Here is a 72,089-nt window from a genome sequence, read left to right as displayed (position 1 = left end):
TTCTTTAAAAAGAACATTATTTTAAAATAAACTTAATTTGGCAAAGGTAAGTTTAATCAGCAAAAAACCCCCCCAAAAACCAACAAACAAACAAAAAAACAACCCCCTAAAAAAGAAGATTTCCTCTATTCTCTTCTTACACACCATTCAAATACTAAAGTTTCATCTATATGCAACCTACCATTTCAACAATATAGTCCATCAGTTTAATACATTAAAGAATGTACAAATACATATCCGTTATCATTGATCTGATACATACGGCTTTGAGTGAGACACCAGGAACTAAGATTAAGTGGTTTAAGTGACAACCAAATAAAAGATAAAAATGCCAAAAAAAAATAAAAAGAAAAAATGCAGCATCATAATTTAAATTACACTGATATGATTGTTCTGTACTTTCCAGATAAGAAAAGTGGTTTTGTTTTTGGTTTAATACAGTTTATATCTCTTGTATTCAAAATATGGAGATATTCTCTAGAAGTTATTCTAAAAGAATAGTACTAAAATTCATAGCATATGTTCTGCACAGCTTATTCCATCTTAATGCTAGAAAATAAATACATGTGTAGATGAGTTTTCATATGCCATAGCATAGCTCATTCTGACAGTGGCACAGTATGGTTCATTTTTAAGCTAATGAACAAAAATACAGTTATAGAAAAACCATTGGAGCTTTAAAATTCCACCTGCCTGAAAGCAAATGTTACTTTGTTTTGAGAAAACAGTGTTATTCAGTAGAATTCATTGCCTGCATCAGGAATTTTTAATACTTCATTATTACACTTAGTAAAATGAGTGGTGTACTTACATATTCATGTGTATGTACGCACAGAGAGCATGTGTTGGACACTTTGAGACTGTGTTCTAGCTTGATAAAACTTTCTTATAGAAAAATTTTTGCCTTGTAGTTCAGAATTATTCAAGGGAGCTTTAGGCATGGCAGAAGAAAGATCATATTAGGCAATGAACCACTTCTCAGAAAGAGGAATAATAGGAATAGGTGAGACTTTTGTACATAGTTGCCAAGGTAAACAGACTGTCCTGGTTTGGGCTGGAGCAGGGCCAACTTTCTGTTCAGTGAGAGAGGCTCTTGCTTATACTTGTTGCTGTGGCAACCAGCGTCAGCTGACCTGGGAGTTTACCCTGTGGAGGGGTGTTGTGTGAAAAGGGGTCAAGCGGTTTTGGCAGAAGATAAACCCCCTTGCATTCTAACACTCGCGATGGAATTCTTCACGATGGTGTCTTCCCTGGCATCCCCTCTCTTGCGGGCTATTTTTGTACTTTTTCTTCAAAGTGGAGTTTGAGTGACTTTAGTCATACGTACTTTTATTATGATTAATGTACTCAGGGAGGAGTGTTCACACCTCGGGGGCAGATAGCCTCTGGGATGGAGGTGTGTTTTGGTACATTGTAGTGAGCAAAGTTCGCGCAAAGGACAGCATTTCATCAACATTTGATGAAATATTGGCTCGGGTAGCGTGTAGGCCGCTTATCTGTTCTGTAGTACCATCTCGTCCCCATATCTGCTATTCGTCACAAGGGAAGGCCACGGAACAAGCGTGTTCCATTCCATCCCTCGTGTAGTTTCGCAAACAACCTTGTACAGGGAATCGCAGATGTTGCATTCTTCGCGTGCCAGCTGTGGCTGTATTCTACCTCAGAAGCCTCTTGATTTTATGACTTTCCTTAATGTGTGAACAATGCTGTACTTTTGTATTCTTGGCCAATTTAGTAATTATTCCACAAGGGGTTGCACCTGTGAGGAGGAGTGGACAGGACAGGTGACCCAAAACTGACCAGTAGGGTATTTCATCCCATCTGCCATGCTCAGTATAAAAGCTGAGAGATAAAAGGCTCTGGGGTGTCTTCTTAAATGGTCAATGTCTGAGCAGGATACGCTCTGTTCATCTACCATTGGGCCTGATCAATGGGTTCTTGAATCAAGATATGGAATCCAGTTCCCATCCATTGCTTAGTCCAGTCTGGAACTTCCCCAGTGACTGCCAGTGACATCTTCCTGGGAACTTGGTAGTATTTTATATATATATAGTATCTATTTAATTTTTTCCTTTTTATGTTATTATTAATATTTCATTAAAGTAGTTTAGCTTTTTCTGAACTCATAAATCTCTTTATTTCTCTTATTCCTCTCCTTTGAGCAAGAGGTGGGGGAGACCATATGTCATCTTGTCATTGGCCAACACAGCCCAAGCTGTGACACAGACCAAAAAAGTATTTTGGGCAACTAAACTTTAGACTCAAATATTCATCATTCAAAACACTAGTTTTCTTTGCATTTCACTCTTGTTTCTAAATCTCTAAGGTTTGGGGTGCCATTAAAATTAACAATGCTTTCTTTAAGGTTTGGTAAGAACATGGAAATAGCAAATTGAAAGAACGATAGGTTGAATCCCAAACCATGGAAGAAATGTTCTGAATTATTAGAATAGAACAAAAATTTTGGGAAGTAGCTTGTTTAGAGGAATATAAATAGAAAGCAAAGGGAATGTATTGTTTAAAATGTAGACCCAAAATGTGGTCTGTGGAATAAATATTAAATTGGCTAAAAATACAAAAGTACAGCGTTACACATTAGGGAAAAGTATAAAATCAAGAGGCTTCTGAGGTAGAAAATAGCCGCAGCTGGCATGAAGAATAAAACACCTGTGGTTCCCCGATAAGCTACCTGAGGTACGGAATGGGATGCAATTATTCTGTGGCTTTACCGTATGATGTATAGCGGATATGGGAATGGGATGATACCATGAAACAGATAAGCTGACAATTAGCTGCCCGCTTGATACTTGGAGCCAACATTTTGTCACATTTTGATGAAATGCTGTCCTTTGTGCAAACTTTGCACATTATAATGTCATTATAATACCAAAACACACCTTCATCCCGAAGGCTACCCGCCTCCAAGGTGCGACCACTCCTCCTTGAGTCTGTGCCCTGAATTTCTCGTAAACTATACCTTTAATTGTGAAGCGAGAAAAATTTACACCAATCATGATAAAAGTATGTGTGACTAAAGTCACTCAAACTCCACCTTGAAGATAACAAATAGTATAAAAATAGCCCGAGAGAGGGGGGATACCCAGGGAAGACACCATTGCGAAGAATTCCATCGCTGATTTCTGGGATCAGTCGATGGGATGAGCCTCTCCTCCCCCCCATAGGTATGCCTTTGGGTAAGACTTCGATTATACTGAGTGCTTTCTTGGGAAACTTAGAAATTTCTCTAGAGACTCTCTTTTCTACATTTATAGCCAGGCTGTATCGTTTATAACTTTGTTGTGCGTTTTGTATACTTAAAAATATCTATATTTGCACGTGGTTTGCAGACAGTGTATTTATCACCAGCAATCCTAAGAACCTATATATCTGTTGTTTAAATAAACTGCACTTTTTTAAGTAGATAGTCGTTTCGGTTTCTCACTGAACGCGACCAAAGACTCGACAGTGGCCGTGCTGGTTCAGGAGCACGACTAGGCTGAAGGTGCAGTCCACTATTAGTGTATCCAAATTGTAATAGTTTAATACATATTAAACGTGATTGGACTGATAGTGCTGAATGGGGCATCACTCAGAATTTAAACCTAGCTGCACCTAGCCTCCCACCTTGGTGAGGAGTGTTAGAACGCAAGGGGGTTTATTTTCTGCCAAAACTGCTTGGCCCCTTTTCACGCAACAGGACCTTAGCTGCAGTTTTGGAAACTACCGCTAGGAGAAAATTATAGGAAATAATTCAGTAGAGTTGTGAAGATTTTGTCATATGGCTTGGACACAGTAAAGTGTGTCCAAGTGTATTACTCATTGCTCTCAAACCTGACCTCGAAGTAAGAGGTGGAAAGCACCATAAAACCTTGAATCAGAGGGTTTGCTTGAGATACTGAGGACAGAAGTGCAAGGAGTATGCCAGAGTTATTGCTGAAGAACAGGGTGAAAAAGAATTGCTTTTTCATGAGCTACTTTTTTTTGTCTTAAAATAGATAATAAATTTTGTCAGTCACTGTAATCCCAGTAAATATGTATGGACGCTAATGGGAATTTCCTTTTATAAACCTACATTTGCAATTAACCAACTTATAAACCTACAGGTAACTAATAGAACTCCACAGATAAATAATTAATTTAGACAGTAGTTCATACTCATAATTGTTTTAATGTGTGTTCTAATTAATTCTCCTGCATGACCTCATAACATTCAGGTGCAAAAGTGTTGCATTGAGGACAGAACTTGGGGCCCCTGCACTTGAATATCACTCAAATGCCCAGGGAGCTGTGGAGTACCCATATGTGCGTTGCACTTAGTCATGCATGCCTGTTGTCTAGAGCAACCTATAATTACCGCACTAGAGTTAGAGAAAGTAAATACAAACTCTCACAAGTTTAAAAATAGAGGAGGATACCAGCAGCCATTATTCAGTGCATTGAGTGGATTTAAGAAATGCTAGTGATGGAAAGGAAAGCTGAAGTCCACACACTGTACATGTCAGGGAGCAACAAGGGCCAGCTGCTTCCTTAGGGATGGGGAGCCAGGAACCCAAGAGGGCTCCCTATGGAGGGTGGCAGAGTAGTGTCTGGCAGCCAGGGCCTGTCCACCATCCCAGCTAAGACCAGGGCAGCCAGGAGGCACCAGGGCAGCCTCAGCCCTGGGCATCAGGCACTTCCCCGGGGACAGGCTGAGGCTGGGCTGGGATGTGGGCCCGTGGGAGGCCCGGCTTAGCTAGGTTCATGGCCAGGCAGGTCTGTGGGGAGCTGGAGACTGGCCTTGCTGCAACATTGCTGGTTGCAGGGGCTGATGGCTCCAGGGGGATGACATGGGGTCCTGAGCCGTGAGCAGAGTGGAGGGAGTTCTGGGGGGTGAAAAGGAGGTTCTTGGCCATGGACAGGTGGGGAAATCCCAGGAGGATGGGCAGGGACAGTCAAGGCTAATGGTGTCCTCAAGGCCCTGACAATGAGCCTGCAAAAACTGATGCATTTGTTTTTTTCCAACCAAATCTCCCTTCAAAGATGATGGCACTATTTTTTGTAAATAAACTTAAACTTGTGCAATTGGGCACTTCGGGCTTAAGCTAAGATTTAAGTGCTGCTTTATTTTGAAATACAATGTTAGGTCTTGAGGGAGTTCTGTGTGTTTTTTTTTACCAAATCACTCATCAACAAGCAATCCGTAACTACTCAAGTCTCCCATTGGTGAATCCTAACACAAAGCAGCTGCAATGATGCATGCTAGATCCAAATAATTTTGTTACTTCTCTGAAGAGCTGTTTATACAGTAGTTTGCCTCTCCAGTATGTCTGCTTGTATATAGGATGCTTTTTATACATGCTGTTATTAATCACTTAATCAAGAACACTATTTGTACCTGCCAGAATTTCATATACTTATTTTGGTGGGGTGGAGAGGGAGGAATATGCATAACTTTTACTGGAAGTTCCTTCTTTTTACTGTACTCCAAGGAGAAAGAACACACCAGATAACACAAGCAAGCAAGTATTCTGGGCCAGGGCTTCAGCTGGAACAAACTGACAGAGATTAATTCTATGCCCAGCTGTCTCTAGTCTCTGTGGGCCACCTTGGCAGCTATGCACTGGTATAGCACAGGCATGCTCCTGTCACTCACTGCTAAACGCAGAAGATGAAGGAAGTAGAATTTGGATCATCGAAGCAACATATTTTGTTGCAAACATAGTGTCAGATTTTCATGATTTATTTGCTATGTGTGGTTTTTTTGGTTGGAGGTTTTTTGGTGTTTTTTGCTTGTTCAGGTTTTTTGTCTGGCAGAAGAGCCAACATATGTAGCCCCATATATATTCATGGCACATATCTCTAGCTTTTGCCACCTTGATTTCTAAATATGCACTCACTGATGTACACAAGAAAAAAATTGCTATGGTGTTGTGTTTTTTTTTTAGTGAAAACTTGTCTACACATTGCTTTGCATGTAACTGGTTAAGTCAGTAATAATCTCAGAAAAGGACAAGATCAGAGCAAAGGAAGTAAACTGAGAAACAGATGTTACTACTACAAATTTAATTTTAGAGCTGTGTGGACAACATCATTTGCAAAAATAAAGCTGATGCTGTAAGGAAGTGCAATTTAGAAGTAGGAAGAGAGCTAACAAAATAGGATTACACACTGCAACTACTGAAATCTCATTCACTATAAATGAACTGATTTGCTCTAACTGGGTCTATGTCGCCTTTCAGGGTGACTTTGGCTAGATAGTGAAAATGTGTTTTGGGACCAGTGAGCATTAATTTACTGCTTTGGGTTTTGTTATTGTACAAAATTAAATATGTGCTCTAACACAAATTGATTCTCTGACGACTCTGTTCCAAAATATTTTCATAATCATTGTTGTGGGATTTTTTTAGTCTTCACTATAGTCTATTCCCTATATAACACTTCTCAAGCAATGAGTCCTTCATTAGCCCTATTTAACAAATCCCAAAGTGTCAAACCATTTGTACCATATCGGCAACACTAATTCTTATAATAGGTGCAGCTCCTAGCATTCTAATAGAATGAAATCCGTTAGGTATTCTGTCATCCTAGAAGTTTTTTCAGTTCTTTACTGGAGCTGTTTGTTGGTCCTTGTGTTGCTGTCGGTAAAGTTTTAATGTCAATGAAGTTTTAGACAATCAGAGCAAAATACTATTTTAATTTATAATCAGTGAAAAAAGGTAAAAAATCTGTGATGACATTTTTAAAGGTTTCTGAATAGTTATTTTTCAAAAACTAGTTTATTTTAATTTATGTATTATCTCATTTTTGTGAGAAGAAAATGTTTGTGTTGACTTTTGGCTTTTTTAAATCTTATTTATCTTTTTTATCATATTCATTCCTTCTTTATTTTTTTTTTTACAATTTTGCATTTTATTTCCTTAAAAATTTTGAATAAATTAGTAGAACCAAATTTTGTTTTTTTTTTCCTTCATTCCAGATGTTTATGCCTATTCTGTCACATGCATTTCTTACAGAGGAAGCCCATCTTCATCCTTCCTCCATCATTACTGCCGCTTCACCTCTGCCCACTTTTGTTCAAGCATTTTTTAAACACAGTCATCCTTTAGTAGAAACAAAATGCAGAGAGCAGAACCAAATTTTGAAAATATCAAAGGGACTTTTTAATCAATCAGAAAAATGTATGTTGCTTCATCTATAACATATTTGCTATTTCTTAAATTTAAAAACATAATAATGATTGAGGAAAAGAGAGCTGTAATAAAGTCTGACAAAAAATGAAAGAATGACATAACCAAAGTGATGGCATAACCAAATTGCCCAGTACAGGCTAGGATCTGTGTGGGTAGGGAGACACACGGCTTTGCTGAAAGGGTCCTGAGGATCCTGGTAGACAACAGGCTGAACATGAGTCAGCAGTGCGTCGCTGCAGCAATAAAGGTAAATTGGATCCTGGGCTGCATCCACAAGGGTATTACTAGCAGAGGTAGACATGTGATCATCCCACTCCATTCAGCACTCATCAGGCCATATCTGGAGTACTACATCCTGTGCTGGTCCCCGTGACTAAAAAAGGACAGACTGGAGATGGTCCAAAGGAGGGTGAACCTGCCAAATGAAGGAAGACTGAAGGCATTAGATCTTTTCTCCCTGGAGAAGTCTCAGGGAGGACGTCATCACAGTATTGCAGTACTTCAAGAGTGGCTACAAAGAGGATGGAGGCTCTCTTTTCACAAAGAAACACCGGAGATTTTCAAGATGCAACTGGACAGGGTACTAGATAATCTCATCTAGGCTCTGTTTCCCATGAAAGGTTAGACCTTTTGATGTTTTTTTGATGTCTATTCCAACCGATCCAACTGCGAATACGGATCCAACCGCTAAGCTGACCCGTCCATTGTGTTAGAGGAATGTTGATTAGGTAAACATGCCGGTAATGCTCAACACAATGTAGGACAGTCTGAGGCAAACTACTCTCACACCTATGTAATATCTCCCATACTAAGAGGCGGTAGGATCATGACTTGAAGGACACACTCCCTGCTCAAATCACTTGCTTTTCATAATTTTATAGGTAGTGACATCAATAATTTTTAAGCTTCATGTCTTTTGCAAACTCATATTTTCAAATATGTGTTTTCAAAGAAAATAAAAACTTTTGAAACCCTTCATTACAAAAATCAGTTATCACCAAAAATGAAGCCTCCAGTCTAGTAACAAAATGAAATTTGGGGAACATCCTTAATTTTTACATTGGTAAGCTAAATGTGCGTAATTACCTATATGCTAACATAATTTCATGGAACTAAAACTTTTAAAAAGGCTGGAATAAAGAACTTTGAATTGAAGGAACAAAACCTTTATTATTGTCCATATAACCTGTATTTTCCTCTCCTTGTACACAGGCTACAAGATATTGACAGGGTTATTGGCCGTTCCTTGTAGAAGTCATGAGGAAACAAAATGAAAGAACTTTTTTATATATGCAAGTAGGGAGTTTTTAACCCCTGAATACTACCTCTTTTTCCCTATCAGTCAGGACATCTGTGGGATTTTCAGATATGTCTTAGCAACTAATTTATTAAAATCAACAATGATTCTGAGCTTTTGATAGAGAATGGTTATTGGTGGATCCTGGGTAAGCCTTACAATTTTCATTTAAGAAAATGCTGGGGCTGTCTTCTGCCAACGAATTGCATTTCTAACAGTAGCAGAAGATATGGAGGACAAGAAGAGGATGCTGTTTATTCAATTAGTCATCACTGGGACCATTCCTTCATCCAACATTAAAAAGTTCTTTTCCCTACTGTTAAAAATGTACTGAGAACAGGGCAGATCTCAAAAGAAGAAAAAAAAAAAAAAGTACTGTTCACAAAACAAGCAGGTTATATTACTTTTCTCCTGAGGTGTTAATAGCAGCAGACTACAGTCAGAATTTTTTAAAAACAGCAAGACTTTCATTAAACTTCATAGAGGTTGGAAAATGTAGTTTCTCAGTGGAAAAAAGATTGTGGAGGGCCTTGAACATGAGTCAAACTTTTGAAAGGTAGGTAATCAAAATGGTTACTCTTTAATGTCATTTTTGCTGTCAGAATGTCCAAATCTCAGAACAGCAGGAATTTTTTCTTTCTTTTCTTTGACTTCAAAATAGTGAACATTTCAAAAAGTTCTGAACCTGTCTTGTCAGACTTCTCTGACTCTGGGAAATGTAATACTTCGTTTCTCCACTGAAAATAAATAAAAATACAACTGGGCCGTCCAACAAAGACTGTCCTTCCTAATTAAGAAAGAATAATAATAGAATGCCATTAACATTGGCAGCGTTATCCAGATGTCAGTGTTCCACTGAGGTTTTAACACACTGCAATTATTTATAGTATTTCAAGATATTGGTCAGTTTGCAAAAGATCATCTTAAACCTTCAGAAGTTTTCATTTGAATTTAAAGATCGTTGTGGTTTAACCCCCACCTAGCAGCTGCTCACCCACTTCCCCTTGCTCCCACAAGGGAGAAGAGGGAGAAAAGGAGGGGAAAGGGAAAAAAAGCAAAACCATGGGTTGAGACAAAGACATTTTAAAAGTAACAATAACAGAAAAGGAAAAATAACAATAATAATAATAGCAATAATAATAATAATACCACCAGACATTCTCACCACCTGGTAAACTGGTACTATCCTGAGCAGTAATTGCGGATTGCCAGCCCCTGGCTAAACGCCATTAGTATACTGAACATGAGACCTACGGTATGGAATATTTCATTGGCCATTCCATTGTTCTCGCTATTCTTCTATGGGAAGCTGAAAAAAAGTCGTTGAATAATGTAAACATCACTTAGCAACAACTAAAACCAGTAGTTATTATTGACATTCCTTTCACAGCAATCGCTAGAAAGAGAAATTAACACTTTCCTGGCTGAAACTAGGACAAAAATATAATAGCTAGATAACATGTGTGTATTATATTAGATACAGTACACACATGAACAATTTGACAAGGAAATCTTGCTGGCTGATGATCTTATTCAGTCAGTATCAGCTGTGATTACTATGAAAAGATATGGATGACCACAGACCTGTATCTTGAGCCTTGTGACAGAAACCAAAATTAAAATTATTAAGCAGAGATCAGAAATACCAAGAAAGTTTGTTTAAATTATATTGGAAGATGATTCTAATGTGAGAAAAAGGCAAAATGTAGCATCTGCTAAGAAGCAAGAGGATTTTGCTATTTTTCAGATATGCTATAAGGATATATATGCAATACATCCTTCATGACCAATTGGTCAGAGATTGCACTTTGTAAAAGATGTTTTTCACTTTTGCAACTTCAGTGAGAACTTAGTGCAACTAAGGTGAGAACTATATATGTGATGCTAGTTATAAAAAATGAAAAATGGAGGAAGGATATTGGTATGTGGGGATTTTTGAGACAAGCAGACAGCACGTAGGAAGATTTTTAAAAGATGTGTTTAATCTTTATTGAAAACTGTTTATTGTAACTATGGCCCATAAATTTGAATAAATTTCTTTTAACACTTTGCAACATTCTGACCAGCAGTGACAGCCCTAGAAGAAATCTGAAAATTCTTCTGACAAGCATCTTATTTGTACCTTCTGACAGAGTTAAAAGCACTGGAAGCTATATTCTTGCGATCTCTCTATATATTATAAATGTCTCTTTTTGTCCTTTTTTTTTTTTTCAGTTTTGTGTGTGGTCTGTTTGATTGCTTAAGTCCAAATACAGAGATACTAAATTTGAAACTTACATTTAAAGTGAATGAAGTACCAAAAAGATTAGGACATATATGTTATCTCATATTAAATAACTCACAAATCTAAGGGCACTGGTTTCCATGTTTGCAACTTTATTTTGAAGGTAAAAGCAAACTTTTGTTTTTTCCCCCCAGTCAGAATAGTGATTAAAAAGAGACAAAAACCAGCAAAAACTGTGAGATCAATGAAAAGTACAGCTATAAAAATATCCAAACTTTCCTTATTGAACTTCTTTGTTTGATGTAGGAAACGTAGCTGAGCTTACATATTGCTTCATGGATATTTTTTTAATTAAAAAGTTCCATTTACCACAAAATACTTTGGTTTTAACCCTGGTTCATCTTTTTTTTCAAGTCTAGATTCTGTTTAGTTCAGATTGCTTTACTTATTTCTAATAAAATCTTAATTGGTGTCTTTCAGAATCCTAAGCATTCTTTAAATAGCAGTCTTACATAGTTACATGTGTATGTATGTTTTGTTGTAATTGAAATTACATTTTTTCAGATGTTGAAAATGTGCTCTGCACAGTAAATAAGTTTAAAAGATCTCATTTTTAATTCAGATGTTAGCTCTAAGGTTACTGGAGACAGCTGCATGGTGGGGTTTTTTTTTTGTGTTTTTGCTTTATTTGGAGGTTTTGTTTGTTTATGTGTTTGGAAAGGTTTTTTTTTTCTCTGTAATGACCTTTTTTGTGAGCAGTTACAGAGAGTCAGGAGAGGAATGGGGAAGTACCTGCTGTTACAAAAGCCTGCAGCCCCTCATCAGGAAATTCCTATGGGAGAATGTGGTTGCAGATCTCTTTACATAACTTTTTTCCTGGTATTCTTGAGATACTACAGAACTAAAGAACTGAGAGATCACCTCTCCTCCAGCTTCAAAAAAACACTGCTCATTCTCTCTTAAAAAAAGAAAAAAAAAGTGTGGCTGTGGATCTCTTCTGAAGGATATTTGCTCCATGCAGTGGTCAGTTACATGAAGAGCAAGCTTGATTTAGAAGTCCTGTTTCCAATTTTCCATTTCATAGTACTGGAACATGCCATCTGTAGTCGGTCACTGAACTGCCTGAGATCATTTTAAAGTGCCAGCCTCTTCTTATGCACTGCAGAAGGAAATCCAATGTCAAAAATGTTGTCCTGAATTCCTCTCGGTAAGCTAGGTCCACATCTGATACGTGTTTGCTTCTTTATTGGACTTTCAGGCATGCTTTTAAAGTGACATAAATTTTACTTTCCAATCCACCTGATATCAACAGGAGGGGTCAAAACAGTGGTTGTGAAAAACTAATACCCTTATTAAGTGACATTTTTCAGAATAAATGTGAATAAAGTACAAAGACTGTGTTGATCAGCGTACTCTAGTTATCTGGGCTGAGGTAATGAACTCAGACAAAGAACATTTATATCACTAATCCTACCTTTTCTCCTAAAAAAGGGGAATATGTTATTTTTAGATCAATCTTTTTTAGTATTTTTGGCAGATATTCCAATTAACAATCATTAACAAGTATTAAACACAATGTAATGAAGAAAAATCTCATTTTTCAGTGAAGAGTCACATATTTTCTCCCTGAAACTCACCAAAGTGCATATGCAAAAAAGATATGTGACAAAGAAGGGGAACTGGGGCTGGGACTGAAATATTTGATCCAAAGATAAAAACCTCTAACATTTATTAGGAAGCAAATTTAGGTTGCTTTCCAGTTCCAAAATTGGAATGAACAACAGCTGTTATAAAGGGAACACAGGAATGTTTCTTCAGGAATAAAGAGCTGCTCTGTTAATTCAGTTAATTAGTTTGCCTGGTTTTGACACGCATAACTGTGGAGCTAATACTTATGTTATGAGCAACAGTTAGTGTAGTAACCTATGACTGAACCAATGACATGGAAAGAGAAGTGTAGCTTTCACTGCGTTATTTAAGATTTCTTGAAAGAGATAGTTAAGGACGGGAAGAGGAAAAGCCCCTTTGGGGACTGTAATTCCCTGAAGTAAGCAGGGTCATTACAAGCCTTAAAGAGAGAACTGGAATAGAGAATCTGTAAAAACTAGAAAATAAAGATAGCTGACTCGAACTCTGCAACATAGGAACCACAGGCTCACAAATCTCTTGGATGTCTGATCATCAGATTTTGTGAGGTCTTGTTAAGCAGCACTGCATGCCTCTGCTCATTTATTTTTTTTAATGGCCAAATATATATCCAATCAAGCTTGTCTGTTAGAAGACAGACAGTTATCTTGGTTATTGCCTGCTCACCTGCTTACCATATAGGCTTACACTGTAGCAAAAATTGCAGGAATTGTAAAGCAATATGGACATATTCAGATGTCATGCTATTTGCATGCATAAGCACTCATCTGTCTATGAAACCACAACATTTTGATACCATGAGAATTGGGCACGAACGAACTGTGTTCAGTCTTGCCTTAACAATCAGGTTAAAAAAATCAAGCTATGAGTGTTCAAGAAATATAAGTACTTTGTACATAAATCATATTTCCTATGACATTTTTATAATGATAATGAATACGTTGAGATGTCAAATTACCTTATTAGTACATTTGTCAAATATGTTGTCCAAAGCTGTAAGTTATTTGGTTCTCTATTACCAACAATTGAGGAATACTCCAGACATTCTGGTGATAAGCAGTATATAAGAGCTGGAAACTCATGTGCTAATGAAATCTGTAATACCCGTTCATATTCCATCCATATGTGATCATTGATTTGTGTTTTTCTCATATTTGATAGTATAAACAGTGGTGAAATAAAATAGAAATGCTACTTCTGCTGACTTTGTGAAATCCATCTTTCATTTTAGGACTTTGTTCCTCATTAAGTTCCATCAACGCATAGAGTGTTCTTCAAGGCTAGGCTTTCCATTTGGAGCTCTGGTTTAGCAGAAAGATGTGCTGTTTCTTGTGTAGTTGGCAGGCTGTCTCTTGATAAAATGCCACAGACTTTTCAAAAGAGATAAATGACTTGTCCTGACTAAGTTTTGCATGTTTTGTTGGTTTCATTCTTTCCTTTTCCATCCAAACTCATTTCCCTTCTAAACCCTTGCCATATATATGCAAGATGCAGACCCTGAAGACTTTTCACTTTGGATGGCAGTGGAATGTTATTAGTTCTTTTAATTCTTTTAATTCCCCTCTCCAGCAGGAAGATATGCTGATTGGCTGACAGCTGGGACCTATCAGCCTATCTGTAGTACCACGCTAACACTTCCAGACACAAGCTAGTGCCAGCTGAGGGATGCTTCAAATGTACTTAATTTTGCCTAGAGAATGGAATTTAGTAGAAACATTTGAAAAGATGGATCTTGTTATCCTCAGTTGAAAATTATTTTAATCCTATTTATATGCGTTCTGCATACATAAAGCTTATATTGCTGAAATGTTCTAGTGCAAGAATGCACAATTTACAGAGTTAGAATAAAGAATAAAGAAGTTAGGATAAAGAAGAATTCATATTATGCTACCATAATATGAATGAACGGTCTACATGCTTCTCTACCAGTAAATATCAATCCTGTCCTGAATCAAACTATTAAAATAAAAAATCAGTTAAGATAGGGTTTCTGTGTTTTATCTTCACTTCTCTAAATGAGTATTTGATGAAAATTCACTGAAAATTAAAGGGCTTAAAAAACCCAATTTTCTGGGCATAAGAATCAAACAAAACATCTGAAAAATAAACAAAAATATTTTAGTATTTTTTACCTTTTAAGTCCTACCCCTGCTTTCCCTTGACACAGTTGTAGTCACAGCCAGGAATTTACCAATTTTCAAAGACGAAATTGGATGCTTGGAGTGGAAGCAGTTTGCCAAGGGAGGCAAACTTAGGGTGCTCACTGATTCAAAGCTGTTTGTTAAATTGTGACTCTCAAAAACTGTTTCTGACCTCCTATCACTTTCTTTTTTGTATCATTCTCCCTGTGCTGCTCATTATCTTATGTACACTATAAGCACAATATGCTTAATTATCTAGGATATTGTTGTTGTTGCTATTCCTGTGTGACTTGATATTTTTAAGCCAGTCAGATGATTGCTCCATTTGGGTGAAATCTGTGTCTGATTCCTAATTGTCACCTCAGTCATATATGTATTCTGACAACTATGACTAAAGTTTTGAACCAGTATTCCTCTTAACCTCCATCTCTGCCACTTAACAGTGTTCATATATTTCTGTTCTGCCTAAGGATTATTAGAAATCCTCATTAGATAGGGATAATTCTATCAAGATCTTTGTCTTGCAGTATTTTGTCATTTCTTTATGTCCTACTATCTTGTTATTTTTCCTAACTCGTGCATTGCACTTTTCCTAGGAAGTGCCCCTACTCTTTTTTTGCATGAGGTCTCCCTAAAGAATCTGATATGATTCTTTTTCATACGAGGGCTTAAAATAACCCAGTTTAGAGGCTTAAGCACTCAAAATAGACAATCTGTAGATTTAGAGAATTGAAAACATTGTCAGACCGAAAGGACTCTGTGATAACCTTTGTCTCACATACTTTTGAATTACTCGGTTTGTTCTGCCAGCAAATGTGTGGTTTAGTGGTAGGAAAAGAAGGAATAGTTACCATAGTAACTGTCATACAATCCAGTGTGATGCTTATGTTACTGTACCTCTGAGACAATACAAAGCTGCCTTCTTAATCCCTTTAGTGTTCCTGGTTGAATGGTGTATGCCTAGTAAAGTGGCACTTGTAGGTCCCTTGGCTGTACACTCTATTTTCCATCTCCTCCTCAGTAAAGTAATGGGCCTCCTATAAGTAGTATGAGATAAAAAACAAGCCCAACCTTCAAAGACAGAAACTTAGTGCTCTGCTTGAAAAACACACAGCTTTCCCCCAGACAGTAATGATTGTGATTTTATGAGCTTTTTTTACATCCTCCTAAAATTTTTAAACACTAACTGATGTCAATAGAGATACAATGAACCTTGTTCAAAGCATAGGAGATGCCTCAGTACGATTTAATTTTTCCTAAGATAATTTATTTATTTTGTTGCTTGCTAGAATCAGTGAACATTGGGGACAAAATAAGACAAACATAAAATGAAGATTTAGGTGATTGTTTAATCGTAGATTTTGACACGTTTAACATCTGCTAGATTTCCTCTAACACTGTGGAATGACTGAAAGTTGTGATCCCAGTGCAGTGGACAGATTCAAAGGAATACAGTATTTTGTAGCAGCTTTGTCCTTAGTTTTTTATGTCAATGCTATTTCATCAATTCATATTACCATTTGAATTTTCACTGGAGTGGAGACTGGCATCCGTACCATAGGAAAACGCTCCAACAATTCAGGTGTAGGGAATTCTGTGGAGTTTAATGAATGCCTTTTTTTATTGCATATTGGATAACACATTTAAATATTCATTCAGAAAGAGGATAGATTGAAAATTAATTAAGCCTAGAAATCATGACACTTGCCTGAAATGTGGGGCAAGGGAATATTTGCTCTACTGAAAATTCAATTGATCTGTAGGAACTGAAACAACATTAACTGTAAATGGTTTCATGTTTTAAATGTTCTCATGGGATGTTTTAGTTCGAAACAGTTACATCTTTTGACTGCACTTTTTTTAAGACTTCTGAAAATAAACCCCCAGATTTGGCTATTATTTCAGGAATTTTCATTTTTTCTCCTGTGTCTGAATCATGATGTTTATGCTATTTTCTCAACTGCCTTTTCTCTCAGGCTTTCTTTTCTTTTCAGTTTGCTTGCATCTTAATTTAGGAAGGTACTGTAGCACAAACAAATTCTCTTGGATGCCTTAAATTGCAGCTCTATCCTGAAAAGTTTCAGTTTCCAGCAGTCTAAACTGAGAATTTTCTCCTCTTGCCCAAACGTCTCTGTACTTCTAAACAGTTGTAGATCGTATATGACTTGTAGATAGCTATGAAAATGCTTCTGCAAAACTGATTGATGCGTCTTTAAGCAGTAGCACAAGTGAAGTTACAAGTGAAGTATTTCACTGTTGGAGTGTAAGTTATAAATAATACCTTTACAATCCCAGATCCTATAAACTAAAATGATTTAAGATTTTGATCTTTCATATTTGCATACTCGACATGAGTTTTAAAGGTAAAATGATTCATGCATCATCAATAATGCCTCAAAACCAGGTCCAACAAACACTTGCTTTGCTCTCGTACAGCTTTCAGCATCTCCTTTCATTTATGATTGTGAGATCATTGCTTTGACTTACATTGAAAAACATTTGCGTGAATCCATGGAAGTCTATTAGAAACCATAAAAACTTTCAAAGTTAATGGAGACAAAAGTATGATATTGATATATATATATATATTACAATTGTATAGATTTTTAGTTCAATACTATAGTTTGCATGACTGTTCTTTATGAAATTTATTCTGAGAACCAAGGGAGGCAAGCCCCTTCCCCTAGCCCAGGGCTGCCACACTGCTCCCAGCCAGTGGCAGTAATATTGTACTGTATCATGATAAAAGCTCTATGTGCCACTATACTATGAAATGACTGTAGCTTCTGCAGCTATGGAAAAGTTTTCAACATATCCAAGATTTAAAAAAGTAATATAAGAGAAGAAGAAATGTATGTGAGCAAAAATTATGAGAATTCTCCACTACCATAATACAGTAGTACCTCTGAGATGACAAACACAAGAATTAACAGCACACAAAACACTATAAAGGTCTTTTGGTGAGGAAGATTATCTTGTTTTATAATCTTGAGACTTTTAATGAATAATATGAAATCAGAATGGATTTGAATTTAAAAGAAGATATGTTTTTTATCACTCAAAAAAAAAAAGCTATTTTAATTATCATAAGCAGTGGGATTTAAATTTTAGATCTCATCTGAAAGACCATATCTCACAGAGAGTAATGCCACTTACATCACATTGGTTTTCATGAGCACTAGCCAAATGGAAAAAATTCCAAATTTTTTATAATCATAGCACTTACTGCAACATCTGGTGTTTCTCTGAAAGTATTTTATATGGGTGTGACTTGACCTCCTATTTTCAGCCTTTTTAAAAACTTATTCATATATTGCTAGTCAAAATATAATTATTCACTTTCATTTAGTGCATTACTACTGAAATTTTATAGCCCTGAAATAAAATTTAATTGAATTTATATCGGGCTAATCATAGAAACTATGAATAACTTCATAGATGAATGATCTTGAAGATTTATATTTCATCCAAGAAAATGGATTTATTTGAACAATTGTTTAGAGAATTCTCTTTACCTCTTCTTTGGTCTACACAAGAAGCAGAATATTTGAAGCGAAATCATGGAAGTCTAATTAATAATTTTCAAAAATAAGTTTGAAATATCAGCAAATAGTATTATATAAATTCTTATTTCATACTTCCTGTATCATAGCTCATGAGCATGGCTTTTTTTTAACTTTCTTTAGAGTTTTTATGCTGCTTCTTTCTGGGGGAGTACTTGTACAAAATTAGTAGAATCTCAATTTTTGATAAACTGTTTAAGATTCTCTGAACATATTTTTAAATAAAGGGAAAATGAATTCTATCTAAAATCAGAATGACTTAAATGAGGTATTTGAAAATTTGCATTTCATATAATATTATGTGCTCACAGATTTTCTTGAAACTATTCACTTAAATAGAGAAGAAAAAGTCAGAAGCAGAAAATATATAAACATTACAAATACTTAAAAGAAATAAAGACTTTGATGCTCAACAGGATTTGAAACTTCCTAACAATATTCCTTTTCTTTCTCTTAAAACATTATTTTTATGATATAATGTCTTTCTAAATGTTTTTACATATTAGTTTACATTTCTATGTTCATTTTCTGCTTAGATTGTAATTTCTAATGGCTTCTTATTCATAATAAATTTTGCTGATGAGGCTCCACATAAATAATACTGTTATGCTAGTAGAATCTATAAGATACCAATACCAAGTGAATCAATAGTAACTTTATTGAAATGGGTGTAATTACATTAATGTATAAGTTGTGTGAAACTAAAATAAGTTATTTTTTTGTTATGGACTTAGTTGTTTCAGTTAGTAATATTTCATCAAGTTTTTTTTGGTTTGACTGTGTTTCATTCTACCTTTAAACTGACATAACTTTCAGAAAACATCATGTGTCTATATCTCCCTTGATGCAAATTTCGATTATAATATACTAAAATTATAACCATAATTCTGTTGCAATAAAGGAAAGAGGTAATGCAAGACACAGGTGATAAAGGGTATTTTGAGTTGGTTCTTTAAAAAGTATGTTTTCTTAAATATTTAATATAATTACAAAACAAATAAAAAATGAAAAATATAATTTAGTTTCTTATTTTATAAAAAATGAAAACACAAAAAAGGCCTTCACTGCAGTTTTAATTAATTTCATGCGTTTTCACAATGAAATAAGCTAATTTTACTTTTTGCCAATCATATTTAATATTAAGAATCTATGTAAATTAGAAAAAACATTCAGTATTTCCAACAAGCTATATATTCTAAACAAAAATGTCATTTTAAGAAGTTTTTAATTCCAATATTTTGAACAGATGAAATTATTTAATGGCACTTGCCTTGTTCTTATTTCATTTAATAGCTTTTATTTTCCCTTCAATTAGTAACAGTAACCATTATAGCTTTTCCCAGCAGAATAACAAGCACCCTGTGAGTTTTTTGGTGTTTTGTTTTTTTTTTTTTTTTGAATAGAGGTTAGCATTGTATACATGCTTTGATCATTCACAGAAATCCTGTGACTGAATACAAAAAACTCAGTACCATCTTCTCCCAGCTAACTTAGAGAATTAAGCATTTAGGTGTTAAGAAAATGAGAACAGCCATATTGATTTTACGTGGCTAAAAACCTACCCCATTATCTTGTCTCCCACAAAAAAACCTAAATGAATGCACATTGATGGATACTTGTATTAGAGCAAGAACATGACAAGCATCTATAATATACCTTCTTAACGTTCTCTCAGTCTCCAGCTATTTTGAACTATTTTCTGGGCCTCTTGAGGTTTGTATCTTTGTAAAGCCCTTGAATCTCTCTGCCAACTATTCATCAAAGTGGCCCATGAAAACACGTAAGATTCTTGAACCAAAAGAAGTCCTTTAGCAGTGACTTCTGTAGGCGTACTTCCTGCTGAAAGAATAACCTTTTTCTTTTTTTCCTTTTTGTTCAGAACGTGGCTCTTGTAAGTAGAGCCAAACATTTAGGTGCTTTGTCTGAACATTTGTTCCCCTCCAATTTAGCAAATGTTTAATTGCTTCCCACAATTTGGTTTTATGATTCAATTTTCTGTTACCAAAAAAATAATGATTTTATACTAAATTAAGTAATAGTGGTATAGTAAATTGAGTAGATAAGGGTCTGAAATAATCCTATACAACAAAAAGAAAAGCTAAGTGTGAGCTGAAATATATTCCTTCCAGTAAAATGAGTGCTCTTATTGAATCATAGAATCATAGAATCATTTAGGTTGGAAAAGGTCTTTAAGATCATTGAGTCCAACCGTAAACCTAACACTGCCAAGTCCACCATTAAACCATGTCCCTAAGTGCCACATCTACACATCTTTTAAATACCTCCAGGGATGGTGACTCAACCACTTCCCTGTGCAGCCTGTTCCAATGCTTGACAACCCTTTAGTGAAGAAATTTTTCCTAATATCCAATCTAAACCTCCTCTGGCATAGCTTGAGGTATTGAGGCACTTTCTCAATGTAAAATAACGTCTTACAGTTAATAATACTTATTTGAAATGGCCCGTGCCTAGAGCAACTTCATTTTTAATATCTAGAACTAACACTACCCTGACGGGAGCTGTGTTTTAATTTCCTACTGGTCTCTTAGCTCAGAGGTGCAATGTTGTGCCACCAGGGTCAGACAGAAATGAGGATTTGGACTGGGATTTCCAGTCTGAGTCAAATACAATGCGCAGCAAAGACACCCATTCACACAAATTTTAGGAATGGTGATGTGTGTGGTGGTAGTTGAAGTATTCACTCTGATGAGTGAAGCAGGTGGAAACCATCCTGACTCCAGACCTTTCCAGGTGTCTGAGTGTAGCAATGCGGCTGGTCAGAAAAGTGACTTTCCTCACTGACAAAGATTTCACACGTTGAGTTTCAACATTAATGTAACTCATTAAGCCATATTTATTATGTCCTGTAATGTATTAAGAAGGAATACGGTGTCCGTCGGAAACATGGAGGAAATACTAGAAAGTGGTATGATATTTACACTGCGCCATACTGTATGAAGGTTTCAATTTCTAGGACTGTGATGTCCCAGTTGGCCATCCTGCCAAAATTTACGGATTCACTTTTAAAAATTCAAGCAAACATTAAGTTCTTATAGGATCCAGGGTAAGACATCTCAGAGGTACGATTAACCAAGTACAGAAAGATTGTTCTGATTTCTACGGATGCATAAACATAGTTTAGGTCATTGGCTGGCAGCTTTCTGTGGGCTGGCGCACCGGGGGCTCCCCATGGGGGCTTCACAGCAGGTCTAGCAGCCAGGGCCCATTCCAGCACCCCAGCCAGAAGTGGGGCTGCCTCGGTTCCCCCTCCACCAGTCCCAGCCCTGGACATTGGGAACCTGCCCGGAAGCGGGGATGGGACAAGTCCAGACGAGGATGTGGGCCCATGGGTGGGACCGACTGGATAAGGCCTATGGCCCAGCTGGGATAAGTGATCTGAGAGGCCGACATGTAGTTCTAGGCCATGGGCAGGTGGGGGGAGCTCCAGGAGTGGCTGTGGGTGGGGACAGTCAGTGCTAACAGTGTGCTAATGGGCCTGACAACATACAACTCTCTATATATTCAGGATGTAACTCTTAAGCCTTCTATAGATCTTTTTTTATCCATACTGATCTTTGATTGCTACCTGCAGTCTGGAATAGTGCAGGGCCTGCAAAATGTTGATACAGCTGAGTTGAAGGAGAGCACTCTCTGCTTTTCCTTATCTTTTCACACTCAAGTAAGTAATCTAGGCCTTTATTTTATGTTTCCTTTCAGAAATTTAAGTGGTTGGGGTTTGGGTTTTTTTTGTTTCCTGAGCTTGAACTAATCAAAAGGAATGGTCTCTGTAGCATGAAGACAAAATGATGTCGCAGTGTTTTGCTGCTGATAAGAAAGTTTCACTATCATCACTGTTTAGCACAATCTACTGCAATAGGAGAGTTTTACTGTTTAAAAAAATTGCCAACTATTAGATTGGTGTCAGATCTGTAGCATTCCCAATGATTGGCTCAAAATAGAGCTGTTCAAAAAAGCTGGTATCTAATAAATATTTATAGGGGTTTTCTTCATTCTTTTCTTCCTCAGCTAATAAATGACTGAGAAGAGAATATTATTTGCCTGTTACCCTTGAGTTAAGCTATAGAAGTACAACTTAATTAAAAAAGACTTTTGGCAGTAGGACTGATTTACATAAGGGTTAGATAGGTTGGAAAGACAGAAATAACAGCTGATAAAGAATAGAAAACGAGCAGTCTTATAAAGAAAATGTACACCATTACAAAATGTGCCAGTATTACAGTATGTCAGGAGAAAATAAAATTACTGGTATATATACTGCGAGGAAAGAAGGTCTTTCCTAAATAAATAGGAAGGACGTCCAGTGAAACAATCATTCAGTAAATGAAATCTATGAAGAGAACAATGCCTCATACAACAAGGACTCAGATTATTTTATTACCAGAAAATAACTGGGAAAATTAAAAGACTGACATATATTTATCCTTTTCACAACCATTAATTTCAGAAATTGTGTGGGCGTTTTAGAAATTATTTATCTTTCCCTCCTTTTTCCTTTCAAGTAGAGGACAAACTTATTTATTAAAATTTTGATGAAAATTTTTCTCTCAAAATAAAGGAACAGTATTTATTCTAGTTATGATATACATTTGTTTTCCTGTGAGCAGAAGATGAAAATATAACTTAAACTAAAATGAAAAGAAAATAAAAAAAAGTTTTAGAGACATCAAAAATTCTTACGTTTTCTCAGTTACATGGTGGCTACTACTGTCAAATAATCTCAAAGTGCTAATACTGTTGCTATTCACAAGCTTTTAAAACAACTGAAAATTTTAAAATAATGTTTCCAAGCTATATTCCCTACTCATTCCATAATACTACAAGGTATTTATACTTACAAGGTATCTCACTGATATGCATTTATTTTTAATCCCGTTCCCTCTGAAAGCTTCTTGGATAACATATGTCCTTTATAAATGCAAACAGAACTCTTGCGTTAAACTCAGAATCAATAAAAATAAGAACTAAGTGTTTTTACATTCTGTCTGTAGGCATAGGTTTGATGACGTATTCTCAAAGCTCTTGGAGAACCTCTGTGAAACTTGTATTGCTGAGAGGAAGAAATGTGTCCTGTGTCATGCTACTGTTGAATGGCTTTGAGCTGCTTATGGAGGAGATAAAAATCTTATAAGTATCCAGTGACTACTGTCTTAGGTTTAAATATGCAGCTTTGGAAGAAGGAGAAAATCCTAACATAAATAAGTAAGGAGCATTTTATAGATAAGTTTCTAAACTTGCCTGTCAAAACTCAAAGGGAACAGGGTAAGTTCATTAATTCAAAAAATTCTGGCACTGAATTTTTGATAAAAGCTTTTCCATTTTTTAGAAAATATACCCAAAATATAGAAAGCTTATAAAAAAACTAAAAACTAAATAAAAACACAATAAAAAATCCAAATGCACAAGTTTAAAATGAGTGAAAAGAAATGCAAAGCACATTTCTGTAGCCAGACAGCATACAGAGACGAGTGTTAGAATCGCTGTTTATCTGGAAGCAAATTGGCCCTACAGTGAGACAGAAGAGTCTCAAATAGCAAAATGTACCTACAGTGCTATGATAGAAAATCGTAATAACATTTTCAGAAACAGTACTATGACCCATCTTTGTTAAAAATTTTACAGATAACACCTCAATGTTATCAAGTTTTTAAGGCTGCATTGACAAAGTTTGCAAGCTTAAATCTTGAAGTCAGTCATAGTCTGGTTTGCTGCAGTATTTGGAAATTCTTTCTGTCAAGGAAGATATTCGTAAACTGTACACATAGCTTGGAAGAGAGCCAATTAAAAAAAAAACCAACTTATTTTAATACAACACACAAGTGTTGTAAATGGGAAGCACAAAGAAGTCTTTCCATTCTTCTTAGCTGGAGGGATTTCCAAGTGGATTTAGCAGACAGAGCTGAATACAGTGCTGAAGTGGCTGAGTGATTCCCAAGTGAGTCTGGGAAAAACAAGCTCTGATATGTCTGCAATTGTCTGCACACATATAGCTATAGCTATAATAGAGACCTACGACATTGCTTCTAGAATGCTTATTATATCATACACAAAAGACTGTACAACTATTTTGCCATAATGATGTATATGGGTAGCACTAGACCACGAAAAAGCTATAAATGTAATAAGACACTCTTTATAAAAGTAGGTATGATTAAGGATCACACTTAAATCCCTTCCTTTTTTCTAATTCTGATCAGCATAATTTGGGGTTCTAATGAAGAGGGGTTTTGATTTTCCTGAAAACATTATGCTGGGCTGCCAATATAATATGGAATTACATAGCCGTAACTCAAATACTGAGGAGCGTTGTCTCCTAATTATGCCATTCGCATAAAAGCCATCTTGGAAGATAAACTTGCCCAGCCTAGTAATTAACTTAAGTTTCTCCTTGCCCTTCCATCTTGCTTGATTGATGTCTGTTTCTGACCCTTCTTCCCTTGGCAACAGTTTCTTCTTTAGCAGCTTGCATAAAACAAATTAAAATGCAGTAGCTATGTCATATACACAAACCATTTATTTTTCCTATGGCTAGATATGTAAGACTTGAAATGGTGAACAGCAGTTTATTGTCTTGTCACTGAGGTGATGGGTAAATCTGCTTATGATGCCCACAGAAACTGGACATGTACAACCCTCAGTGTACTTATTTATTTAATGTGTTCTCTGATACCTGTGTATCACTAATGATTTCTGCCCACACAAGTCATCTAATACACATAGCAACAAGATACAGTTTATGAAAATTTAATCAGCAAGCACTCAGAATTAATTAAATGGATAGGAAATCAAGCAGCATATAGTAATCATGGAGATCTTCTCTGCTACCCAGCAGAGATAGCATTGATTGGTCATGTGTAGCATAACACAGGAAATGTCAATGAGATACAGAATTACTACTAGTATTAAAAAATTATCTAATCTGCAGACAGCTTCAGTAAAATAAATTGTAAGGCATAGATGTAAATTTAAACATTGTCTGGATAGAAATGCATATGTGTGATTACACGTGAGTTGTGAGCTCAAATACCGCACATTTGCACAGAGGATCTTCAGGTGACAGGTGGCACTCTAGTTTAACTCTCTGTTTCCTGTGTATTTTTCATCCATATGGTAAATTCTTGGCAAGTATTCTTGATGACCTACAACCTGGTTGATATATACAATTTGGTTTAAAAAATAACAAGCTTTCAAGACACCGTTCATAGGAATGTTGCAAGCAGAATTGTCATGAAAATGTGGTATTAGTTTTGGTTCCGCTTTGAAGATGATCAAGAGTGAAGACAGAGTAAAATCAAATAAATGTGGGAATTGCAAAAGCTAATAAATATCATACCAGTGTCAGTCCATTTCTAGTTGATTTTTTTGTTGGACATGTCTCCTTTCCTTAGTCAGTGTATCAACAATACTTTAAACTTCTTGCAGTTTGTGTCTTACCTCATGACTTACTGTCTGTGACAGAAATAATTAATAAGTAAGAGAAAACAGGGAGTAAAAAGGAGAGGAAAGGACAAATCAGCTGACTTAAAGACCAGCTGTTCTTTAGAGGGAGTTCTATAGAAGTTTTGATGAAAACTTAATTTATGAAAATAGTTGCAATGTTCTTGTATCACTATCTGTAAAAAAAACCCAAACGTATTTATATATTTAAAATATTTTACATATTTTTTTTTCTTTTCAACCAGTTATAACTGAAAGACAGAATGGAAACACCAGGTTTCGATAACCAAAGCACTGACATTGATAAGGAAAAAAGTTAGACAGAACTGTGAAATTCTTCTAAAATGGCAAAATAAGTGAAAATTTTTGAAGTCTAAAAAGTATAGGTATCATTTTTTTTGTAAAAAAAAGAAAAATGCAGTTTAGAAAAACTATTCAGTCATGATTAGCAACATAACCATACACCTAATACTGATCCAAACACTAATATTTAGGGGTTTTTTGTTTAGGGGACTGATGTTTGAAGATGTTTTCTTTTGATAATGACTTTTTTTTATTTTTGAAGTGTTATGCATCCCTAGCTTGTTCACTGCTTTTCTAAATAACATGAATACTGAGAAACTGACCCCACCTGCAGTACTTGACCCCACCTGGAGTTCTGCGTCCAATTCTGGAGCCCCTACTACAAGAAAGATATGGACGTGCTGGAATGTGTCTAGAGAAGGGCCACGAGGATGATCAGAGGGCTGGAGCACCTCTCCTATGAGGACAGGCTGAGAGAGTTGGGGTTGTTCAGTCTGGAGAAAAGGCGGCTCCGAGGAGACCTTATAGCGGCCTACCAGTATCTTAAGGGGCCCTACAAGAAAGCTGGTGAGGGACTTCTTAGGATGTCGGGTAATGGTAGGACTAGAGGGAATGGATTAAAACTAGAGATGGGACGATTCAGACTGGACGTTAGGAAGAAGTTCTTCACCATGAGGGTGGTGAGACACTGGAACAGGTTGCCCAGAGAGGTGGTGGATGCCCCATCCCTGGAAGTGTTCAAGGCCAGGCTGGACGGGGCTCTGAGCAACCTGGTCTAGTGGGAGGTGTCCCTGCCCATGGCAGGGGGGTTGGAACTAGATGATCTTTAAGGTCCCTTCCAACCCTAACAATTCTACGATTCAATGATACTGAGAAAACAGCCTTTTTGAACCGTTTTTTTCCCAGTCATACTTTGTCTGAGAAGTGTCACCTAACTTTCCTATTCCTGTAAAATATTGAAAGAAAAAACCAAAAAAGTTGAAAAGTTCTCCCTGCATCTAAATGTTGTTATTTTTACATTAAAGTTTTTCAGGTTATGTTTTGTTTTCATCAAACTTAAATAAAGATAGACATCCAATTTTGGAGGTATGAATCTGCTGCATTAAAATATCTACTCCTATTATAGTTTGAATCTTGAGATTCATTGCCTGCCTTTACTGTCTTTCCATACCATACATATTGTTTTACTTGTCACATTTCAAAGAGAAATTCTGTGTGCTGAATAAATCTTCTAAACAGTACTCAAACTATTCTAAAACTAAATTTCACAAAATTCTTGAGTTGCAGGAGAGCTTTAGAGCCTAATCTGACAATGCAGGACGTATAACTCTCCTTTACATCATTCTGCAGAGCTTATCAGCCCATATGCCTTTTTTAGATGACACATAGACAGCAAAAAAAAAAAATTAGGTTGTATTTTGAGGGTCACTTTCTTTTTATTTATACATTATATTTTTGTGATGACATTGTTTCAATGCCTGAAAGAACAATGTTTGAATGGTCAGTAAGTTGTTGCATGAGTGTATAAGTAAATAGAATTTTCTTTGAAAAGGGAAGATTGTGTTGTCTGCCTTTGTGTTTGACTCACTACCTTAGTGATTTCTTGCATTTATTGTTTAGTGAGGATACAAGTGGCACATGCTGGACCTACAATGAGAGAGACATATTGTGATTTATTCCTTTTGTCTATGCTGAGATGTAATACCAGAATATCCATATGATTTCATACTAGAAAGCTGGGAATCTCACAAAATTACAGTTCTTTGGTAATGTATCTCCTCTACATGGCAAAAGCACCCTACTGTTACTGTGCAGTTTTACACTTAATGATTAGTTCATCATGATTAGCCCAATGAAAATAGTTTGAAGGGAATCACCCCTCACAATGCTTCCCATTTAAATAGTTGTTAGAGGAAAGAGTTTTAAAAACTAGTTTTAAAGCGTCTGTTCTGCCAGTGTGTAACAATTCCGAGGTTTAAATTTGACTGATCCTTCATTTTCTTTAACAGGAAAGTTAGGAGGACACAAATATGTTTGGCAGTAAGAATTGAGCTTCTGGAACTACCTTGTCTTTTCTTCATGATTGCCTATAGAAATCACATAGTTTGGACAAAATATCACAGGGCATTTCTGTATCATGAATGAATTCTTCTGAGGTTGAATTCTTTTTCAAGCTTGCCGCACAAAATTGCAAAAAGGACAAAAGAAGTCTCTGTAAAATGATTGCTTATGCTTTGTAGATAGTATTACTAGCTTTCCTGGAGATTTTATTTGAAACTGTAGACTTCTTAGGACCTTGCAGACATACAACCAACTTTTTATATGTGAATAAGAAAGGAGTTAGAGTTAAATTTTATGTTTAATTCTAATTACTGTACTAATAAGAATCACCTCTTGTTATTCAATCTGAAATTTCCTTCAGTTTGTAGCATTTAATTGGATCTTCTTCTGGGGATTAACAGATTATAAGAAAAAAAAAAAGTTTTGGAGAAGTCATGATGTTGCAACTTTCTTTTTCTTTCTGTCTGCCTTTCTGTCTCTCTGTCAACCTACCCATTTGTCAGAGATTAATGTGATGGCAGTGTTTTAAAGACTGAGAAAACAGGACAGTTTCTCTATAAAACTCCACTTTACTAAATTAATTTATTAAAAGCATTCTTCTTGCTAATGTTTAATTCTTACATGTCATCATCACTACCTGTACGGAACTGTTAGTATTTGACAATCGTTTCCTAAATTAGCTGAGAGTATCATGCGGATGATGCTCTACAGTCAGCACTGATGGCTGGGGTCCTTACTCATCAAGGTGTTGTTCTTGACCTTGTTCAAGACCATAATGTTCTTAGTCATCAAGGTCAAGGTGATCAGGCTTGAGAGCTCCTCAATGATGGAAATCAGGTAAAATGGACTTGTCTTCCAATTTTCTGCATTGATGCCTGATGCTTTTATGTTATTGACCTGCTACCCACCAAAAATGAGGGATCTCCACTGCTCCCCATACAGCTTATCTTGTTTCTTCCATCTTGACAAACAGCTTTCTAGTCCTTTTAGCAGGATGTCCTGCCTATTTTCACCCCTACCCTCTATCTAGCAACTTTGTTACTGGGATGTCTTGGATGTGTAACTATCCTCCTCCCCTCTGTGGTAATCACATTGCTCACATACTAATGCAAAATTTTGTCTGGCTCTGCCATCACAGTATTGTTAAATACTGTTATTAGCTACACCACTTTAGCACACTTACTTTCAGTTTCAAGGCAAGATGAGATATTAATTATGTCCTAATTGGTACATTTATAATTGACGTGTCACTGAGCTCTGCATTGGCTACAATGACAAGGTCCATCAACATTTATAGATTAAAGCCATAGTTTGCATTTAGAGTGTCAATGTAAACTAACTTCTTGGCAAGGAGACAGTCCAGTTCTGAAAAGTTTATGGAGTCCTCCTACGTTAGCATCCAGCATGGAATATGAAACAGAATTCTCTGATGGCTTTGGCTGCTGCTTGTCCTTGTTTATTCGATTGTTGTCCTAGCTTTTGATATCTTGTATCAGGCTAAATATTTCTCTTATGAAAAACTTTTTCCATTAGTGAAGGAGTTCTCTCTGCCCTGGTGAGGTGGCTTTCATGTGCTTCTCGGCTCTTTCAGCTGGATATTGTTTTCTTTTTCTTCTGAATGCCGACATTTCTTTTACTCTATGCATAACCCTTATGATGCTTCCAAGAGGTTGTTCAGAAGTGTTTTGCTAAATTCATTCATCTGTCATTGATTTTCTAAGTATTCCAGTTGACTAGTCTTCCCTTCTACTCAGCAGCTTCTCTTGCAGAAAATTTCTCAGGGGAAGGACTTTTACAGTTTTTTTAACAACCTTTCACCCAAAGCTCCTTACAAGTAAATTTTTAAGGGCCCTCTACCATAGTTCCTGTTCCCTATTTTTCGAAGTCCTCCAGTTAGAAAAAGAAACAGCAAATAACACAAATAAAATAGAGAAGTACTGATTTTTAAAGATAAACATGGTATAACTCTTCTTTAGCTTTATGCTGCCATAACCCTTAACTTTCAGTTTCTGAGAAACTAATCTGTCTGGTTTAATGTTGTGCTTCTATATATCCAAGTAAGAAATTGTTAATGGAATGCAATGGCTTCTCCTAATTCCAAACTCTTAATGGAAGGCAAAGAATAAAAATCTATATTTTCAGAATGCTAAAATAAAAGAAGCTAAAACATAAATTATTAATATGCTTTCCAAAAAGATGTTTTATGTCTTCATGGGAAGATATATTTCGGATGCATAAAAAGGTCTGCAAATAGGCATAGGTAAAGGTGTTGATAATTAAAATAGATTCTTGTATACTACTCTGAAGATCAACAGGTATTTGTATAGTGTAATGATAGAGTCTGTCAGGTGGTTGCAAAAACTACAAAGTAGTCAGGGAATTAGCTTTCCAAAATCAGTGCACAGATTTTAAAAGCACATTTAATTGAGAGCAATTGTTTACATGATGTCCAGTATTTAATCAAGATTTGAAATGAAAGAAGAAAAGCTGTTCAAAATCTTGAAATTCTTTTAAGAACTTCACAGAATGTCAGATTCAAGACACGCTTTATTCTGATTCTGGACATAGCTGATTCATCGCTGAGCTTTACCTCTTGCTAGACAACTCTCAACTTACAGACAGACTGTTGAAATCAGCTCAAGAATGTCTTTGCTTACTTAGTTAAATTGAAATTTAGCTGTTTTGTGAGGTTGTGAAGTAGCTGAAAATTATACTCGTGGTACTGGCAACATATTTTGTAAAATAAGTGTATTTTTGGTATTTTATACTATATTAAAACATTGTTTCAAACCACAGAGGAACAATCACAGTTTCTCTGGTGTGTGAGTTCATACTCAGAAAGAGAAATGCTCAAATGGCTTAAAATTACTGATGTTGCAGAAGAACTAGTTGCAAGAAATCCATGATGAAGTCAGTTATTGCTGGATCAGTTCCAGGTACTAGAGGCATTTTTTTCTCATGTCTAAAAAAGGTAATGCTCAAATTGATTAGGTGGGTTAATATTTGGTGTTCCAGGAAGATAAGTTGCATGGCTAGATGCAAGATAATATGGCAAAAGGAAGTTAAAATATTTTCATATTCTCCTTATTCTTTGTTCATTCGAAGGCCAATGCAGTCCTCAGGATAACAGTATTTTAATACTCGAAGTTCTTGAACAATGTGTCGTGTCAACATATGGTTAAAAACTTTTAGAACTACAGACATAAGGTGGTAGTATCAGCATTTAGTAATAATTGTTTGGGGTGGCATTGCTTTTGGTTAATAGCCTTCGTTCCCCCTTCTCTCCAAACAAGGGCTAGAGAAAATCCTTTTCATCTGATTTTGTCCTGCTAACTTTCAGTTTATATCTAGAACTACTCATGCATCAATCAAGTAGTAAGCTGCTTAATTACAGAAATGCAAATGAAATCAAAGTAAGGACCTTCATCTCTCCCAGCAAGTTAGAGAAATTTTATATTTTCCTGGTTTATCACATTTCCTTATAAATTTGGAGACTATTGAAGAGGTGGGGGTGGGGGGGACAAAAAAAAATATAAAAGAGATAAGGAAGAGTTTAGACAAACAGATTGCCTTAAAGATACTATGTTTACTATGAAATATGATTCCTATATCTCTAGCATTCCGACAAATTATCAAGTCCTGGATAAATTTTTAGGAATGTGCAGGCATTTTGCTCTATAGAAATCTCACAAAGAACAGTGATCCTGACAGCTCTCTTGCTATCTACCTCCTTCAGGTGAAAAAAAATAAAATAAAATTATGCATTCAGTAGTCATAGCAGCATTAAGAAAAAAAAAAGTTTTTGAATATACTATTTAGCATTTGTCCTTTTTTTCAGGAAGAGAATGAGCATGCTTTAAAATAATTCTCCAATATGTTACGCCTTTATGCTCTATTTCTGAGCAAGATTTGAGGTCAAGGCATCGGCTTGACATTTAACTTGTTGGTCTGGGAGATTGTAGTATGGTATCTGTGATCATATTCATATAGCCACACCAAACTGTGGCAGCTCATCCCAATGATCACTTAATACTCTTGTACTACCTCTAAGAAACTCCAGAACTACAGAATACCAGTTGTTTGGTTTTTTTTTTTTTTCCCCACCAATTTTTTGTAATGGCTGTTCTTTCATCTCCAGTCCACCACCTTGTGATATTACAGAAAGTTCAGTTCATTCCTTTTCAGCTGCAACCTGTAGAAGCCCATCTGTGCTGTACTACTGTGTAGTGTTCCTGATAATGAACTTCACAGGTAAGGAAAAAATATCTGGTTTTCAGTGGACAGTATTTGCTTCTCACACTTGAAATACCAGGACTGCAAAATACAACCTGAGAGTGAATGATGTATATGGAAATTAATCTTTGGTTATAGAAAAGGTCTTTTAGGTTAAGCTTATCTTTCATTATTGAACTCATGCTTCCAGCAATCTGACTTTATATGAAGACACACAGTCCAATAAATACAATACAAAATAAAGGTTATCTTGTCTGTATTTCAGTTATTTATCCATAAATTGATGATGCAGATGATGCTTAGGCTGCCACTCACTGTGTATGTGTAACATACAATACTATGGTCTAATTTCCTTACTGGCGTGAGTTTAGAATTCCTTCATTACTCATATGACAAGGCTACAAATCAGAAGTGCTAGGTTCTCCCAAATGAATGCCAATAAAAACCTGTTATGAGTCTCAAGGATGGATTATCTGTGACAGGATGACTGAGCAATAGCCAGAGAATGGCTGAATACGAATAGCTCCTGGAAAATCAGCCCATCAGTTTGATGACTGAATTTTAATTAGAAAGTCTGTGTTTTCTCTAGGACTTTGTTTGAACTATGTATAACTTGTATGACATGATTCAATTAGATGAGAATTATGAAAAATTCTTATTTATCTCTAGGTTAATTTTAGTTTGATTAGAGATGAGTTGTGAATATTAGAACGGTAAATATCAAATCTAGGCTCTCCATTGATACAGAGTCTGAAGAAGGAATTGGATTTGAGGATTGCAGTATTTACATTGTTTTTGTGAAAGTTTATTTCTTAAGCAGGGAAAATGCTGCTATCAGAGTTTTTCTTGCATTCCCACCATGTGGGCCAAAACTAGATTTTAAGATGCTTTTGAAATAAAATTCTTACTAAGTGTGAAACACAATGAGAACTAGAAATTCCAGAAAGCTGTGCAGATGTGGACATCTAGGCCTGAATCCAAGGTTCCTGAAATCCAGATCCACGCCTTTCGATTTAAATCATCTTTAAGCAAAATAAAGTACCACCACCTTTACCTTGCAGCTCTAATAATGTTAGATGAAAGACATTGTAAGATTATAGACAGGCATTATTTCTCTCCATTCAGATTTAACTGGATCAATACTTCTTTCTTAAATTATATTTTCACTATGAGAGGAAGACTGCCACTTTTCATCAGTTGCATTAATACTAAGTGCTCCCGAATTTTAGAATGAAATAATGGTGTTAAAACTAATGTGTGATCGAAAATAGTTACAGTTATATTGATTTACTCTGTAGCTCTGAAAATGGAATTTGCAAGTTTGTCAGGTTTGTAAAATAGAACCTTTTAATAAATCTAGAAATATTAGTTATTCTATAAAGCTGAGCATTTAACTGTTCCGTACTGTATTTAGTTATTAAAGAAACAGATGCACTGGCAATTTAAAAATGGTCTGAATTCATAAAGATATATTTCTTCTTTTGCAGTTTATATCCTCTACAGGCAGGAATATATTTCTAGGATAAAATTAGAAACAGTTAACCAATTTACTTTAGATCTGGATGTAGCAACTATATGAGAGAAGAAAAATTTAGTCATGCATCCTGGAATATGTGTGCCGGTCTGAGTAGATTGGATGTGGGTATAGAAAAGTGGGCCCGCATCTGGATTTTACTTTCCAGTACCAAACATTAAGAGAAATGCTTTTAAAATAAAATTTCAGAGCTTTTTTTAATTCACCTTCCCTCCTCCTCTTCCTTTCTCATAACATGGCTTAAGGTCTAGGATTTCAGGGTGTTTTCAGTTTTGCTTTTGTTTTATTTTCCATTAAAATGTACCGTGGTCTCAGAGTACAGTTGCTCCACTTCTGTTTTGTGATTTGGCTATCCCACACTGTAAGAAGTGGTATAAATCTAGGATCAAGACTTTCCAGTACTGACATTTCAGCTGATTAGGAAAAAAATAAGTCTCCAGTCTCAGATTTATATGTAACTGAGAGACACCTCTTGTATCATTGCATTATATAAATTTATTATGCTCCCCCATAAAAGCAATTGTGCAGCATAATTCTTGTTTTCTTTTGTTATTTATTCTTTAGCATTACATATAACCCTAGTTTTACGTATATTATCTTTTGTGCTTTCTCAAAGTGAGATTTGCTTGTGGAAGGTCATCTCCTCATAATAATCCCGGGGGCCTGGTCTTATGCTTTCAAACTCAATAGAGAGAAAGAGTTCTAAGATTAAAATTCAGAGATCAGAGAAGTAAATATCTGATTGTAAAATTAACTGTATAGCTGTTTAACATCACTGTTACGGTTTTAAGGACAAAAAAGAGATATTTCTTTCTTCAAAATACATATTTCCAAATCAGATATCATACCATTTTTATAGAGGAATATTCAAAGTGTTTATATCTTTGCTATTTGCTATAACTTCACCTCTTGATTTTCCAGCTCATACTTCATAAGCAAGGAAGGCAACAGAATATTTTTTTCTTATTGAACTATATTGACAATGGACAGATTATTTTTCTTTCATTGTTTTGGCAAGAAAGGATCCTAAGCTTAGATAATTAAAGGTTAGGTCTTTTAAAGAGACAAAATCATTATTATTTGCAACTCCTCCAGAACTCCAAGCTATTCTTCCCTACTAATAGTGTTATTAATAGTAGTTATTAATAGTGTTACTAATTGTAGAGGAAATATGGCATGAGGTTAGCTTGTCTTATGTTTTTATTCAGAGATAAAATTTGTATTACTTTATTAAAAGTTTAGTTAGATGGAAATTTAAATGGAGGAGTAGTTCTGCATTTGGCTTGCATTTTTTTCCCTATTTAAAATGCTTCTAATATTTAAAATAAATACTGAGCAATTTAAATTATGTTAAATGTACAAACAATGACACATCTATTTTTCTTAGGAACAGATAAGTAGTTTTAAACAAATGCCAGTCATACTCCTTGTTGCCAATAATGCCAAGCCATAGAAGAGGACATCCCTGGAATGGGTAAGAAATAATAGGAAATTAACAGCATATTCTTTCATTTGCTGTCTTATAGCATTGGACCAATGCAAAAGTATTGGGAAATCACAGCAAAAAAATATTATTCTAAATGGCTTTTCCATTTGATGATTTCTATTTGTCTCCATTGTCTTACACATAAATTAAAAATCAGGTCCTCTGCATCTGGACAGAGATTCTGTGCAGATCCATTTGAACTGTTGGTACTGTCCAGCATGACATGTATGAACAGGAGGTAAGTATGATCCATTATACTTACATAGAATGGGATTAATTTACACACAGTCCGATATTGTACAATTTAAAAACCTAGTCTCAATATTTAAAAAAATTCCTATCTAGAAATGTAAGAGTAATGTCTATTATGCCATCACGTAGTACATGAAGTATTAGACAGAAAAATAAATGTGCAGACTTTGGAATAGATAAGAACAGAGCAAATACATGGCATGAACAGAGTATTAGCAAAAAACTATACTGGCAAAGTGGCACTCCACAGTACAGGTGTGACCATCTAAGCCTAATACCCATGTATCTTTTAAAATGGTGGAATCTAGAAACCACATCCGGAGCTCTTACTTGTATTTATTTCCCTACAGAGGCAGCCTAAGTGTTACTTCTCTGTCAAACAATTGTCAGAATACTAGTCTTCATTGCATGTTATTTTTTATCCAAACAAGAAATCCTGTGTTCTAAAAAAGAACAACAACCCTTTCAGCCCTGCTTAACCTCCATTAGAGATTTCAGCAATTTGTCTGTCAGTCTTCTCTGAAGCCTAAAAGCTGTTACTTGGTTGTCATAAACTGAAATGGCTGATGGTCCTAGTTATTTCACTGGATAAAGGCTGGAGCTGAGAGGTTAGGAGAACCAAAAAAACCTTTCTGCTTGTTTTGTGTGTGTTGTATCTAACACTATCCTGCAGAAGAAATCTAAGGTTTTGCATACAGAGTTGTCATTCTGTCAATTTTCACATGTATGCCTTGAAAACATTTAAGAAAGGAAAGTTGATTCAAATAAATCAGTTGCAGTTCTTCAAAACATCAAGTATGTTGCTATTAGCAATATACAATTATAATTCCCCTCTATTTTATAGAAGAAAGTGTTTAAATTATCTAATATTTTTCATGAAAGGAATGTCATGAAAAACACATAAAAACTTTCTTAAAAGTACTACAAAAATAAAGATTTTAAGTTATTTCAGTGAACTGAACTGGTCCCAATTACATGCATTCAGTTTGCATTTCAAATGTGGAAAACCACAGGAAGTCAGGAGTATATTTTGGAATGTATTTGGTACATTAGAGAACAGAGAGAACAAAAATCTCTCTTAGGTAAATGTAGGCTACTAAAATATTAACCAGAGTGAGAAGTATAAAACTGTCAGGCAAAGAAACTCTCCCCTCTCTCCACCATTCCCCTTGAGGTCTGTTTCAAAAAGCATTATACCAGAAATATATGCTTAAAAAAATAATTCTAAACATTTTAAATTTGGGTTAACCTGATTCTAAGATAAAGGTACAAGGAAGGAAAAAGAAAATTTTACATGAATGCCTGATTTTAGGAATGTAGTAGCAAAACTTGCTAAAAATTGCATTGAAATATGATAGGAAAATGCTCAGCCTTGCTCTGGATGCCCAAAGAAGGATTTTCTTGTTTCATTTCACCCTTTTAAAGCAAAATATATTTCAGTCCTAGCTGCTGTGCCTTTCAAGGGATTTAATGTCCTGCCTTCATCTCTCCATCCAGGAGAGAAAGGGGACATTACACTTATTTTATTCACAAGGTAGAATGCCCCAGCCCTCACCTTCTCAACAGCAAATGAGGTGCAAAGCTCTACCCTGCCATGCAGAGCAGGTTAGAGTCTTTTTCCATTTAAACCAAGCACCCTGGTCTAATTATTTTCTTGTCTAATTGGAATCAAGAACAAAGAGACGAGTTGAGAAAACAGTCATTCCTCCTGTGTGCACTCTTGCTTTCTCTTTCAATGGCATACACTCACGTGCACGCAGTTTTCTTGCAGCGCCATGGAAAAACGTGGAGCTCTGAAACTCTACATTGAATTCTGTTCTCCACACTACGCACCACCACAAAGATCACTGCATCTGATTCCAGGGCCATAGCAGTAAATATTCACAGAACAGACGTATTTACCAGATGCCACACAATCTCTAACTTTCGAAACAGGCTATGGGACCAAACGTTAAAAGATATATCAGGACAGTCAATGGTCAGAACTGTTTCAAAACAACCATTTTTCAGGGATTCCTTAATTTTTGCGTGCCCAGATCTTTCTAATACTGGGAAAAGAGACAGAGGAAGAAAAGGTTTAAGCCTGTTTTGACACTATTCTAGTCTCATGTAACTACTGAAAAATGTCTGTATTCCAATATGGGATTAAATCAATTTTGGTACCTCAAAACTCCATTATCCAGATGTAGTTGTGATCCAGTCCCCTCAGGAACAGATAGAAGGAAAAAGAGTAATATCAGGTTTTGTTTTTAAAGCACATTGTATTTTGAAACAAATAAATGAATTCTCATAGGCATTTCAGCTTTAGGAACCAGAGAGGGTTATATTCCAAGTAAAATCTAAAATAACAGCTCAGCAGTAACATCCATGCTCCCATTTCAGATGTGGTTGTTTTCTTTTGCTATTATTTACGTTCTCTGCAGCTACTTTTAAAGTGGATAGTTGATGAGAGCTGTATTAATCACTTTTACTTCTTCGAAGCTGCTCACTGAAGAGTAGGAAATAAGAAAACTTTACTGGGAATTTTTAAGGGAAATATATCCTCTATAGTAAAAGGCTATTTTGTTTTTGTTGTTCCTTCTTCCTCCACACATTAAAGTTGAGCTCTAAAAAACTTAGTAAAGCAAGTACTTACCTTATAACAAAAACACAATAAATTTATTGTATTAGGGATCAGTGGCAGTTTGCCCTTGACACATCTTTACATAGGATCTTTGTTAACTTATAAACTAGAAAAAAAAAATTGCTTTTATTTCCCAGAATATAATATAGCATTTTACTGTCTCGATAAAAAGATTTCAGCCCTTTTATGATAGACAACTATCATGGTTTTAGCTGGGGTGGAATTCATTTTCTTGTTAGCAGCTGGTATAGTGCTATGTTTTGGATTTGGGATGAGAAATACTTTTGATAGCACACTGGTGTTTTCAGACTGCTAGGCAGTCAAGGCCTTTTCTGATCCTCATACCAATCCACCAGCGAGCAGGCTGCGGGGCACAAGAATATGGGAGGAGACACAGCAAGGACAGCTGACCCCAAATGACCAAAGGAATATTCCATGCCATACCACATCATGCTCAGTGTATAAAGCCAGGGGAAGAAGGAGGAGAGCAGGATGTTTGTAGTTATGGTGTTTGACTTCCCAAGTAACCATTATGCGTGATAGAGCCCTGCTTTCCTGGAGGTGGCAGAACACGTGCCTGAGGATGGGAAGCAGTGAATGAATTCCTATTTTTACTTTGCTTGCATGAACAGCTTTTGCTTTACTTATTAAACTGTCTTTATCTCAACCCATGAGGTTTTCTTTTCACTTTTACTTTTTCTGATTCTCTCCCTCATCCAAACTGGGGCAGTGAGGGAGCAGCTGCCTGGTCCATTTTTCAGCTGGAGTTAAACCATGACAACATATGTCAGATTATATATATAAATGTTATTAAGTCACTATTAACTGTTGAAGAGTTTTTATTTCATTTTTTATTAAAAAAAAGTGACTTAAAACAAAAATAATGTATAGAAGCCATTCGTCTGCTAACATATAGATATTATGTACAATTAACTAATTGCTAATTCGTAACTGTGCTGGAAACTTCAGAATTTTCTTGCACGGCTGGTTTAAAGGATCTTTGGTGGGGCAAAATACTATATAGCATCTTGTCTTGCCACATACCTTTGCTACTGATAGAAAAATGTTCATTTTAATATAGCTTTTTTTTTTGGTGGGTCTCAAGAATTCCAATTATGAGAAGTTATATTAATATACAGAATTCCAATTCCACATATAGCGTTAATCCAAATTAATAAAATGCAGTTGAGTGAAACCACTGTCTAAATATAGGAATCTATATAATTGGAGATACTTTAATAGAGATAAATTTTAAATGCAGCTATGGGAATTTGGAAATGAAATTAATGTACCTCAAGCACAGTAAATAGATGGAAAACTTCTGGAAGTTTATGCAGCAACGCTGGTCATGATTTAAGGGTTTTTTTCTAAGACATTTAGCTGCCTCGTATGTTAGTATAAATATTACTAGTAAATTTTCTCTTTTGGACTTCAGATGACATTGTAGCAATGTAAGATTTGCATATAGCCACATGTTAATAAAACAAAACAAAACCAAAACCCAACGAACCAACCAAACAAAAAACAGGCTTCAGCCTGTACTAATATATGCCAGTTCATTTGGGTTTGTTTAATTGTGTTAATTCGCATTTATTCCCCATTCTGAGATGCTGTGCTGGGGATCAGCTACAAACCAAGAGGTGATCATTAAGTGCAGAATTGGTGTTCACACACAGGGGAACTAGTTCTGTCCTTAGACTGGAGTAATAAACTGAAACAGTGACAAAATAGAAAATACCAAATGACAAAGCATGAACCTGTGACTGTCCACACTCATAGTGGAGATGCTGAGTTCATTCAAAACACGGAAGAACAAGGCAGAAGACTAGCATTGATTTCAGTGGAGTTTAGGAATAGGCTTCTACTGTGAGGATGTTGTCTTGGATGATTTGGAGGGAAGAAAATTGTTGTCCCAGATGACTGCTTCCCTCTATGATCATAGAGCTGAAGTGCATTACTTACTCACTAGAGACTCTATTTAGGATATTGCCACATTCAGAGAATACTTCATGAAAGTATTATTAAACATAAAATTTGATAAAATATACATTATAAGTAACAAAGACAAATGAAAAGACGGGACTATAAAGATTAGAAAACAAGAGTGTGTTTTCAGCTAGTGTAATATATGCTGGCAGCTGTTTTAACTGATGTAAGTTTCAATTTTAACTACAGTACCTGTTAGAATATAGCTAAAGGCATAATTCAAAATGATAGCACTGAACAACCTTTTTTTTTTTTTGATTTATGAAGCTTCTTGAATACAGCAAAAGCATAATGTGAGGTCTACATCTAGATCAGTTTTTTGGGTAATAAGATTCCATCACTATTACTTAAATTAATGAATTTATATTGATTTTTCTTTTTATTCTCCCATCCATAAAAAAATATTTTTAAGGTTTTGGGGATGGTGTTTGACAATGTTTTGAGTTACAACATGATTTACATCACCAATACTTACAATCAGTGTGAAGTCACTGATTGGTCTTCATCGTTTTTAGGAAAAATACCATAAATTGATATTAGGACATAGTTTACTAGTTCTTGTGACACTGAATGCACAGTGTAGATGCGTCTCTTTACAGATGATTATTTACCAGTTGCAAAATGATGCTTGCCATCCCTGATCCTAAGTCAATCATGTTATACACCAGTTTCTTGAAAAATACAGTGCTAGGTGTTGTTCTTCATCTAGCTACAGATCTAAGCACCAGACATAAGCAGCCTATGGTAAATAGGGAATTAAGAATGTCAAGTTAACAGAAAATGTGTAAAAACTAATTTTAGTAGCTGTAGTTTGGTTAGGAGAAAATGATGGTGATCAATAACTTGCATTAGAAATTTTATTATTATTGCTTGTAATTATTTATTTATTAAACAAGAAGCCAACACAGCTTCACATTTGGTATAATTAAGGGACAGACTTAATGAACTTGGGCTGAAATGTGGAATGAAATGGTGATTGCAGAATGTAAAAATTCAAATTTTCTTAGAATCTTGACTACTTATCACAGACTTTCTGTACTGGGCACACAGGGCCTGTGGTAACATACAGCTGGTGAGAAGGTTGAAACTTACAGCCAGGGGAAGAGTTTAACTTCAGGTATCAGCTTACAACGTACTGATCTTGTTAAGAGTATTGCAGATGTTATTTATTATAAAAAGCATACAAGAAACGAACATACTTTTCTATATCTGACAGTTAGATATGAGAGAATTTGGCGGATACCTATTCCGCCTGTGTTTCATAGTTAGTACCAGTTACAATGCAACTTGTAAAACAGTGAAATGCATGACATGACTCATATATTGAAATTTCATTTGGTATCTGAGATCAGTGGTGTACCAAATGCATCTAAAACCATAGATAACATCATTTTAATTAAAAATGCTAGGAGTGTAATTACTTTTTAAGCATATGGCCACAGATAAGAAAATTGGATGACACTTAAATTGGGTTTGTAAGAAAATGAATTTGCATTAAAAAGTAGCTATTAGCCATTTCAGTGTAGTATCAATGTGGGAGATCAAGGCTATGGATCTTTGCTCCTCAGGTTGGGAAACCTGTTTTATGTGAGGTGATATATATGGGCTTTAAGGCAAATGGGGTCTCAGTGATTTTTCTCGTCTCAGTTTCGGTTTAATTAGTGTCATCACACAGAATAGCATTTGTTCCATTTTTTTAGTAGCGGACAAATGGCCCTTCTAAAATGACAGTAAAATGCCATGGCTCTGTAACTGAAGCAAGTGGACAATCAAGATTGGAGGTGAAGGGACTGTTTAATTTGGTTTCTGCAATTTAAAAAAAAAATGCAATATTAATGCAGTTAAAGTTTCAGTATGGAAGGGTTTGGAGGAGTATAAAATGAGCAAAAAAGCACAGGCAACTGTTCCTGATGTTTCATTATAACCTTTCTGATTCAAGACATTTTTTTTTTCCAAGTGACAGCTGGCCTGTTAATATCCTTAACAATTACTTTGATTAATTTTTGCTATATTCAGAAATAAATTATTTGATTTATTTTATTAATTCTTTGCTCAGCTTATGTCTTAATTTTCAAACCAAGTGTATAAATTCTTATGAGGGCACAAAGATGAAAATGGGCTGTTACTTTTCAAAAAATAGCAACTTCTATTAATTTCTACTTTCAGGAATTGCTTTTTAATATATAATCTGACAACAGTAAGTGACCCGGAGCTGAAAGTGTTTACTGACTGTCCAAAATGCTTTTTCTTGGTAGCTTTTCTTATCAGTGTATTATTTAAAAGTCTAAATTATTCTGAAGAGTGTTTTTCAGCATAATTTCTGGGCTCACTTTACTTCATAACTACATGTCTTCTTGTACCCTTTGGCAATGAGTAATAGTGCTGTCACTGTTCATTCTCAAAAAAAAAAAAAAAAAGAGCTTTTGAAAAGTATCAAAACATCCAAGTTCTATATATGGATTAAGGGTAATTTCCAAAAAGATGGTTTTTGGACATTATCAAGCCTCTGACATGCTCATTTCATTGGACTTTGGTTTACTGGAAAGTATTCCCAAGTGCAGGATTTTTCAAAGCTTATGTGATAGCTGAACATTCCAGTTAGAAGACAAAGTTATCAGGTGCCTTAATTGTGACTGTTTCAACATTCATTGACATGTTAAGATCCAACCTTTTTAGCTAGAAGGCTGTTCTTGGAGAAATAGTGAATGCTATGTTGAGTTTAGAACTGAAGTAATGTAGAACACAGCAAGATACTTCTCATTGCAGGAAAGGAGGCAAAAGAAACTAAGACAATGGAAGAAAGCAAACAGTATTCTGGTTTAAAATTACAGATCTTGTGACAACTGGATCTCTCTAGAATGTTGCTATAAATCTGTACAGCCCAAAACATGCTCCTAAAGTGCTGGCAGATTTGGCTTATGTTATTAATGTGGCTGAGGGGAGAATAACCATTTTATTGGCAAATTTAAATGCCTGTATGTGCTTCTGTATCTTCTTACTAATACATAGGAAAACAAAAAATAAAGAAACCAATCAAAAAAATCTAATTGCGTATGCTGAATTGCATATTGCTTCTTAGAGTCATTAGAAACAAGTCACAGAATTCTATGAATAAGATTACATAAGTTTTTCTTTTGTTTGGGGGCAGTGGGTGTTAACTTTTTTCCTCTAGTGTAACTTGTGACATCTCTTTCCTTTTACCTTTTTAGCTTCTTACTTTTTGCTAAAATTTGCTTTGAAAGCTTGCCCAGACCTTCTGCAAAGCTTCCTTCTATCCAGCTGACATTGAGTCTGTATGGTTGGATGGGGTTATTACATTACAGATGCAAGATTTGACATCACCTTACTTCATTGAACTTCATGAGGTTCCTGTCAACCCATTCCTTCAGTCTGTCAAGGTCTCAACTGTAACAGCCATACAAATAACAACAATTTTTGGCATAATAAAATCTTAGCAAACCAATTAAAACTGCACATCAATTGCTGGGCTTTTTCATTGTTGTCCTGGTTTGAGGTAAACAGAACCAACTTCCTGTTCAGTAATTTTACTTCTTAGTTAGGCCTTTTCTAACTCTCTGAAAGTAACAGCATATTGTGCAGAAAACTGTTAATTCTCAGAGTGATAAGACCAATGTTTATAGTTAAAGCCAAGAAATGGTATGCAGAGAGGGTCTTGCTAATACTTATTGCTATAACAACCAAGGTCAGCTAATTTCATTATTTGCCCCCGGAGGGCCAGAAACAGAAGAGTGTAGAGGGGTCCCACCTGTGGGGAGAAGCAGATAGGAAAGGTGACCCAAGATTGACCAACAGGGTATTCCATTCCATCTGCCCCATGCTCAGTATAAAAGCTGAGGGATCAAAGGGTCAGCCCTCTTTCTTCAACGGCTGATGTCCGAGGAGGACCCTGTCTTTTCATCTGCCTTTGATCCCGATCTGTGTGTTCCCGACTCCAGCTCTGGAATCTAGTTCCCACCTGTTGCTGAGTCCAGTCTGGGACTTCCCCAGTGCCTGCCGGTGACATCATCCTGGGAGATTAATATGATTTTGTGTATACTGTATCAATTTCATTATTTCCTTTTTATTTTATTATTAATATTTCATTAAAGTAGTTTAGTTCCTTCTAAGCTCGTAAATCTCTTTATCTCTCGTCCTCCTCTCCTTGGAGTGAGAGGTGGGGGGACAGCATCTGTCACCCGTCACTGGCCAATTTGGCCAAAACCATGACAATGTGTTACTCCAAACTCAGCTTTTGTACCGTGTAAAAATCTCAACTGAGAATAAATGTATTTAAAACAATTTTAAAAACATGGTCATCATGCATCATAGATCATGACATGAATGTTCAGAGCTGCTACTGTAATCGCTCCACATGGCTCAAGCACCCTCCCTTCTGACTTGGAAAATTCAAAAGGAACCCAACATTGCAGTAACATTTTGGGTAAAACTGATGACAGGTCTAGCTACTTATAAAAAAAGCATGCTATGAGCATGCCTTTTTGCCTATACGAAACAGCAAATCGTGACAACTGGAAGGTATTAAATTTCCCTTTGGGGAAGATTTCACTTCTCTTTTGAGTGAATTATTCACTCACATTTCACAGAATACCAGTTCAGCAGTCTTCGGTGCAGTCATGTTGCATAATGGTTTTTACTTAAATGGGACAAATAATAGATGGTCTAAATACTGGCCTAAGTATTGTTTTTTGATAGCATTAGCCTCATTTTACATATTTTTATCACAGAAGAAGAAGCTGTAGTAGAAAGCTCTGCTCGAGGATCCCTTTCTTCTTCTCCATCCCCATGCTCACCCCCTTTCTTTTTTACTCCTTTTTAGTTGCAAATATAGGACATTCTACCCTTCAAATAGATGAGTTTCATGTAATTCCCTGAAATTATGGTTGAATGCTATTAAGTATCCCAAAATAACCATTTCCTAATTGAATTAGTCAATGGCACAGATTACTTGTATAAAAGAAAATAAAATACAGTTTTAGTAAATAATTGTGGAACATTTTGTTTGCTTTTGGAGGGAGGAGTTATAATATCTGTACTAAACTTGTTCTAGCAGTGTTCTCTCTTTCCTAATCCCCTTTCTGTAGAAAGATCCATCCATGTTAATCTTTCTTATCTAAAAGTACATGTATGTCATTAAAGTATGTATTTAAAATCACATCATTATAGAAAATGCTGTGATGCATTAGGGGTATTTCACAAATGGTACTGTTGAAAAATGTAAAACTTTGGAAGGAGAAGTATTGAGTAAGCAATTTTTTTCCCCTATTTTTATACTTTGATTTAAATTTAACAGAGTAAATCAAAAGTCTTGATATTGGCTATTTCAGTCTAAAATAGTGTCAGAGAATAGGGCATAAAACAGTCTTAAAAATGAATACACAAAAATTTGCCATTTCATTTCCATATCAAGTGCAGTGAGAATTATATACAAAATATTTTGGACAAAAGACAAAACTCTAAATTATGATGTTGTCTTTTTTTTAAATGAGTTCTGTAGCTCAAGCATGAGGCTAGTTAGATCCACTACTGGTTTTGGAAATCTATTCAAAACTATTTTTTTGCTGACAGCTGTGAATTTGGCTTTATTGTTTGAAGTACAGTTTTCTAAGCTGTAGAGTAAACGAGTACATAGATATTTACATATGCTGGAAATCACCTTTTTATTTTTTTTCTAAATTATTTCACAGTAACTACAAGTACAGACAGCTTTTAATAATAGTGTAGAAAACATATAAACTAAGTTGTAGCCAAAATATGACTGGATATCAAAGAGCAATTAATATCAAGTATGAGTGATTAAAGACTTTCTAAAGCCTAAAATAAGGCTAAGTGACACTTGTAGATGATTTATTGACTAGAAGCTAAATAAGCATTCTAAACTATGATTCTGAAAGGTTGATTTCTTGCTGAATGAAACCATTAAGTTGAAGTTCAAATTATCTTCTTCCAAGGATGCCAAACCTGTTGGGTGCTTGTAGCAGCATTAGACTTTCAACATGGAGTGTAGGGCAGGCATAGGGCAGGCACAAGATCTCAAGCATTTCTTTACATGATATATTCCTACGGGTTTTGTTTGTTTTCCTTCTACATAAAAAAAAAAACCAAGAGAATTTTCAGCAGGAGCTACATTGGCTGGAGTATGTTTCTTTTCAATGGAAAGTACAAATCAAAACATTTCAGAACTTAATTTTTTTGGTAAACTGAAGTTATTTGCAGGGACTAGGGAACTAATTAATAATGTTTTCAAGAATAAGGATAATCAGTCATTATCTTCCACCCCTTCCCTAAAGTGACATTAACCCATTGATTGCTCTATTCTCTATAACAGCCTGGTATTTTATCATTGATGCTTACTCCTACAGAAAAGGTGGATTTTTTTAGCCTGGAAAAAAGATTTTGCGTATGTTTCAGTGACTAGTGATGCCTTACTTGTTTTCCTAAAGGATCTATCCAGAGGTTTTCTCAGAGGTAGAACTTCGGAGAGGGGTGTTTGGGGGCAAGATTTTAAGGCAGAGACAAGAAGACAGGTCCTATCCATCAGATATCTTTCAAGCTTCAATATCTCAATATATATATTGAGATATTGATATATATATATATGAAATATATATATATTGACATATATATTCAATATCTTTCAAGCTTTCAATATCTTAAACCTCAGGAGTTAAGTGGAATAATTGTAGAATTATTGAGTGAGAGGGAAAACTTGCATATTTTTATGTGACAAAAGGTACACTGGGTATAGTTCCCTTTCTTCCCTTAGAAGCTGCTAGTAAATTTTTGTGGGAGAAGACATGACTTTCCCCTCTGTTACTGTGCCAACTTTTTTCCACAGTAAATTGTCATGACTTTGACCTCATATCTTCTCTAATTTACTGCAGAGTATGTTTCTTTGTTCTGTAGAAAGAGGGAATCACTTAACTCTGAAATTCACTTTTCCTTTATTGACTTCCACCAATTTGTTTTTTTATTTAGCAACTGTCTTTTTGGTCAATAAAATACATATACATTCCTGTGTTTTTTTGTTTGTTTTTTTTTTTTTTTAAAAAAAAGACATCTAACTGAGTATTAAATTAATAGGATTTTAAATTGTGCTTTCTGATTATTTTACAAAACTCCATCAAAATAATTCTTTCCATTCTTCTCTTTAGCATTTTCTGTCTTTCAAACAGTAACTACAATCAACTAAACTTGTTACAAATTCTCTCTGAAAAGTTTCATACAATTTATTTGGTGATTTTAATAAAAAATTAGAGCAAGGCAGCACTTGGAATTTCTCTAATATGCAATCACATTGACTGCCCAGAGCAACCATTTTGTAGTTCTTTACACTAGGGAAAATATCTAATCATTACTTTCTTTAGCTAATTCAGAGACATTTAGCATTTCCTAAAATATAATTATTAAGTAGGTTAGGATTTATCTCATTAAAATACCCACTGTTTCTTTCATATACTATATTTTTAAAAGTAGAATACTTGCTTTAAATATATTTCTCTCAGCCACTGTCTCCTCATTCTTTTTATTAGATATTATTTGGCCAATGTTCTTTGTGATTTAGTTGAATTTTGAGTCAGAGGTTATAGTTGAATTTAATGCTCTTGCTCTTAAATTTCTTGTTTTAATATTCAGGTTTTTCAACTTATTTTTTTTTTTAATAAGATAAGAGCCTTGGGAGATATGCTCCCTTCTCCATGTTCAAGCAGTCACTTTTTTCAAGTGTCACCATAATTGTAGGGTTTAACAGTTCTAAAAGAACTCAATGTGGAAAACTGTCAAGTCCAGAGACTTTATCAGTGGACAGAAGCATAATAGTAGCTATGTAGTCTCTTGCCTTTACAACATTTTCTTGCATTGCAGAAAGTTGTGGGAAGTTACTATTTTATTGATTTGAGTTTTGTAAGTAGGTAGGTAGACCAGACCGAAGACAAGCTTTTATGTATTTTTTCTTTTTTTTTTCTTCTTTCTTTGCTCTTCTAGAATTTTCCACAATCTTTCTTTTTGTCCTCAGTGTAGCATTACTGTCCAGTCTTAAAAATGTAAAAAAGTGTTACATATAATAGCAGGGTTTTGGAAGTCTTTGTTGGTTCATGTAAGTGTTTTTACTACAATTTTATTAATGAGAGTCAATACTTTCCATCTCTAGAAATTTTGTTCCTTTGTTAGTCATCACATAGATTAACCTCTTCTGTTGCTGACAGAATGTGGCTTAATGTGCTTTGCCTGTGGTCTACGGACTTACAGTTTTTCTTTTTTTGACTTGCAGTCAAACATTACTAATTTTTTAATGTCTCTCACTGTGTGCCACAGTGCAGTTGGACAATATAAATCACTGGCAATAGCCTTCTGGCTTTGTTTTGTGTCTCACAGACACACTGATTAAGATTTTCAGTGATTATGTGAATCTCTAAAAAGTCAGTTTTACTGTGTTACTGTCGTGTTTTGCCTTCAGGCGGCAACAAAGAACCATGCGCTGTGCTCTTGGGCTTCCCCAATATGGGAAGAATCAGAAGAAAAAGGCAAAATTCGTGGATTGAGACAAAGGCAGTTTAACAGAACAGCAAAGGGAACAAGAAAACAACAACAGTAACACGTATAGAGGAATATACAAACACAATTATGGTACTACCGCTCACGGAATGGACCTGGGACACAACTGCCCACTCCAAGCAGTGACTTCCTGCCCCCTCCCCCAGCAGCTGAGAGTGGTCATGGCTCAAATGGGATGGAATACCTGTGTCCCTGCCAGAGCCTGCGTAAAATTAACCCTATCCCCGCCAGAACCAGGACAGTTACCTATCACACCGATTAAATATAGTTATCTTTTGCCTTCACCTGACCAATGAGTTTATCACTATTATTAGAGTCTCAGAATCGCAGAATCATCAAATAGTTTGGGTTGGAAGGGAGCTTTACAGGTCATCTAGTCCAACCCCCCTGCAATAAGCAGGAACATCTTCAACTGGATCAGGATGCTCAGAACCCTGTCAAGCCTGACCTTGAATGTTTCCAGGAATGGGGCACTAGGTTGGTCAGGCAGGACTTGCCCTTGGTGAAGGCATGCTGGCTGTCTCGAATCACCTCCCTGTCCTCCACGTGCCTTAGCATAGCTTCTAGCAGGATCTGTTCCATGATCTTCCCAGGTATAGATGTGAGGCTGACAGCTCAGTTGTTCCCAGGGTCCTCCTTTCTGCTCTTTTTAAAAATGGATACAATGTTTCTCTTTTCCAGTCATGCAGGACTTCACCCCACTGCCATGAGTTTTCAAATATCATGGAGAGTGGCTTGGCAACTACATCAGCCAATTCCCTCATGAATCAGGGACACATCTTGTCATGTCCCATAGACTGATGTATGTTCGGGTTCCTCAGGTGGTCATGAACACGATCTCTTACAGTGGGAGGGATTTGCTCTCTCATTCCCTGTCTTGCAGCCCATCCACTCAAGAGGTGTGGACAGAGGTTGCCAGTGAAGACTGAGGCAAAAAAGTTCTTGAGTACCTCAACCTTCTCCTCATCCTTAGTTACCAGTTTTCCAGTCTTGCTCATCAGGGTGGGTACATTTTCTTTGGCCCTCCTTTTCTGGCTGACATACCTGTACAAGCCCTTATTATTCCTTTCATACCTTGACAAGTTCAGCTCCAGATGCGCCTTGACCTTCGTGACCCCATCCCTACACTACTGGTCAGCATCCCTGTACTCTTCCCAGGATACCTGTCCCTGCTTCCACTGCCTGTGTGTTTCCTTCTTGGTCTTTAACCAGCGGGTCTCGACTCATTCATGCCCATCTCTTGCCTTCTGTTGTTGTTTAACCCCAGTCAGCAGCTAGGACCACACAGGTGGTTGCTCACTCCCTCTCCTCCCTTCTTTTCCCCGCTTTAGAAGGGTGAGGAGAAGAGGAGAAAAAAGGAGGGGAAAGGTAAAGAAAACCCACATTTGTAGGTTGAGATAAAGACAGTTTAATAGAAACAATAACAGAAAAGTAAAAATAACAATAATAATAACAATAATCATAATGACACAGGTCACTCTCACCGCCTGATGAATTGGCACCATCCCAAGCATTGATCATGGATTCCCATCCCCCAGCTAACCCTCATTTATATACTGAGCATGGTGTCTATTGTATGGAATATTTCATTGGCCATTCCATTTTTCTGTCTATACTTCTATGGGAAGCTGAAAAAAGTCCTTGAACAGTGTAAAAATCACTTGGCACAACAATTGAAAAAAAGAGATATTATTGACATTCTTTTCACAGCAATCACTAAAAAGAAAATTAACTCTTTCCCACCTGAAGCCAGGACACCTTCCTTTCCTGATTTCTTACACCTGGAGATCGAGAGCTCTTGCACTCTAGGCAAAGTATCCTTAAATATCTGTCAGCTCTGTTCTCCTCCCTTGTCCTTGAGGGTGGTGTCCCAGGGGGTCCTATTGATTAACTCTTTGATAAGCTGGAATTTTGATTTCCTGAAATTCAGGGTCCTGACTTTACTCTTCACTTGGCCCATATCCCTCAGGACTGCGAGCTCCAACAGTGTGTGATCACTGTAATCCAGACTGCCTCCAATCTTGATCTCACTGATTATCTTACTAGTGTTGTTGATCAACAGGTCCAGTCTTTCATTCCCTCTGGTAGGCCTGTCTATTACATGGCTTAAGAAGTTATCCTTGATGCACTCCTGGAGTCTCCTGGATTGACTACGACTTCCTGTGCTACTTTTTCAGCAGTTGTCAGGGTGCTTGAAGTCCTCCAGCAGGACAAGAGCCTGGGAGACCGATGTTTCATGTAGGTTGAGTAAGAAGATTTTGTCAATAGGCTCCCCTTGATTGGGTGGCCTGTAGTAAACACTAAACACAAGGTTCCCACACCAACCACAAGGCTACTGCATGACTCCTAAAATAATGTTTTAAAATGAAAAGGACTCTGTAGGTATATTCTTTCTCTATCTAAACTATCTTTATATTTAAACATGTAGACACATAATTCAAGTAAAAATTAACCTTAATTAAACTTTTTTTTTAGTTAAAAGGCAAGGAAAGGTGTTGATAACCAGAAAATCAATCTTTGTGTCCTCAAATTAGAAATTATTTTATCATTTCTTTCCTACCGTAGAAAGAAATATTGTGCATTATCATGATATTTCGTTGCATGATCCAAGGTACATGCAGTAAATTTCTTCCATTATTGAATTCAAGATGGGATGGTTTCGTGTTTTGGTTTGTTTTGGTTTTTGTTGTGTTGTATTGTATTGTATTTTACTTTATTTCTCCAAGGTGTCTGAGAATTGAAATAATGTGAATTACTGAGTAATTACTGAAACAAACTGTAACTGAACTGTTTTGGGAAAAGGGACAAGCTGTGAGGGTGTGGCTGATCATATATCTTGGTTGTTCCTGTATCAGTCATAAACAGATAGATGAGCCTTTGGTATAAACATATATTTTAAAAAGGTGGTGTACATCAGAGGGGAATAGTGAATAGTGCCATTCACTTAGTGAGACTGCTTGTCGTGCCCCTTTAAGGATCTTGGAGTGTTGCCTGGAGACTTAGGAACTTGCCAGTGTGCTAAAAGCGCCCAATACAAAACCCATTAATGTCAGTGGAACAATCCCCATAGACTTAAATGAACTTTAAATCAGGGTAAGCAAGTGCTCGTGTCAGTATTTTATCTGAGTCATATACAGGCCCACAAAGGAGAGGTTTGCAAGCTAGAATAAAACACTTTCAGGTCCCAATAGTAAATCTCACTAGGTATGATTTGATGATCTTAAAATGGCACTGGGCTTTGTTTTATATTGGCATTAATGAACAATATAAGCTGATAACTTCTAGCAGACACATAGAAGACGCTTGTGTGGACAGAAAGACCCCTGACTATCAAAATAAAGTAACTTGCAGGAGTTGCAAAAACTGTTTCCTTTCTAGCAGCTTTATTGTTTTCCTAATTTTAGAATCTCTCCTGTATGAAAATTTTGTGCTGTTCTGCAGTTGAGGCAGATTTTGCTAATTCCTTTTCACAGTGCAAATTCTAACAGCATGAGACATGGATGAATCCATATATTTAGATGATTATGAATGGTACTTTTCAGATACGATTAAATCCATTATTAGTCTCTGGCTAGATCTTAAATTTTTACTTTAGGACAATTCAGTGGTGTGGTGATAGATAAATAAATAGGATAACCTACCATTTTGAAGGGGGGAAACTATATGCTGTTGAAAACAGATGTGTTAATTTACTTGTGTTTACCCTTGCCAACATCACAGATACGGATGAAACAGCAGTAGTGGTGTGTGGTTTCTTTTTAAACCAAGCAAATATGAACTTTTTATTTTGGCAAATATCAGTGTACGTGTAGACATAAAAATTCCTGTGGACTAAAGAAGCTCAGTGGGCACTCAGAGAACATTTGCTATGGGTCAGTAACAGAACAGTTGATGTTCAAGTGGTAGTGACCTCTCACTTGTTAGCAAAAAATGACATACTTCTGCAAAGGAGATAAATATACAATTGAACAGATGATGCAAACTGCAGCTCGTTTTGACAGATTGCCCTTAGTGCTGTAGAAAGTGTACCTATCTACCCTGACTTGACACTGTTTTTTCCTCTAGTCTTCTCATTGTCTAGTCCTCATTTGTGTAAATCTTGGGATTTAGACCTTTGAAATTAGGCCTTAGATATAGCTGGCGAGCTAGCTTTTAGACCAGCTGTCATGCAACAGGAGCTGCTGTCATATAAGAAGTCCCATCAAATGTGCCGTTTTTCAGTATAGGGTGGAGGGGAAGAAGAGGGAGAGAGGTCATGGGAAAAAGTGCATGACTTTGATTTACTGATTGATTTACTATTGGAATTCTTTGTTGTATTGAGGACCGGAAGTTCATTGGCAGTTTAGCCCAGCCTATAATCCCTTGTTTTTTCCAAACATTTTCTGAAAATCGAAATCTTGTACAGATGAAACAAATGTCTATGGCAAAATTACAGTGAGCATGCGAAATGGAATTTTAAGATGTTCACAAAACAGAATAGTATTGCCTTACAGAAAATCTCTAAAACTGAATTGATACTTATGATGTAATCTAATACATGAAGGGTACATAATTGGCTCAGTTTTAAGACTAATTGCACATCACATTGCTTTGCCAGATCTGCCAGTGTCCATCATGTTTTTGCATTATTACAGACAAAGGAGGTGCCAAAGAATGAATAACGCACCTCACATCGGCATAAGTAATTAGGTTTGTGTGCTTACAGGAGATCGGAATACTTTTCAACACCAAAAAGATTAATTAAAGAACTAAAACATACAGAGAGATCAAGAACAACTCTGGAATAAGTTTCTACCTCTTCTACCTATTTAGAATGAGATGTGAAATCTAACAGTGGGTGCCATATAATAGTGGACGATGTCTTCCATGTCCCAGAGGAACTCCACTGTCACCAGCTAAGGTGAAGATTCATTCTCTTTTATTTCAAATGTTCCATTTTGGAGAGCTCTTTCACTATACAGTGAGCTGGAGGAAAAGTGCATTTACATTGGAAACAAGTACCAGAGACCTGATTATGGCTGGTCAATTTGCTCACAACAAACTTATCCAGCCTTAGGATATCAACCCAGTCAACTCATCATGTCCCTCCCCTCCCACCCCCCTGCCCCACCCAATCAACCAAACAAAAAAAGCAACCCACAAAAAAACCCAAAAACAGCCAGAAAATGGAACAGGAAGGGTTTTCCTTGACCAGCAAGTCCAATTATCTGCTACTTACAGTGGCAGATAATCTTGTTCATATACTCACATCTCCCTTTATTAGGGCTGGTCCATGTCTGCAGGGTTTTTTTTACTCTTCCTTTTAGGCACAGCTTCACAGCTTCATTTCCTCATGGTTAGGAATCATCTAATTTACAGTTCAATTTTCAGGCCTAATTACATACTTTTGTTCTAGCACTGATATTGTCTTTTAGCTTCAATAGCCATTCCCTCTCCCTTGTGTTTGTTCCCAGATGTACTTATACAGAACAATCATCTACCCTCTTATCTTATGTTTTGCTAGGCTAAACAAGCCAAGCTCTTTCAGTCAGTTCATGTAAGATAGACTCATCCTCTTTTGTTTACTATGCACTAATTCTCTTTCAAAAACTTATGAGAAGACACACTTATTGGAAGATAAAGTTTCAATGTATGCCACAGAGCATTCAGAAAAGCCTTCCAAACTTATTTCAGACATAAGCCTAAAAGTTTGCACAACAAACTATCTTTAAGCTACAGCTAATTAAATCTGTAAATCAAAATTGCAGGTAATCTAAGTTCAGTAACAATGATGCTACTCTATCTACAGAAATTTCAAGAAAATTAGACCAGTCCAATTTACCATACAGCACAAGCTAAGCGAGGAAGACTTTATTTTCCTTCTAGAACAGGAAATGAATGGAATTAAGAAAAACTAAGCTGAAAACTAAGGGACGAGAAAAGGAGAAGACGAATGTAAAGACATACTGTTAGGGACATTGATGGAGATGCAGTCGTGGAAGGAGGTGCTCCATGACAGAAGAGGTATCTCTGAGGGATCATGGCCCACGGAGGAGACTAGACCAGGACATGGATGACCCTGAGTAGACTGTGAACCATAGAGGAATCCATGCCGGGGTGGGGATGCCACAAAAGGATGGTGGCCCACAGAGGAAACCACACCTCGGTGGAGATGTCCCCAAAAGGATGGTGGACCATAGAGGAGACCACACTGGTTCAGCGTTACCTTTGAGGGACCATGGCCCATGGAGGAGTCCATGTCGGTACAACGGGAAAAAATAAGAAACACAAAGCAGTGAAGGAAAACAAGTATGAAAGAGCGAGTGGAAGAATTAAACCATTACTAACCTCAACTTCTGCACTATCAGATGACTAACCAAAGGGATTGGGAGAAACTGCCTGTAAACCTCAGCAAAAACAAGGGAAGCTGAGCCTACAAAGGAGGAAGGAGAGATATTGAACTGGAGTTGAGCCTGGGAAAGTGGAAGGAAAGGTGTTTGCCTAAGCGTTTGTTTAATTATTTTTTGTCTTTTTTTTTTTGGTCTTTTTTTCCCTCAATAGCCACATCAGTAATTAGAAGTTTATTTTAATTGCTCATTAAGTAAATAGTTTTAAATTCTCTGTGTTGAGACTGTTTTGTCCATGACAATCCAACAAATTCTTGAGGCTGGTATTCAGGTTCAAATTCCTAACTTAAACACAAAAGTATTATATTTAGATCCTCAGAATCTAGGCTTAACTGTCATTCTGCAGTAACCTAATATCAGCTGCCACCTAAGTTTCTTACAGTATATAAGTCTCCCGGCTTCTGAAGGGCATATGCATGAGGACCCTGACTCAGGTAGGCCCACCTCTGTATGCAAGGCTCAGTGGCTGCAGGAGTAACAAAGAATAGAAAACGATAATTCAGTTCTCTCCTTGGAATGAATTTTGAAGAAATCTGAGCTGATTTCATTCATTTGTTAATTCGTCTCATTAACTTTAGAGCTTTGCTTCTGCATGTCTTATTCTAGTTAAGCCGATGAACAGAAAGAGGTGTTTCTGGATTACAGACCACCCAGACTATTTAGGCTTTTGCTGTAAGAAGGCTTTTTGTTCTTATTTATTGAAATTGATAGTGATGATGTGGGTAGGACCACAGGTAGAAATCTACATCTTAAAAGTCTACTTCTGAAGTACGCTAAGGATGAAACCCACTGTATTAACCACGTTACAAAGCTTATACAGAATTTTGTGATAACTACTAGTAGTAATTCCTACTTTTTTAAAGTGTTTTTCATGATTGCAAAGACAGCATACTCTTAAATCTATTCTTTGTGCCAGTTTTTAATCTCTATATGTGTATACTTACTAGTGCTCTTGAAATTTTATCATGTCTTACAATATTTGATGATACATTTTTATTTAGCACAAAAATAGCTGAGCTGAAGCCAGTGGAGTCATGATGATTTATTTTACCTGAAGATCTTAAAACTCAGGTCACTGAGCCACGTGGTAATATGAGAATCTCTTTTTTTAGTGTTATTGTATGTTTCTAGGTATCAGTGATGTTTTTTATGAGGACAAACTTTTTAATTTTTTTTCCTTCAAATTCTAATGAAATCAACTTACTAATAAAACGTATCCAGGGGTCTAAATTATGAGTCTGACTTCAGAAAGTAATTGTATCATTACCAAAGTCAGAAAAGAGGTTTAGTCACATCTCAGTTAATCATAGATTTTCTGCAGCATATATTTGTATTCTGTATATGTATATTCACACACATGTATGTATGCATACATACAGCTTTTACTCCAAACATGCAAGTAGACAGATAATGGAATTATCTTTTAATAATGCCCCTTTTATGTTGGATTAAGCCACTCATTTTGTGCAGATAAATGGGAGAACTTCTGGATTAATGAAGACATTTTCATTACTACAATGAGATACTTGCAGATGCCTCTGCAAAGCTTTTAACTGATTTCACGTCCCATAATATATCTTATTAAAGACCCAGAGATGTTATGCTTTTTTAAATGCCATATTTATCTCAAATAATGTATTTATAGTTTATATTAAAATTTAGTTCAATTTCCAATATCCAACAGTCCTTAAAGTAGGTTAGGCCCCATAATTGTCTACAGTCTTGTATTTCTGTTTATCGACAGGTCTCAAGAGAGGAACAGAACAAAGCAAATAAATGAAAGAAGAATCAGTGAAAGAAGATAAGAGGAAAAGATATCTTTAAAAGTTTAAAAAACATTTAAAATTTAAAATCATGATTCCAAAACATGCGTCATTTGAATGGGATCTTTAAAAAACAAAACAAGAAAAAAAATTAATATAATGTTATAAACAAAAATTTTAGCTAAACATTGATAACAACCCTCTATGTAAGCTGTTGAAACCTACCTAGTGTTCGCTGTTCAGTCAGAGGGCATGCTGTGTGCTACAGAGTTGATGCCTGACTCAGTATACTCTGCTATTAAACTAGAAAACTAAATCTATCCAGGAAAAGGTGCAGATATCAGAGTTAAACTTCCCCCTCCTCCCTCCCCCCCTGCCCTGGATGACTTTCTACTGTTTGTCTAGCAAGCAAATATACAGTACTGAAGGCTAAATTCAGTATTGTCAGCCAAAACTGTCAACAACCATTCTCACTTGATATATTTTTTTGTTTCTAGCCCAGTACTTAGTTGAAGTTAAGTCACCTGAAGTCACGCATCAGTTGACTACTTCAATAGTAAATGTAATACAGAGATTATCTTGATCCAGTAGAAACAAAGCATGGGAGTACATAATTTTTCCTCTCCTTTCCTCTTTGGTACCTTCAACACACAGGGCAGTTAGTACATGAGGCAATTAGGTTGTCTCCCTCACCGCCACAGCCTTCCTTCTCAATGTTGAGACAAAGAGGGGGAGCCTTGACCTTCAAGCAGTTTGACATCTTCCTTCTTCACTGAACAAGAAGAGTTTTCAGTCTGCAAAGCAGTCAGTGTACTACCTTGTATAATGTTAAAGCTATATAACTTTGTATGCATTAATTCCTCTTAACTTTGTGCTTTGGCCAAAGGAAGTATAGCAAGAATCGGAATGCATAAAGAGGGTAAGTCTGAATGAAGAGCTGAAAGATCAATAAGGCTAGATCACGACTGATTCACCCTCCCCTTCCTACTGCAGCCAAGCTGAAATCCCCTACCTTGACAAAATGAAATTTAAGATCTGCTTGACTTACCAGACTTACTTGCATTTTATCACCTACTGGTGATGACTGGCTGATAATAAAGCTTCAGAGTTCATATCTCAGTAAAAATCATGCTGCTGTAGTTGCTTCTGCTTGATTATATCAGGTGTAGGCATTCAGACATCAATCTATATAACTGGGTTTTCCTTCTAGATAAAAAAATAAAATAAAATAAGGAGGATGACCCAGATATTATATTAATCTTGTATGAACTCTTTAGTTGTTTGTATTGATAAAATGCACTGGAAAAGATCAATGGAAATGTTTATATAGAAAATACAGAATTTAAAAAAAGTAAAATATGTTTACAAATTGTCTCCAATCTTCTGAAACAGATAGACAATCTTCATAAAAACAATAATGAATGAGATTTGAAATTATGTACTCTCTTATGTTTCATATGTGGTAGGATCATTGGTGGGCACTTTGTATGATAATGAAGGTGCAGTAGACATCTAAATTTATCCTCTTCTTACTTTCTTCATGAATAGAAGAAATGTCAGTTTAAACACTTCTGAGAAGTCTTTTCAAAATATCTGAAAATTCTTCTACTGGTTGTGCACATAAACATAATATGAAGACTCTTGAAACTTCCCACTAAAGCAGAGAATAGAACTTTTTAGGATTTTCAGTTAAGATATTTATCCCCCTACAAAAAATGTCACATTTTGACAAAATGAGCTCTTCTACTTATTAAATTGTTTAAGAACTACAATGGTTTTCAACCTAAAAATGTAAAACACTGAAGAAAATGGAGGGGTTTTTTTTGTTTTTTTTTTTAGTTTTATTTTAGGAAAGCATGCAAAAAAATGTTGTAGCAAAATAAAGGTATTTTAGAGTCAGAAAGTTATTTTTTATTTTTGTAATTGATAGCTGGACATAGTGAAATTCAATTAAGTTCTTAAAGTTAAGCATAAGATAAACTTTGCTGAAACTTACTAGGTAGACGTAAACTTAGAGAAAAATGCAGGGGCTGAAATCATTCACTGAGGTAGAGAGAGGAAAAGTGATATTAAATCTTAGATGGTGCCATAAAAATGATATAGTAACACAGATTAAAAGATAAATTGTAGTAAGAGGTGCAAAATGGAACTCTTTACACACAGGACTTGAAAAATCATGTTGGCTTCATTTGGTAATCAAAAACATTCATGAGATTGGGCACAAGTTGGAAAATGTCCAAATATCAGAAGTAGCTTTGATAACGTAAAGAACACTGTGAAAGGCCTGCAGCAAAAAGTGCTACAAGAAAAACATTTAATAATAAGCAAGGACAAATAGGAGAAACAAATATGATTGGCAAAAGATATATTTCTCCTGATGAGACTAAAGGCATGCAACAGAAAAGAGAAACAATAAAAAGAATGTAAATACAAAACCAAACCAAAACAAGACAACAACAAAACAAAACAACAACAAACAAAAAAACCCACACAAAAAACCCCCCACAAAAGATCATGAGATGTAACGGGATATTAGCTATTTCTGCAGGTTTAATTCTGCTCAGGGAATATATAAAAGGAAACCATGAGGAGTTTTGACCAGTGTCAATAAACAGGAACTGAAAAAGCTTCTCCTGAAGCTTTTCAGCACCTCTAAAGTGGAATGACCTTTAAACCAACAAATGGCTGTTTTTCAAATAAAGCAGTTATTAATGATGTAAATGTTAGATGTATGAAGCAAATAGACAAATTTTGCACTGTAAAATGTACCTATACATCTGTAGACTGATAGATAATTGGTAGTGACATGAGTTACATTAAATGTTAATATCTGTTTAATAAAAACATTATGCTCATCAGGGTAAGAATTTATGCCAAATTATAGGACAGTTTAATGCTTCCATTATCTTCTAATAAATAGAGATACTAGGAACCTAATTTTTGTCACCTTGTTCAGAGGAACATTTTAATTAGTGCATTAAGGAGAAGAAAAATAAATGTTAATATCAGTCTGCTCAAAAATATATCTGACATACGCCTAGTCTCACTTTCTAGGGTGGGAAGGGAAGGGGACAGAGGAAAAGGTATTTGGGGGACATGGTACTTTACACACTAATGTAACTAAAATAGGGCAGGTGAACAACTTTTGTAAGTGGATGCTAGATCACTGACTGAGTTGTTCACTGCGTCTTCTCTTACAAACAAAAATTAGGTGAAATAAACAGTGACTCTACTGCTCTGCCATTTGCTGGGATAACACCCCTGCCTGAAGGTGACAGTTAAGGAACCACATACTCCTGGTTCCTGACTGGACCCTTCTAGTGTGCTGCAGGGATGGGCTTCGCACATATATGCTGCTGCATGTAGCACAGGGGGGATGCAAGACTCAGAATGTTATAAAGATCTGGCAGAGATAGACTTAATTGTTCTCAGTGTGAAAGCTGCCATGGATGAGATTAAACTCGTCCCAGTGATACCACAGCTGGTTGTCTAAAATGAGGACTAGGGCTGAACATAAGAAGGCTGTTTTAAGGAATTTCTTCTTAATGTTTAGGGGCATCTTTTCTGGAAGCTTGGAGTGGGAACTGTTCAGTGAAATTAGAGTAAAAAAAAGTTACAACTTTGCGGATACAAGAAGAAAGTAACTGCAATATTTACTTCAGCTTTTTGTTTTGTTTTGTTGTTTAATAAAACCATCATTATCACTACCTTTGATTCCAATCCATGTGTTCCCGAATCCAGTTCTTGAATCCAGTTCCTGTCTGCCACTGAGTCCAGTACCAGTGCTGGCCAGTGACATGATCATCATCCTGGGAGCTCAATACTGGTTTTGCATGTGTTTGTGTATATTTCATTATTTTCTTATTAATATCATTATATTTTCTTTTTATTGTTAATACTTTATTTAAGCTATTTTAGGGTGATTCTTTTTTTCAACCCATAAGTCTTTCTCCTTTATTCTCTTCCCTTTCCCTTCTGGGAAGAGAGAGGTTTCAATAGAAAAACATCCATCATTTGTTTAGTGGTCAGCACAGCCTAAATCTCAACAATCATGCACAAATTATTCTTTGAAGAAAACTAAGCGTCCTAAAAAAATTCACTTCAGGATTAAAGAGAAAGAATTATTTTAAAAATCAGAATAATTGAGAAATGAAATATAAACAAGCATGTACAACTGTTTTGTTTTTGTTTTTTTTTAAAAAAAGAAAGTATATTGTTCTTCTTGCACAAGCTGTAAGTTCAGTGCTTGCCTTGGTACAGAAAATGTAGGAAGTGTTGCATTTAGTCTAAGAGTGAATCAGCATGTACTCTAGCAGATTTTCCAGAAATAGTACTAGCAGTAGCTTCTGCACAATGCTACAGAAAAAAACCCAGTCTGATGAATCACCCTTGCCAAATACAAGGAAAATAGCTTAGACAACAGAAGGATGAAGAGCAGGCAACATCAGGGGGGAAAAAAAAAATAATCAAAACCAAAACCCAAGCCTGCATCTCTGCAAGTTGCATTTCACCATTCCCCAAATGTGTGGTAGGTGTCTGTTAAATACACTGGATCTTCAGTACTATACATTGTACATGTCTTTGAGTGTATGTATAAATATATACATAAGGAAATTTTCTAAAACTTCTAACTGCTCCCTCTTTCCAATTAAGTATCAAATGCAATTGACTAGTGGGATTTTTTTCCTGTTTTTGTCCTGTTAAAGGGTTAATTTCACTGTCATAAAAAAGGTGGCAACAGAACAACGGAAGAGACTGGAGGGCCAGGGAGAGAAAAATACTCGTTTTGTGTAAAAGCCCTCCGCAATTCTTTCTTCTTCCTTGCCCTCCAGTCACCTGTGTTCTTACTCAGTCTTTTCTTACTGAGGTATGGCACTCCAGTGGTTACAGTGTGTCAGCTAGCAAGTGGTTTTCCAGCATGTGTGGGATCAGGAATTAATGACTGGGACAGTAATCAGTGGGACAGATAGCAAGCTTGTTACACAGCTGTGCTGAAGTCCCAGTGAATAGGAAGTTACTGAAAATGAAGTTCATCTGCAAAGATGCCTCCCATTTTCGAAAGGAAACCAATACTCTGCACACAGTTAAGAGATGCATTTTGTGTGGTACCAGTGAACTGCTACTGTTCAAGATGCACATTAAAAGAAATGTAATCCTGTTTGGGAAAAATTGATTTTTATGTAGTGAAAGTCAAATTATATTAACAGCATTCAGACACCATTGAAGTTATGCCTTTATTTGAACAATGTGATAATGCCTGTGTGTTTTTATCCACACAGTCAGAAATGATATAGTTTAAACTCCAATGAAGAATGAAATAATGCACCCTAAGGTTTAGAAAAATCAGTCCATTGAAATAAAAAAGAATAGTTCATACTTATTAGATTGTTTGTATAATACCAGAGACTTTGTGTCTGAAACATAACACATTAAGGAAATCTGATCTTAATAAAAATGCCTACACGCAAGCAGTTAAATGAACAGATCTTAATGCAATTTCAGAGCCATTCAGAATTTTTTGCCATAAGTAGTCTTTAAATTGGACACCTTTACACTTTTATATCCAAAAATTACTTTCCTAGGTAAAGACTAGGTGCATGAGTAGGGTCTGTGATAATTTGGGATAAATTATCTGATTTAGTTTGTCTGACAGCAAACTAAAATCTATTAGGTTTTTTTATAGAGAGACTTGGGCTTCAATTTTGCAGATTATGTGCTTTTGCTGTTTATGCTGTATCAGTAGGAATTCTCACTACTGAAAGTTTGGAATACGCATAGTGTTAGGACTGCGTAAGAAAAATAAAAACTTGTTCTCTGTATATTCTGCACCCACTTGAGTCAGACTCTGTACAACATTCTAATAGCTTGGCTGCAGCAACTATTTTAGATGGGACAAAAAGACTTTCTTTTTCTTACATTGTGCTTTCTTTGCATCGGTCCTCTCTGAACTGTAGAAAGCTTGGCGCAAGCTTTCTTAGAGTGCATACAGAAAAGGTGAATCAATTATTAACTATTCCATTGCACACTCACACCAGATTATAGCTCAATTATTGTAGCTTTTGGTCATTTTCCATAACTAATTACCAAAAGCAACTATTTCTTTTCAGATGGTACTGCCAGTTAGAGGGGACAAAAATAGATCAACTCATTTGTGATAGATGGGGACTTGTAATTCACACAAGCATTAGAATCATAGACTTGCCTAGGTTGGAAGGGACCTTTCAGATCATCTAATCCAACCATCAACCTAATTCTGATAAAAACTATCAAAAAACTATATCTCTAAGCACTATGTTTACCCATCTTTTAAATACCTCCAGGGATGGTGACTCAGCCACTTCCCTGGGCAGCCTATTCCCATGCTTAACAACCCTTTCAGTGAAGAAATTTTTCCTAATATTCTCCCTAAACCTCCCATAGCACAACTTTAAGCTATTTATTTCCTCTTGTTCTATTGCCTGTTATTTGGGAGGAGACCAACCCCCACCTGGCCATACCCTCCTTTCAGGTAGTTGTAGAAAGCAACAAGGTCTCCCCTCAGCTTCCTTTTCTCCAGGCTAAACAACCCCAGTTCCCTCAACTGCTCCTCATAAGGCTTGTTCTCCAGACCCCTCACCAGCTTTGTAGCCCTTCTCTGGACATGCTGCAGCACCTCAGTGTCTTTTTTGTGGTGAGGGGCCCAAAACTGGACACAGTACTCGAGGTGAGGCCTCACCGGTGCCAAGTACAGGGGGAAGATCACTTCCTTACTCCTACTTACCACACTATTCCTGATACAGGCCAGGATGCTGTTGGCCTTCTTGGCCCCCTGGGCACACTGCTGGCTCATATTCAGCTGGCTGTCAACCAAAACCCCCAGGTCCTTTTCTGCCAGGCACCTCTCTAGCCACTCTTCCCCAAGCTTGTAACACTGCATGGGGTTGTTGTCACCTATGTGCATGACCCGGCACTTGGCCTTGCTGGACCTCATACCATTGGCCTTGGCCCATCGATCCAACCTGTCCAGATCCCTCTGCAATGCCTTCCTACTCTCAAGCTAATTTTGGAAGTTACCTGTGCAATAGCATATCATGCTTGTTTTCAAAACCTAGACTGTATATTCAAGCTTTTGTGTAGGATGTTAGAAAATGAGAGAAGCTAAGACTGAAAGGGACTACAAAAATGCGCACAGCCACCTGAATTGTCTGAAAGCATGATCAGCTGTGCTCGTTCTTAACTGCTGTTTCTCTAATCTGTTCTCAAAGGACCTCCAGTGACAGAGGCCTTATCCAGTCTCCAACCAATCTACTCCACATTTTCCCTGTCTCTCTAATGCCTAGCTTGACTCTTCCTTGCTGCAATTGAAAACTCTTAAAAGCCAGCACAAGGACAGAGAGAAAGTGTTTGTTCAATTTGCAGATGACACCAAGGTGAGAAGGGTTGAAAATACACTGAAGCAGGGGATTAGAATTCACAAAAGCTGGTGAAATGGTTTGGGAAAAAATGGGGTGAAGTATTGTAAGGAGAAAAGTATAGTAGCACAATGAACTATGAGCAACAGCATTGTGGCACTGTTGGATACTTTGCAGCCATCCTGCAGTATTTTGTCATCTGTGTGTTCCCAACCTTTTTTTCTGAGAATATTATGCAAGTCTTCCTCTTCTTCTAGGAATTTTCAAAACCTGCAGTTACATTATGGGAAAGGCAGGTTCTTATGCACAGACTCACAAGCAGTGATGCTGACTACAAGGAGTCTAAGGTGCCCCAAAGCAAGTACGACTTCTGCAGTAGGTTCTAAAGAGCTAACTACACCATCATTTCTAATAGTAAGAATAGTTAAATATTGAATGAATTTCCATTGAATCTCAGTACCATGTAAGAACAATTTGCTTTGAATATGTCAAGAGAAAAGTGTCAATAACAACACAAAATTTTATGTGCAGTTATAGGGAATTATGTTCCTGAGGTAAAAATCCAACTTACTTTCCATTGGGCCAAAGGAGAAGCTCACTCATTCTGTGGATCTATGCATTGTGACACAGAAGGCTAATAACTTTACCACATGTTTTTGGCTGCCTGAAACACAAGGCTGCTGTGTAACAGAATGCAATCTCCAATGCTTACATCCCTTTCTACTCATTTTTCAAATGTTTTGTTAACACAGTTAACTGATTATTTTGTGAAATATCTTATATCCATACAAATGTTGCACTACAGCAAGCTATGAGGTTTGACTTTTTTATCTGGAACCAATGAGCTTACTGATATCACTATCATTCTTAAAAGCAATCTGTGATTATATACACATTGTATTTATCATATCATATAACTGTCACAGGCTTAATAATTTGACATCATATTCTAATAATCTCATTAGTGAATGTGTATAACTTTTATTTGTATGGCTAGAATGGAGAAAAGAGACCAGTTGTCACTGTCCAATTTTTTATTTTCCTAGATCTCTGTACTTCAGATTTCACTTGTTCACAGCTCCTAAGAGCCTGAAAAGATATCCGAGTTGCTGACCTAGAAAATGATTGTGCTCAGATATAACGGTTTCTTGAATATGATAAAAGAAAAGAGGAGATGTAAATGCATTTTTCAATAATGTTATTAATTTTTAAAAGGAAAAACTGTGGAGTATATTAAGCTAATTATATATGAAATTAACGATATATATTAATATATCAGTTAATGACATGTGAAATTTTACGTTACCTTACATACCTGTTAGAGCCACTCATTTTTGCCCTAAATTTCTCAAGGTCTCACTGGAAAATTGTGGATGAAATTATCTCTCTATCAAAAGAAGTGAATAGAGTTTTTCCCTTGGTAGAAGTTGTAGGTTAATTAATAGGCTAATAAAGGGAAATTTTACTTACTAAAAATAAGATGGGAATATCTTCATATTGACAAGATGTTAAACATCACTCTCTATTAGTTTTAGTCACTGTCACATTACAAAAGACTTTTCTTTTAGCTACAAATAGATAAAAGCATGAAATAAGCTTGAAAATAGATAAGAAGTAGGATATAATATTGCCGAAAGCATGTTAAAAGAAATGTACAATTTTAACTCAATTTACAATAAATATATATATAAATAAATAAATTAGGTTCTGTCTTACATATTAAAAAATTGATGTGGTTTAGGCCGGATCGGCCAATGATGAGGCAGATCCTGTCCCCCCACCTCTCACTCCAAGGAGACGAGGATGAGAGATAGAGAGATTTACGAGTTTAGAAGAAACTAATCTACTTTAATGAAATATTAAAAATAAAATAAAAGGGAAATAAAGAAACAGATAAAATATACAAAATACAAAATAATACAAAAAAAAAGAAACAACTAGAAAAGCCCCAAATAATACAAAACCATATCAAGCCCCCAGGATGATGTCACCGGCAGGAACTGGGGAAGTCTCAGACAGCAATGGGTGGGAACTAGATTCCAGAGCTGGAGTCAGGAACACACGAATCGGGATCAAAGGCAGATGAAAAGACAGGGTCCTCCTCAGACATCATCCATTGAAGAAAGAGGGAGCCGACCCTTTGATCCCTCAGCTTTTATACTGAGCATGGGGCAGATGGAATGCAATACCCTGTTGGTCAATTTTGGGTCACCTTTCCTATCCACGCCTCCCCACAGGCGGGACCACTCCATGCTTTTCTATTTCCAACCCTCCAGTAAGGCAAATAATGAAATTAGCTGCCCTTGGTTGTTATAGCAATAAGTATTAGCAAGACCCTCTCTGCATATCATTCCTTGGCTTTAACTATAAACATTGGCCTTATCACTCTGAGAATTAACAGTTTTCTGCACAATATGCTGTTACTTTCAGAGAGTTAGAAAAGGCCTAACTAAGAAGTAAAATTACTGAACAGGAAGTTGGTTCTGTTTACCTCAAACCAGGACAACAATGAAAAAGCCCAGCAATTGATGTGCAGTTTTAATTGGTTTGCTAAGATTTTATTATGCCAAAAATTGTTGTTACAGAATACAGTATGACATATAAAGGCTTATTTATGACACATAATTAGAAGGTGAAAAGTTAGGGACTAGATATACTTACAATGAAAGTTTTTCACTCAAAGTAATTATAACAAAGAAAAATTAAGTTCAACAGTTCACCCTTTGCCACTTAAAATCTAATGGAAGACTATTATATTAAAATCTATAAATTCCTTGGCTTTTTTCACAAAAGATACTTCAAATATGAAATGTGTGTTGAATGGAATTAGCCACAATGATAATAACCTTTTGAAAAAACCTTCTTTAATGTATTTGCAACTCTTCTGCTTTGATGGCCTTTTGTTGATAACATTAGACTTCTCTGAAGTCTCTGTACGAAATGTCAGTCTATCAGTGCTTAATTCTCTCTGATCTTTACATTTACTTGTACTTTATTTTTACTTTACACAACTTAAACACATTTCATTTTTGAAAATGAAAATGATAAATTATAGCATTAAAGAAAGAATTGTGTGTGTGAAGTACAAGGAACTACCAACTATGGCACAACATGGTTAAGGAGAAGGCATTCACACTGTAATCTGTAATGATTGTTTCAGATTGCAAAGTAGATAGGAACACATTGACAACCTCCAAATAATTTTGGAATCATTGGGGAGTTTATGATGAAAAATACAATTAACTAGTGGATTACCCTTTATAGGAAATTGTTGAAATAGTTAACTTTTTTTTTCTCCCTCTAAACAAGGTCATAAAAAGTATTGAAGTTTTTTAACCACGTGTATGAACTGCATAGAGTAATTAATTTAAATATTAAATCCTATTGCAAAGGCCAAACTGGAGTTACATTGGTACTAGATACTTGAGAAACTGTTGGGGATAAACTGACTGAACATTTACAATGGGCTACAACTGGTGAGTGTTTACATTCAAAGACAATGCATAGCTACAAACAGGGTGAGCTAGACATGGGCACAGTTTGGAACAATAATATTCATGAAGCACATCTGTTGAAAAGGGGTTTTGTTATGAAAGATCTATTTAATTTGCTAAACTCTATTTCAAAATCAGATGAAGTATGCTTTCAGGTTCATATTTCAAGTACTGAATATTTTCTTCAAAAGAATAAATTTGACCTATTTTGTTGACTTCAACAAAGAGACTTTTAGACTAGTGTATTTTACCTAAGCTACGTGGAGGAAACCAATTGATTTCTTATTGTGTGAAGAGATGAAAAGGATGGTTTAATATTCCAGTGAAATCACGTTATAGAGGTAACCATAACTAGGCTATGTGCTTATCTTTACTGATGTGGGTGGTCTTGCTACTCTCTGTGGTACTCACTCAAATGCTTAAGGTTAATCATAAGATTAAAAGAGAAGATGCTTTCACTGAAAAATTTGATCTTGGAAAAACATCAGATTTTCTACATGATGTAGACTGAATTCGTATTATTGTGTCCAAATCAAACACATAAAATATTCACATGTGAACCCATTATGGTTTGAGATCATAGAATCATAGAATGGTTCGGGTTGGAAGGGACCTTAAAGATCAACTTGTTCCAACACCACTGCCATGGGCAGGGACACTTCCCACTAGACCAGGCTGATGAAAGCCCCATCCAGCCTGGCCTTGAACACTTCCAGGGATGGGGCACCCACAGCTTCTCTGGGCAACCTGTTCCAGTGCCTCACCACCCTCACAGGAAAGAATTTCTCCCTGATATCCAATCTAAATCTACCTTCTTTCAGTTTGAAACCGTTACCCCTCATCCTATCATTACACTCCCTGATAAAGAGTCCCTCCCTATCCTTCCTGTAGGCCCCCTTTATGTACTAGAAGGTCTCCTCGGAGCCTTCTCTTCTCCAGGCTGAACAACCCCAGCTCCTTCAGCCTGTCCTCATAGGAGAGGTGCTCCAGCCCTCTGATCATCTTTGTGGCCCTCGGCTGGACCCGTTCCAACAGGTCCATGTCCTTCTTGTGCTGAGGACTCCAGAATTGGATGCAGTACTCCACATGTGCATGCTGATTTAAGCAGTATGTCTGGGTTTGGGTGTCACACAACCAGAGCATGAGCTGCTTACAAATACGGTGTGTCTTTCCAGAAACTGCTAGTGGAACAAGTTTGTTTGCCTGACGTTATGATATTTGGGCTACAAAGGCCACTTATTTCCTCAGGGACTCTTCAGTCAGGATTCACACCATTTTGAAGTCAAAGATGCAGTATCCTGTTGTATATTTCCAGGGAATTTTCAATCTGTGTACTGTAATGAAGTTTTAAGATATTCTCTAGAAGATTCTGCTTTGAAGCCCAAATGTCTCTAAAGTCTTCCTAATGATTATGACTTGGCAACTCTAAGTTGTGTTTTATTGGGTTTAGGTTTGAGGTATAAAATTCATTGAGCTGGATATTATTTGGTATTCAGCAATGTATTAAAACAATATCACATGGTGGGCCCCTGAAAATGGTATGAGTCTGATTGCCAAAAAATACGTTGTTCTATCTTGCTAACATTAGTTATGTATAGAAGCAGTACAATGGACTCGATGCTGCCAGGATGGATGTGTTACCTTGACAGCACTTAGGAGAAAGTTTTCCACTGGCTCAAATTACTCTTGAGCACTGGAATAGCACAGATTATTTTTCTCAAATCTTATTAAACCCACCAACAGCTAACATATTCATTGTAGGTTCAATTTGAAGCTAATTTTCTACCATCTCAAGCATGACTTTTTCACTGAAACATTAATGGGGGAAAATAGCTGCATAAATATAAATCCATAACAATATAATTCATGCAAGAAAACCTACCTATGTTTTATTCTGGTGTCTTTCATTGTTACAGGCTCTTAAATGAAAGGTTAAAAAAGTCAAGGAAAACATTCATTAATTATATGTAGTTTTCCAGCACACTACTATGAAATTGAATGTTGCTCCTTCCTTCCCAAACTTTCCAAAGCTATTTTCACTTACCTGTCTGAAAGCTTCTCAGGGAAAAAGTATTCCGTCTTTTCTATATTGTTTTTTGGTTTTATTTTAATATTTATTTAAATTAAATATTTATCTATATGCAGTATGTCTAGATAGAAATTAAATTGCATATTAGACTGTACACCTCTTTTCCTGAACAATCCATATATTTACTTCCTGGGAACTCAAGGGTAGGATATTAATGTATGAGAATGCCTTTAGTAGGTGAGATTTTTATCTGGAACCCTTCATTGTTAAGACAGAGCAGCAGGAATGAGATTTTGATTCCATGTATTTCATTTCCTGGAAGTATAGTCACATGTTGTTCTTTACCGTATTAATATAATTGACAGGGAATAGAAAGGAAGTCCTGAATTTAGTAAGGCTTTCGGAAAAAGTACATTTTATGCAGAATCCTTTTTAAATTTTAGAGAGAATATTTGTGAGATCTCCTGAGCTCTATCTCATTGTGACATTTTCATCAGGTTGTTTGAGTCACATTGCATTATTTTCTCTAATACTGCTTGGCAGAGTACAGGAATACAATTTGATTTGAGTTGTCACAGTGCAATGTGTCCTCAAGACAACTTTGAAAACAAAAGAACAAAGTACCATAAAACAGACTGTGGCTTTCCAGTGGGAAATAGGAGTTTTCTTGTTTTTTGGTTTTGGTTAATAAGCACTTAAAAGCACAAATTGGAACAAGTTCTCCTCACTGTCTTCCTGACTTGTATATTTTTTTTTACATTGAACAGTGGCAGATCCCTTCAACTTCAATGAAACAGTAATTGCAGCCTAAAGCAGTATATGTAGTTCACAATATATGCTTGTGTGACCTCTTAAAATGGAGGAAAAAAGAATCCCAGCATGAGAATTTATTGCTGCTTTTCATTAGCTACAGAGTAGTGAGTACATGAAGGTTTTGAAAGAGCTTATATGTTCTTGACAGTCAATGGCATTTGGGTGTCATATTTCCTATATACCTTTTGAAATTTTTGTTTATAATGATTATGGAAGCTGTGAAACTGAGAAACCTTGAGGCTAAAGTCTCTCATTATCTCCTAGAAGAGGTACAGTAGGGGTCCCCTTTTTGTCTTCAGTGCTTCACAGCTCTGGCACAGAAACCTTTCTCTGCAGGTGAGAGCCTATTTTCTCCACTTCCGCTCAAGTCTTCAGGGTCTGTACTAAGACATCTTCCTTTCTGTAGACAGCACAAGGATTTGGCTTGTCATCTTCAATGATTAGTACTTCGTAAGGTTTCATGGAGGGCATGCAATACTTAATCATAATGCCCTTTCTGTGAGTTGGTGAGACTTAATATTTTCCTTATACTGGTCTGCACGTGATGGTGTAAAGTCTGGTGAGAACAACTGCCAAATTGACACATGTAATACATTTTTTAGTTTGCTTTTCCTGTGGTTTTTTTTTTCTGTTCCTTTTTGATGTTTTCCATTCAGTGTAGGAGGGTTTTCTTTTCGTATATGATTGTATCTTCTAAGAAAATAAAACTTTTAATGAAAAAAGTCCTGATTACTATTCATGATGACTACTTTCTCAGAACGTACACTGCAACTTCCTTTTCAAATTGCTATTCCTAAAGTAGTTTACTTTTCAACCTTAAACAAATCAAACCCATAATCAGATTATAATTTTTCATCTATGGACTTCTATCAGTTTTCAGATCATATGCTGCTATTGATAACCTTGCCAATTAAAGTTGTCCAAGAAAGCTTTAATGAAGCAATGATTTCTGAGTTGCAAACAACTGTCAAAGAAAATGTTACCTCAAATAAAGCAATACATCATAGTATCCTAGTAAATTAAACTATCAATTTATACCTGGCCAGAGACTCAGAACTTCAGAGTGAACTTTATTTTAGAATAAACTAATAAAAATTGTTTCAGGACTAATATAAAACCAAACATCATTGTGGGAATGGCTGCATTTTTTTTTTTGATAGAAAAATACCACAGAACTTCTAAGTAACCTCCCTAGGTCTATGATGACTACTTTTTGACATCTGTATTTTGATATCTGTATCAGCCTAGGAGACAGTATATTTTTCCTTGGAAGAAATTGTAATTTTGGAGCATCTGTTACCTGGCCAGCATACGTAAGGATGTTTTACAGAGAAATACCACCTGCAGAGCTGTACTACCATCCTCTGTTCTATATCTAACCTTTGTATGGCAGAATTCTGGAGTCTCTGCCATCCACTTTCTCTTAGAGGACCACTGTTAAGTTCCAATCTCAGCTTCACATTTACAGGGAGGAAATGGAGAAAAGAGTCACAACATCCTCATTACACAATGCATTTTGCCTTACTATATATATAACTTCCTGACCATCTTAAAATCATCTAAGACTACTCTCAGTGTCCTGATGAAAATTGAGTTGTTCTTTATTGTTGTTAATTTTAACTATCTTCCAGCTTTTAAATAATCATTTTGATTCTTCTTGTAAAATTA

Source organism: Rissa tridactyla, chromosome 1, assembly GCF_028500815.1.
Source record: "Rissa tridactyla isolate bRisTri1 chromosome 1, bRisTri1.patW.cur.20221130, whole genome shotgun sequence".
NCBI lineage: Eukaryota > Metazoa > Chordata > Aves > Charadriiformes > Laridae > Rissa > Rissa tridactyla.
Note: the sequence above shows the minus strand (reverse complement) of the source record.